We start from the raw sequence: 72089 nt of genomic DNA on the forward strand, positions 1-72089 counted from the left end.
AGATAATCTTATCTTTTCAACCTCAAATAACAATATATGCTGAGAAACTTCAAAGGCATGTACCTCCACAAATAATTTTTCAGGAAAGAATAAAGAAGCACAGCTGTAGAATAAAAATTAGGCTGGAAGTTGATGCTACCTGTGGGAATTGCTAATAATGGAAGCACAGGTTGTTAGAATTTAACATGTCTGATTGGTGAATATAATGTAACAGCAGCATAGATGCAGGAGTACTTGGATCTGACTATGCTATCTAAAGCTAGAATCCTTACATTTTCAAAAGTTTAGAAAAATAGGTTAGTTAGTGGAGGTGGTATTTCTCCTCTTTGGTTGATTTGGGAATTAACACCAATCATCATATGAGTTTCTGGTTCATATGTACACTATGTGTTTTACTCAGGACAATTTAGGTAAATATATAGACTTAATCATTTTCAGGTGTCTGTAAAGGGTGCATTATTAACATTACAGATAACTTTTCACTGCAGTAAAATACCTCGACCCAGAATCTTCAATGGCCCCATCAATTGAGGTCAGTCATTTAAAATAAAATGAAGTCTACTATTCTTTTTAAAATATACAAAGTAAAAGTCATCAAGATCAAAGTTATTAAGGAACAAAATTATAAGAAAAACACAGCTGTACCATTACATCTTAATAAATCCCAAAATTGTATATATACTGTAGAAATAATATAAGTAGTTATAATGTTTAAATATATTAGAGAAAAAGTTTAAAAGTAAGATCAAAATAAGGTATATTATCAAAATAATTAGGTAAAAATTTTAAATTTAAAGGATAGAATACATAGAAAAATTACATAATTGAAAAAGAAATTATGAATTAGAAGATATGATGAAGTGAATATTTAGAAGTCCCAATAGGGATAAAACAAATAAACAATATGAAAAATTAAAATACATAAAAATGTAGAATAAGTTATGTTGTTTAAGTGCAAGTTCAAATAAATAAAATGGAGTGAATGTCAAACAGGGAATAAAAATATATAATTATTAAAATAATTAATTATAATAACTTAAAGACATTCTGATCAAAAGAAAAACAATAGTTAAAAGCATAATACCATAATAGAGAAAATCACGTAAAGCTATCTAAGATAAAATTCAAATTAATTATAAAGCAATGAAAAGAAACACATTTCTCAATATGTGAATAAGATCAAGAATCCAATGGGTTATTGTTTTCAAAGTTCTGAGGGAAAAACATGTAAATTTAAAATTACATATATTTGAAAAGTTATTTTCAGGTTTAAGGACAAAATGTAACTTAATACACAAATACAATGTAAACAGTATAATTACGTCAGTGAAATGCATTTAAAATTTGCTGAAAATTTAGTTTATGAAGAAAAATACTCTTCCTGAGAACAAACATTGAGATAAAATAAATGCGCAAACATCTAAATAGATGGAAACTATATTAACACTGTGTGAAATTATACACAATATGTGATATATCCATGTGAAGCATATTTATGGAAGCATAAAAGAAAATGTTATCCCAAGGGTTATATTAAATAAAAGAGTAAATTTGGTAATAGATGAGTAACTTATTTTATATCAGTATAATGTGTATTTAAGAGATTTTTGTCACTAAATTATTAAATGTTGAGTGCAAATCCTATATACTGTTTGAACAATACTATTATTTTCTCAGCAAAGATCAGCACTGAAAGACTGACTCCTGCATAGCCACTGACCACAGCTTCTGGAACAACAAAAGCATTGAATCATTAATCCTGAATATGGCCAATGAGCATGAGATGAGGAAATCTACCCAGTTCATGACCACAAAGCAACTCACCAGCAGCTGGACGGCCTAGGTAGCTTATTTCTCTGGAGAGACTCTTACACAGTGACTCCTGATACAGAGATGCTGAGACTGCATTTTGTGCCTGGAGGAGGGAATTACCACGTGTGAATTGAGAGCATCAGTGTTCCTCCATAAGAGACATTTCTAAATGCTGCTAGTGTGAAAAACGAGCTTATGTTCACGTAGCCCCTGGGGGAAGAAAAACAGTAATATTTAACAGTACATTTTAAGAACCAATAAAATTATTTTTAAGATCAAAGCAATTTTAAAGCTTTTACTTCATTAGACTCCCTGGCAAGAAAGTCCTGGGAAGATAGAAAGTTTGGAGGATGTCAGAGGGAAGTTTGGGAAAAGTAGAGGAATGTACGGCCCACTCAGCCTGGGTCACCTTCGCTGCTGACCTCATCTTGTCTCGACTGGGTGCTCCTTTAAGGAAGCTGGTGTCTGGAAAACTTCTCAATTTTAGTAGCAATTATTATTCAGAGGTTGAAAGGCAAGCCTCCACCTAAAGTGCCAGTCCTGGGGCCTTGGTGAGACCCTCTGCTGGGGAGAAACTCCACTTCACCAGGGGGTTCTTATTTTATACAAAATGGGGAAATGAGGGGGCAGCCAAGCAGCAGAAAACCAAATCATAAGCAAGAACCAAACTCTTGGGGAGTTTGATTCTTTCTGCTACATAGTGCGCAAGTTCTGGAGAGACTATAGGGGTGAAGAATAATAAAAGATTTTATTTTTGAAACATCTTGCATGGTTGCCCTGGTTGGAGTGCAGCAGCACAATCATAGCTCCCTGTAGCCTAGAACTCCTGGCTCAAGTGATCCTCTGCCTCAATGTCCAGCATAGCTGAGACAACAGTTTGGAACTATCACAGCTGGCTAAATTTTTTTAATGCTTCAAGTTTTTTGTATAAATGGGGTCTCACTATGTTGACAAGGCTGGTATCAAATTCCTGGCCTCAAGCAATTCTATCTCCTCAGCCCATCAATATGCCAGGAATACAGGCATGAGACACCGTGCCTGGCCAGCGCCTTTATAATGTTTTATTCTCCCAAGTTCTTCTCAAAAAAGTCAACATCCACCAAGTATCAGCTGAGATTTGAACTTCAACCCTGGGCTGAACTCAGTTGCAGGACTCTCCATTCCCAACAAGGGACAAATGGAGAAATAAATGGTGAGAGGGAGGAGCTTGATTCTGCCCATGCTAATTGGACACCTATTGTGTGCTAGGAAGACACACAGAGGTCAATCCAAATTCCAGCTCCAGCCACAGCAGGACACCCATGCTGTAGAAGGCCCAGCCCAGAGGAGGGAGACTTAGCAAGCGGAGCACCCCTCCATGGAGTATCGACACTCTGTTACTTCAGTTATACAGAAAACTAGTAGAAGGTATGAGATGTTGCACTCAACCATTATGAGCAAGAAAATCCATTCAATCTTCTTTAATTTGGTTAAAATTAGCCTTTATTAAAAGGCAGCACAGAGTAATGCTTGCCTGTCAGAATTTAAAAACATCATAGCAAACCACTCCGTTCTCAGTTTAAGAGGGAAGGCGAAATGCTTGTGTGGGAGAATAAGAAAAAAAAATTTATGTAATACTTTGAGTTTCTATTGCTCCTAACCACCATTGCTACGTAATTATTCCAAAATATAGCTCTTCTTTATCCATCCTACTGTTAAAAAGTACCTCACTGATTCTGTAACCCCCAACTAATCCATCCTATAGTCCCTAGATGACCACAGAGGCCTATTATCCTCTGCTTTTTACTGTCACTCTCCCCAGTCCAGCAAACTCATTCCTCTTTCTGCATAAGCCTCCTGTGTTTCTGCCCTTTTTTATCTGCACCCTCTGCTGAGATTCTTTTGTCTTCACCCATCCCAAAGCCATCCATACTTCCACTGTATTACTAGGGGTAATTATCTCATTCAACCAGCCTAATTGTTAAACTTACCTTCCTGAACAAGATTTTACTATGTTGTTGTTCACCCTCTCTTCACTCTGAACAAGATTTTACTATGTTGCTGTTAATTTCTGGAGTTTGGAGAATCTGACTAGTGTGATTTTCCCAAGGTACAGGTAATGCCTTAATAATTTTCACTTTAATTGCTCTTTGCGCAGTGTTTTGCACAAAATTTAACACAATAATTGCTCCCGGAGTAAACGCATAAATCTTTGCAATGTCCTATTTGGCTCCCTTAGAGTCTGGAACTTTTCCCCTACAACCATCCAGAGTCCTGTCTAACCAAAGTGAAAATGGGGAACTCCATCTTCTGGCTGGCATCACTGCTGAGAATGGAAATAAATGCTGTCTATGCCAACTCCCTAGAACAAGTATAGATTTCATCTAGGCTAGTTTTCAAAATGAGGAAACAGGATGCAGATAAATACTTTATTCTCACATTTTGGCCTGGGGTTTATTAACAAGGTGAAATTATACAGAAGAATAAATTAGTTTAGCTGAAAAAAGAAAAAAATGTATAGTTAACTGAGGGAAGAAATTGAAAATGCAATAAAACCAGAAGATGTTCAGGAATTCAAAGTTGTTGATGCATAGAAATGCTACTGATTTTTGTACATTGGTTTTGTGTCCTAAAACTTTACTTGCTTATCCATTTCAGGAGGCTTTTCAAGTTTTCCCCAAAAGTAGTTTTGGAGAGGCTTTAGCATTCTCTATGTAGTGACGCATATTGCAAATGGAGAAAGAGAATTCAATTTTTTTTTCTATTTGTATGCCTTTTTCTTTTCTATTGGCTGATTGCTGTGGATAGGAGTTTTAAATCTAATTAAATTGTGTTTGTTAGATTTTTGTATATTTTAATATGTCTCCAATTAATTTTATATCTGTATAATGTCCCCTTATAAAGGAATATGTAGCTGTTTTAGTTATTTATTTTATTATTGACGCACATTTGAGTTTTTTTCAGTTTGGAAAAGTACCAAATAATGCTGCTTTGAGCACTTTACTACATTGGAAAATATGCTGGCAATTCTATTGGGTGTATATACCTAGTAGCAGAGTTGCTGGGTTCTAGAGTGTGCTTACGTACATCGTGTATGTAAGGAGATACTACTCCGGTGGTTTTGAATGCGGTTATAACAGTTTACACACAGAATGGTATAAGAAAGTTCCAGTTGCTTGACATCATCACTAGTACTTAATTTTGTCAGTTTTCAAAAATGTTAATGATTGCATAGTGGTATTCAATTGTAGTTTTCATATGCATTGTTCTGATGCATAAGGATGTGGATATGTTCATCTACTTGTTGGCCCTTCGGTTCTGTATGTGGAACTCCTAGTCATATCTTTGCCAATTTTGTTCAATGTATTGCATCTTTGTTTATTAAGTGATGGAATTTAGCTTAATAATCTAGATAAAACGCTTTTGCCACATCAATATATGACAAATGTTGATTTCCACTTTGTTCTTGCCTTTCAGCTCTCCTGAAGCTTTTTTTTATGAAGAGAAGGTTTTAATTCTAATAAAGTCCAATTTGTCATATTTTTGTCTTGATAATTTATGCATTTTGTGTCCCAAGAAATCTTGGCCTGTGCCAAAGTCATGGACATATTTATCTATGTTATCTACTAGAAATATTGTTTTCAATTTTCACCTTAAAATTTAAAATCCACTTGTCTTGAAATTTGTTAACAATATAAGATAGGTTTATTTCTTTCTCACATAAATAACCAGTTGACCCAAGGCTAATTACTGAGATGCTGTCTTCTCTCCACCGCTCTTCTGTGCCTGTTTTGTAATATACAAAATGTCTAAATGTGTGAGTCTGAGTTGGACTCTCGAGTTTTTCTAGTTTTCTTTGTGCCTATTTTTGCATTACTACCATAGATAGCTTTTATTACCATAGCTTTAATCTAAGTCTGAATATATGGCATTGTAAGCTCACAATCTTTGTCATTCTTCAGGACAGTTTTTACAGTTCTTTGTTTTTTTATATGTATTTAAATTTTTAAACTGATTAGACAGTTTCCACAAGATTTCTGCCAAAATATTGTATTGTGAAAATGGAAATCTATAAATCAATTTAGGGAGAAGTTACATAGAAACAAAGCAAAAGAAAACACTAATAACATCCAAACCAAACTTAAAGAGAACACCACAATAAGAAAAGAAATTCCCAAATTGGAATAAATATTTTCAACACATGAAATTACAAAGGGGCTCACGTTTCCATAAAGAGCACTCTCTCTCTCCCTCTCTCTCTTTTTTCTTTTTTTTTTTACAGAGACTCACTCTGTCACCCAGTCTGGAGTGCAGTCAGGCAATCTCGGCTCACTGCAACCTCCGCCTCCCAAGTTTCAGCAATTCTTCTGTCTCAGCCTCCTGAGTAGCTGGGGCTACAGTCTTGTGCCACCATTCCTGGCTAATTTTTTTTGTAAGTTTAGTAGAGATGGATTTTCACCAGGTTCACCAGGCTGGTTTTGAACTCCTGACCTCAAATAATCCACCTGCCTCATCCTCCCAAAGTGTTGAAATTACAGGTGCGAGGCACCACAGCTGACCTGTAAAGACCTCTTAAAAATTAGTTAAAAAACAAACAAAACAGAAAAAGAGAAAGAAGAAACATCCACTCAGTTAAAAAAAAAGAAAAGAAAAATAAAAGAAAAGAAAAAAAGGCAAAAGACATTATTTTACAGGTCTAGTGCCCTGTGCCCCTCACTGTAATGGGGGTGGATATGGGCTTCACAGGACATGAAATTCATCAAACAGTTGCTGGTTGAAGGTGGGAAAATCTTGCCGGAGCGACCTCAAGAGCAGATCCTGTGGTGCACTGTTTCATCCTGTAGCCCTGGAAAGAAAACCTGGCTGTGCCATGCTTTATATTCGCCTGCATTGGCCCTGTTCAGAGTCCTGAGCATGCGTGCACACCTAAGTCTGCCCAAACTTTCCCCATCCCAATATTCTCTGTGGTATTGAGCATGACACCCTGTCTTCACTGAGCATGTGCTCATACAGTTTTGTAGCCAACTCTTCATTTTACAACAGGAAGACTGAGACCCCCCAAAAAAGGAAAAGACTGGTCCATATCCCAGAAATTGGGCAGAGCACAGAGTATTAGGGAGGGATCCAGCTTCCTAGGCCTTGCATGCACCCCACCCATCAGGTTTGCTTTGGAAATGAGAGCCCCTGAGTCCTGGAAAACCCTGTGCTCTACTTTCTACCTGGGCTTTCTACTCTTCAATGTTGTCACGTAGGCGTGCAGGCATGCACACACAAACACATCACACACACACACACACACACACAGGCTTCTAAAGTGGAGATCTAAAGTGGAGATTCTAAAGTGGGGTTAGGGAAGAGGAAACCAAAGAAGTGACAAAAGGGGAAGAAACAGTAGATGCAGCTTTGCCATGAGGCAGAAGCATCCACTCCCCCAGCTACATGACCAGGAGCTGACAGCATGCGATGAAGGATCCTCCAGGTTCCCTGGGTTCTTCCAAGCCTGGGGACCTTCCCAGCTGTTTCAAGAGGACAGGACAGGGGTTGTGACTCCCACTTCTGTGGGCACCTGGAACTAAAATGAGCTATGCCCTCCACCCACCACCCCGTGTGATATAAAGAGAGGCTACGGGAAAGAAAGCCTTTGTTTTCTCCCTCATAAATAGGGGTACTCAGAAGGAATAATACCAAGGATTCTAGATACACATAGGTGTCTGCTGCCCTTGGCTTTTCATTGGTAACTCACTGTGCTTTGAGACTCTGGGAAGAGGCTTTTCAGTTTCTAGAGGTCCTTCAGAGAAGAGAGAGGCCTAGAGACTTGGGCGGATGAGGACTTGGAGTAAAGCAGAATGTGACAATGCACTGGGCTCTAGAGTGTGGGGCCCAGAAAAAATACTAGTTTTTTGGGCTGTCCTTGAGGTCCTCATTCGGAAGTGGAAGAAAATAATGTCGCCGAATGCTGTTAAAATGTTTAATGAGTGCACAGCACACCCAAAGAGGCTGAGGAAAATAGGAATCAAGGGAGGCTTCCGAGGTCACTTTTATGGCCCTTGGAGCCTTCAGATACTGCTCCTTTTCCCAGGGGTCCCTGAAGAGGCACTGCCTTGAGAATTCCCCAATGCAGGTGCCTGTTTTGTGATGCTTCTGCCTGGGAGTACAGTGCTAGCGGAGGTCTCTAGGTGGCGGCAGACCACGTGTTTCTTGTGCCCGCTGGCCTTTACTGGAGTAGCTGGAGCCGGGGGAGAGACAGGCTGAGGTCCTGCAGCTCTTGTTATCATTCTTGATCTCCACATTATTGGGTGACCGAAAGCAGGAAGGACTTTGTGATTTTCCATGTTATTTTACTCAGCGGCTCTTCCCCTAGCAATCACCCTGTGGCAGCAACCTTGGTAGGTTCACCATGTGGTACCAAAAACGATTATGTTATCCCTGCGTCACCGCGGGGAGCCCACAGTCTGAGGACTGCAGGACAAAAACACTAAAGCAAGTACATGCGAAAGAAAAGAGCATTTTATAATCGAAATAAAGTAGAATGTTGGGAGGGAGGGCTCGGGAGAGGTTGCCTGGAGGGGACATGAATACCTCACTGAGCTGACATTATGTTGTGACCAGAATGACAACTGCGCAGGTGTGGAAAGTGTGTCAGGGAAAAGCCACTCTTTGTGAAAAGACTCAGAGGCACAAGTCAGTTTAGCAGAGGAGGTTATAAAGGGACAAGTGTGGCTGCAGGCAGCCTGAGAAAGAAAGGAACAGAGGGGAGGGTGTATCCTGGGGCCTGAAAGAGGAGGTTAGTCATTTGCCCGTCTCTGACAACATTGCCCTGAATTTTAGCACATTTTGACAACAAATACTATCTCACAATTTTTGTGAACCAGAATCTCGATATAGCTTTGTTGGGTGCCTCTGCCTCAACGTCCCCTATGAGGCTGGGGCTGTGATTTCAACTGAAGCTGGATTTGGGGAGAGATCAGCCTCCAATCTGCCTCATGGAAATTGGCAAGATTCAGTGTGAACTGAGAACCCCAGTTTCTTCCTGTTGATTGGCCTGGGCAGTTACTCAGTTCTCTATCATGTGGGTCTGTGCCTAGAGCATCTTAGGACACTGCAGATCGCTTCCTCATCTTGAAGAATACAATAGAGAGATGGAAAATGAAAGAGATAGACAGACATATGCACAGAAAAAGAGAAAGGGAGACAGAGAGATTGAGAGACGAAACACAGGACAGAGCAAGTGGGAGGAAAATAATAGCTGTTTTAGAAATATAACTTTGGTAGTTGCAGTAGACTATGTGATTCCCCACCATATTCACATTCCAGAACATTAATCCCCAGTGTAATGGCCTTAGCAGGTCAGAGGTAATTAAGTCCTAAGCATGAGGCCCTCCTGATAGAGATTACTGGCTTTGCAAAAGAAACTGCAGAAGGCTGTCTCTCCCTCTCTCTGCTAAATGAGAAAACAACCTGAAGTCTGGAGTTTGAAACTCAGAAGAGAGTCCTTACCAGACCCCAACCATGCTGGAAGCCCATCTCAAATTTCTAGCCTCCAGAACTAAAGTCTTTTGTTTATAAGTTGCCTAGTCTATGTTTTTTGGTATAGAAGTCTGAACTAAGTCAGAAGTGATAACCTATCACATTTGTTGTATTCTCTTTGACAGAAACTAGAACCAGATCCCCAAAGAGTTCAACCAATGACTAGCAGAAATTCTTCAGTTTGCAGAATGACAGATAAGAAAAGATAGAACTTGTCAAAAGACTGAAATTTATTCCACTTATGAGACTTCTAAAAAGTGGCTAAAATTGGTCGGAACCAATATGGTCAACTGGAGTCTGTGTGAAATAAGCTCACTGATGTCAGAGCCCAAATTTCCATCACATGTTTTGTACTAACTGTCCCCAAATTTGCACATGACCTGTGTGTAGCAAGAAAAGATGGCTGTTCATACCCAATGACTTTCCATACATTTTTCCTTTCATCAATTCCCTGCTAAACAAGAAGCCACCTCCTAAACCTTTCTGAGAATATTACTACATTTAAGTAAGCACAGGGAAAGAGGCTTCAGCTGGAATCCAATGTCTTTGTTGGGAACCTGGTGTTATAGTACCGGCTTCTGAGGCACTGAGTGGTGAGCTGCGTTTTTAAATAACAGAGTCACTCACAACTTAGTGTTGTTGTGAGACTTTGTTGGGGGCGCCCACCACATAGGCTGAGATGAGGCATATACATATGATTCTAAATATAATGCACAGCACTGGAATATTTAATGCCAGAAGACAGTATCTGATTTTCTTTTGATTTCAACCTCTTCTGCTGCAGTATGGAAAAATAAGGCCATATATATAAAATATATATCTTTTATGTATACAGATATATGAAATAAGTATCTTTTATACATAAAGGTGTATATGTATAAGTTTATATATTATATATAATATATAAATATAAATATATATATACATAGTATATATATATTTTTTAAGACACAGTCTCGCTCTGTCACCCAGGCTGGAGTGCAGAGGCACGATCATGGCTCAGTGTAATCTCTGCTTCCTTGGCTCAAGTGATTCTTACACCTCAGCCTCCTGAGTGGCTGGGATTACAGGCAAGCATCAACACATCTGGCTAATTTTTGCATTTTTAGTGGAGAAGGATTTTTGCCATGCCGGCCATGGCTGGTTTCAAACCCCTGGCCTTAAGTGTTCCACCTGCCTTGGTCTACCAATCTGCTAAGATTACAGGCAAGAGCAACTACATCCAACCGATTTTGATTCATTCTATCTCATATATCGCCAATGACTGTTTTTGGAAGTTGATGCTAGCCTAATCCCATTATGCATACTTCAGGGCTGGGGAGACCTGAAGCACAGAGTCATTTTCATATGGTCACAGAAATGAAAAGGAAAAGAAGATTTTAACCCAACTCTGTTCTCTCAAACCTGGGGCCCTGGCTGTATTTAGATCTTTTTGGGGATTAAGGGGCATAATTGTGTTTGCATAACTGTTTACAGGTAAAGAGTTCACATGGGAGATGAGGGTGAGCAATCAGCAGCCCAGCAGGGCCTTCGCATAGATTTATGGAGGAAAAGGGCTCAGGGGATAAAACCTTGAAGAAGTTAACAGACTTCCCTTGTGACAGAACCTAACAGAATTTAGAACTTTGGGAACCAGACACCCACATTCTAGAGACAGCCCTGTATCTAGCTAATTTCATGGGAGATGCTTGAGAGAGCACTGTGTTCTCATTGTGTGCTATATTCCTAAGCTGTTGCCTGAGAAAGGTTCAAAGTGAGAGCCTTTTCTGACAATATACATATTGGCTCAGCCCACATCCTTCATACCACTGGCCATTCGACAAGAGGCAAACACAGGTAACACAGTGAAGCCCAGGGCAGGTCCGTCCATGCCAGGCCACCCGTGTCATCTAATCTGGGCAACCCGACCCTGCCTACCATTACCCTGTGTTGCAAGGGGAGCAGGAAAGGAGGGGGCTCTTTCTCACAGTGGCAGGTTGTAAGGCATTGGAACCCTGGTGGGTATGTCATGTTCATACCCAGGTCATGGCTGGTGGAATAAAAAGTTGAGCATTGTGTACCAAGTGTGTCTACTCAGATGTGAATCCCAAGGCCTTAAGCTGTCCTCGGGTTTCCTCATTGGCTGGGGGTCTATGCGGATACTCCTATGTTCCTCATCTAGGAAACAGAATTTCTAATGGAGATGTCACCTGGTGGTAAAAACAAAGGAGACAATTAATTTTTTTTCTTTTTTCTTTTTTTTTTTTTCTGCTTCGCTGCTGGGAACGCTCTTTGTAGAGTTTCATTAAAATTATTGAGCAGATATTTGATGGGTTCAAGTCCACCATCTCCTTGGACAACTGGCAGGTTCACCACACCCCCAAGCATGTCATACAGTGAGTTACGGTGAGAGCAGGCACATGGGGGTCTCTACAGACAGGGGTCTGACAAAACCAGGATGGGCCCAGGATCCAGACCCAAATATGGAATTTCTCTGGGCTCTCTCTTAGGGGATTTCCATGAGTGACCCAAAGATCTGCCTCCCAAAAATCTAGCCTTAACTAGTCCCAAAGGCAACTTGGTTAAGTGTAAAGTCCCTTTTTACATTCTTGTAGAAATATCAGAGAAGGCCTTTGTGTTGCTTTTATTTTACACTAGGCTGTATTTATTCATGTTACTACAGTTTGTATGGTTTTAATTATTCCCCCCTGGTATCACCTGTAGCAGGCAGCTTCACGGCACTGCCACACCTTCTCCAAGACTTGAAAGCCACCACTATCACTAATACTCTAGAAGAATAGGGAAGAGTTTACATGAAAAGGGGGTTATATTGTTCCCTGCATTTGTCTGCAATGTGTCATCTCAGAGAACACATCCCTCTAGCCCATCAGGGCAGAAGTGGTGCCCTCACATATCTTTGTAATGTTCTATAATGGAGGTCACTTTCCAGAGTGGTTTAGCCTTTCAATGGCTATTATTTCTGATCAAAATGGAATAAAACTAGAAATGAATAACAGAAGAAAACAAAAATAGCAACATATATATGGAAATTAAACAACTCACTTTTGAGCATGCTCATGTTTAAGGGTTGTAAGACTTGATATTATGAAGAATGCTCATGATGCCTAAAGCGAGTTACAGATTCAATGCAATCCCTTTTAAATTAGCAATTTTTTTGAAATAGAAAAAGGAACCAACAAATTATATGGAATCTCAAGCGACCATAAAGAGCCCAAAAATGTTTAAAAAAAAACAATGTTAGTGGCCTCAACTTTTCTGATTTCAAAGCACATTACAAAGCAACAGCAATGAAAACAGTTTGTTTCTAGCATAAAGACAGACAATTTTTCCAATAAAACAGAAGGTAGCACAGACGTAAACCTCGCACATATGAGCAAATAGTTATTTGCACACCCATATTCATTGCACTATTCACAAAGGCCAACAGGTGAAAGCAACACAAACTTTCCTCATAGAATGAATAAATAAATACCATTTGTAATACAAAAGTAACGGAATATTACTTAGCTTTTAAAGGCAGAAAATCTTGTACCATCCATAATCAAGAGACATCTTGAGAACATGATGCTAAGTAAAATTAGTCACAATAAAACAGATACTCTATGATTCTACTTATATGTAATATCTAAAGTATTGAAACTTAGAACCAGAAAATAGAATGATTTTTATCAGGAACCAGGTGGTAAGGAAAATGGGTAGTTGTCACTTCATGGGTACTGAGTTTCAGTTTTGCAAAAGAAAAAAGTTTTACAAATATGTTGCAAAGCAATGTAAATACATTAACATAACTGAACTTATAAGAAAAAATATTAAAGATTCTAAATTTTATGTTATGTATTTTTACCACAATCGAAATTAAAAATGACACCCAAGGGCCAAGAGAGATGGCTCATGCCTGTAATCTCAGCACTCTGGGAGGCTGAGGCATGCAGATTACTTGAGGCCATGAGTTCAAGACCAGCCTGGCCAACATGGTGAAACCCCAGCTTCATGAAAAATACAAAAATTAACCAGGCGTGGTGGTGCACACTTTTAATGCCAGCTACTCAAGAGGCAGCAGCTGGAGAATTGCTTTAACCTGGGAGGTGGAGGTTGCAGTGAGCCAAGATTGTGCCACTGTACTTTGGCGACAGGGTGAGAGTCTGTCAAAAAAATAAATAAATAATTAAAGACACCCGAAGAGAGAGAGTTACAGAGTTTTTGAAAAATTATCTTCAAATAGCATAAGTCTTTCTTTCACACTAAGATAATATAAACAATAGATGTTGAAATTAAGACAATTTCCATGATTACTCACTTAGACAGAATCAATTATTGGCCATCAAACAACAAGAAAATACACAAGTCATAAACAGAATAGGGGCAATATTTATACAAGCAAACAAACAATTAAATCATTATATTAACAAAAGACCATAGGGATGTTTCATATTTGACTTTTGCCTCACACTGTCTTAAGGTGTACAGAGTTGAATATTGTCATAGAAAATTATATTATATAAATTAAAACTAAAAACAATAAACTGATGTAAGATGCCCTACCCTAAAACATGAAACACAGAAAAGTAAAATTGCAGAACAAACTTAAAAGAAACCATCCCCGAATTCTTACTTGAATAATGTAATTCAAAATCATAATAAATAGGTAGAAAGTAAAAACACAATTCACTGCTGTGAGACAGCCTACTCTAAAAAATACAGAAACATAAAATTATAAAACATAATTAAGAGAAACTTTAATCTATAAAATCCTGAATAAACATAGTGTCCAACTGAAAAAGAATCTTAGGTAACTATGATTTTCAACTCTTCCTGTGAATCCATAAAAAGTATAAATTTTGAATTATTTGGATACAATTAGGGCAACAACATTTCAAAGAAACCACATTATAATTATTAAAAAGAGATGTGATGAGAAAGTTTTAAGGAATAAAAATTTAAGTAATACTAGAGAAAGTTTTAAATTATGATACTGATGCATTGTTGCTTTCCTTACACAAAAGGATAAGGCTGTAATCTAGCCTTTAATAGAAAGGTCTTACATTATTATATATGGTAACAATATAAATATTGTAAATACAGTATAAAACTGACAGATAAAATAAAAATTGGAAATAAATTGTACTATTAGTCAAATAAAAGTTGGGAAAACTGGAAGAAAATGCTAATAGTAACATTGTGCCTAGAGTCAATTAAACATACAAGCCAAATATTTTAATAATTAATTATATAATTTATACATAACATATACATTTGAGCATGCTGTTTTACAACTTCTGAAACTGAAATTACAGACAAATGTGACACATGATAATTCAGAAAGTGAAAACACAGTCATAGTAATCTTCATATTAAAGAAGACAGAATCATAAAATAATAAGTGAGAAATAAGGTAATAATTGGGAATTCAATATGTGTCGAACAATATTCTAATTTCCCTTACGGAAAAAGTTTTTGTAAGAAATCTGTAAAATAAGTACATACAATAAACCATCCTACAGTAGAGGCTGTTGGCATACAGTGTTTAAATTTCTATGATTAGATCCTACTAAGGAAAAGAAAATTTTAAAATAAAATAATTAGATTTTCCTATTTAATAGGATAATTTTTGCCTATAAAGTTTTTCAGTCTAATTTTTTTGTAGAATTGGGTTTTAGCCTTCATAAGACTTGACATTAGAAAGCAGAAAACAGGTGTCATCTGTCTCTGGTGTTCCTGGAATTTCTAACCCAAATGCCAATTCCTCCACAGCTCCCCTCACACACTTCTGAATTGAAGCACAACAGATTTATTAAAAATGGCATAACAGCGGTCTCCAGAAATGTGCAGAGATTTTCCCAGATCCCCAAAAGCAATGACAAACATTCAGATCATTTAGCTTCTCACAAGATTCTGGGAGGACTTTGGCTTTCAGCGTGAATGCACTGGAAGATTCTAAGAGAGAGGGAGAGAGGAGAGAATGTGTGTGTGTGTTGAAATCAGAACCCCACCTTATGTGTTTATTATGGAATTTGAAAATGAAAGCCTAAAGCTGAAAATTAAAATCACACATGATAGCACCTTGCAAACTATTTTCTGTGCTAGATGGGTCGTTCTAGGGGGTAGGACCCCAGTAACACCCTTTTCCCCTCCTTCCGGAAAGAGCTACACACACTGCTCAAAGCCTCCATCTACATGTACCATGTCGAAGACCAGCTCAAGAGCCTGGACCCATCTGCCACCTTCAGCAGGGTTGACTGCAGCTGCTTGTTCTTCCTGAGCATCTTCTCCAATGGTGACCTGAGAGTTGCGGGAGGCATTGGGGCCAGGATTGAACAGAGGAAAAAGGAGCACGGAGGCCAGGTGCTGAGGACGAGGCCATCTCACCTGGAGAGTTCTGGCCCTGAGACATCCAGACCAGCATGACATTTAGGTGCAGACAGCTGGCCCTGGGTGGCCCTGGGCTGATCACCGGCCTCGGCCCCTCAAACAGTGGAAAATGGAAGAATGGCTTGGAAATCGGCCCTGTCGACAGTGTGTCACCTGAGCACATTCTCCCAGGGGTCCAAGAGGGGCCATCGTGTCTCCAGAACCAGAACTGGAAGGTGAAACTGCCAGGGGGAACAAGGAAGAGTGTCCTCAGTTGGGTGGAGGGTCTCACAGCAAGACGCCTGGCTTAATCAAGCTTGGCCATTCCTGAAGCACGTTCAGTGACTAAAAGTGCCTACCGTGAGCAGCTGGAACACACGGTCTGAGAGCTGCAAGATGCATGGGGACCTTACTTACCTGTTTGTAATTACAGCCAAGGACCAGCAGTCAGCATTACTGCATCCATATGGAGCTTTTGCTGGAACCAGTAAGTCTCTGCCAGCCCCTCTCAGGCTCCTGGGATGCCACTTGTTCTGGGTCTGTGGACAGATAACCAGGACACTTACTCAGTGTTCAACCACTCCTTGTGGCCCACAGCCCATCGCTCAACCCCAGATACACCAGACCCTGCTTCCTAAGCCATTCCTCATGCCAGAAGGAAAGGCAATGCGTTTGTCCCACAACCCCTGCCTTGTGTCATGTCATGTGGGGCTATGGAATGAATCGGTCAGCCTAAACTCCTGTCCTTCTGTCTGAGGAATCTGTCGCCACCGTCTGAGTTCACCTTTAGGGAGCTGTCAGTGGGGGAGACAGCAGCCCTGGAAGAGAGGCCCACCTGCTTCTGTTTGACTTCAGGGCAGCCTCTCAGGGCAAGAACGCAGAGCAGGTGGAGGCTTCACGGAAGCCTGTGGCAGGGCTCTGGGCTTGGTGGGCTGAGCATCTCCCTCTCTGCTGCCTGCCATGGGGCCCACAACCACCCATGCAATAGGGTCACCACCAGGTTGCAGGTGTGCAGCTGGACGGTTCCCCAGGCAGAGCCTGCCATGGACTGCATGCACATAGAGGATGTACACCTTGAAGTTGGACCATGAGGAGAACATTCCTGAAGAGGTGCATGCAGCCTGGCCCTGCCCTCACTGGGAACCCCCTTCCATCTGGGTACTAGACAGAATTCTGTACACTTTCCTGGAGGCTCCATTCTGGTCTGTTCATTTGGAAGTTTGAGGCTATCTGTGAGGAAGTAACAAAAGAGATATCTCAGAGCAGGTTGTGGGGCACAGGCTGAGCCCTTGTCTCCCTCCCTAGACCCTCTGCAGACACGCGGCTGGAAGAAGGACTTGTGGATAATAAGGGAACTGCTTTGCAAGAACCGGCCTGAGCAGCTGCTTCAAGAAAGAGCCACATTAAAGGTGCCTATAGCCCCTGATGAGGGAATGGCAGCCTCAGGCCCACCTGCCATCGGTGAGCAGGTTTTCTTGCTAACAGAATGAAGGCAAAGAAAGCTGGAATGAGCCCAGCCCTCTCAGGCACCTTGAAGACTGTTGGGGTTCCTTCTAGGACTTCTAGTCTTCTGCTTCTTGGCAGGCCACCCAAGAATCTTTTCCTGCCTCTGAGACTTTCATGCTGTGGAAGGAGAGGGTCCTAATTTTTACTAGGCTATGGGGCCAGGCCCATCCAGCTCCCCTCTTCTACTAACAACCATGGGGCTCTCACCTGGGCACACACTGCCCAAACTTGGCCCTTCTAAGGCAGAAGATCATGTGTCTTGCAGTTTCAGCTTGCTACGGCTTAATAGTTATCAGTGTTGTTATTAAAATAGGGAAATGAATGGGGAAAAGATGCTTTAAAAAATTTCCCATAATCTTACCACAGAGATCATCAGCACAGATGACAGCACAGGCAGGGCTGCTGGGGAGGCTGAGGGAGAGTGTCCAGCCTGTTCTGCCAACTGATTCTTGCCAGGGGTGCCTCGTGACACAGTCCCTTAGAGAAGCATGCAGACATCTCAGGAAGGACCTGGAAGGTGCAGATCAGGGCAACCCAGCACCACTGATGGTGGAGTGGGCCTACCTCCCATCAAGCTGTGTCTCCACAGCTGACCCTTGAAGCCAAGAGGTGATTTACAACATGTGCAAGGCAGTGAGCTCCATCAGCTGTGTGGCCTTCAACATTCACTTCAACTCGGACATCTCACCAGAAAGCAGTGGGGACTGGCCAATGCAGAAGCCTGCAAAGTGGAACAGAGCGTCATGGGGTGGAGGATGTGGAGCCTGCCTGCTGATCTGAGCACTGCTCCCTGAGGGTGTGATCTGCAGGATTCCTGAAGGACGGCTGTGAGCTCATCTGCGAGGCCCTGAGCCTGTGGAACATGGCTGAGGCCAAGCCCATGGGGATTTGTGTCTACTTGCACCTCCTTGCTCATCTCAGTACACTACAGGTGACTGTGCTGAGGTGGGCCTTGAGCATCCCCTGGGCTGTGTCAGCAAATGGCTCTGGGCCTGGCCTGATATTGAGGGATGGCCAATAAGGGGCCTGGGGTTGCATTGTCACCCCCTATGGTAGCATAAAATGAGAGAGTCCTACCTGCAGGACTGGAACCCTATCAAGGGGGTTAGGAGGCTGCTCACTTTCCCTCAGGGACCCATGTGGAGGAGCTGAGGGAGGTTAAGGAGACCCTAGGGACTCACTTGTTCTGTCTGGGCTTCCCTCTGCTCCATCGTTTGATGACCATTTTCTGGGAAGAGCTCAGGAGCCTCCTGTGCTCTAGTGAGGTGGGGCCTCCCCTCACAGGGTATTCTGAGACTGTGAGTCAGAAGCTAACACAGTGCCTTAGAATACCCATGGGAGCTGTCATCCTCTGTGACCATCACGTAGCCTCGTAGTGTTCAGACTGCCTGGCCTGCCTGGGGTTTGGTGAGGCTCTTTTTTGGTCAGCTGCTTTAGAATCTCACTTTCTCTGCAATCAAGCAGCGACTGTTTTCCTGTCTGTTTATGGTTTTAAAAAATCCTAATATTTCATTTATAGTAGTTTCAGCTTGTATGTGCTTATTTGCATAAATTTTATTAGAATAAAGAGAGCTTAAGACAATAGCATTTTAAGGTCATAATGGGGCATAGACTTTCATGTCACAACAGCTAATGTTGACCTCTTTTTCTACCTTTGTGTAATGTATACACATAAAGTACAGCCAGAGGTGACTAGAGCTGAGCTGCTTGGGCTTGCTTGCTGGCCTGCAGTCAGGTGGACTCTGGCTGTGAGGTGGTGCCCACCCTGGATCTACATCCCCCACCCACTCTCCTTAGTCCCTGAGCAACCAACAGGGTTGCTAATGAGCAGGCGAGTGATGGGCATCGAGTACCCCAGTACTATCCGGGAAGATTTGAATGCCATCTGGGCTGGGGCTGTTGGGGGTAGGGTCTGTGGCTGCCTTGGCTTGTCATGGTGCCACCCACAGATGTGCCTGCCCTGTGCTGTTTCTCCAGCAGACGGCTGCCCATGGCCCTGAGCCTGTCACACCATGCTTGGTACCTCATGCTGCTTGGGTCTGAAAAACCCATCCCCGAGATGGTGCTGCTGGATGTGAGTGCTGAAAAGGGGGCAGCACCTTTGTCCTGGGGAATTAGGAGCTGACCAGATTCCTCCTGACTCCCTCCTAGAACAAGTGGGGCAGGTGCTGCAATTAATGATGCCTCCCAGAAGATGTGTTTGCACTGGCTGAGCAAATATACGATGCAGAGACCTAAATGAAGACACGTGAATGGGGTGTGTGGACATCAGTTAGCAGCTGGGAAACAGGTGCCTCTCAGGCCTCTCGTGCTCCAGCAAGTGTGGAATATAACTGTGCCCATGAGTGTAGACATCTGGCGTGTATACATTTGGCTGCTGCTTTTGCTGCCACTATCCCCAGGTCCAACCTGGCTTAAAGTCCAGGTTTTAAGTAAAAAAATAGGAGGCTTTTTGCCACACAGCTCCGTGAGAGGCTGAGGTGAAAGCATCACTGGAGCCTAAGAGATTGAGGCTACAGTGACCCATGATTCAGCCACTGCACTGACAGAGTGAGACCTGCATGTGCCCTTCTACAGAGGATAGCTCTGGGGCATTTGGGGATCCCTACAGTCCCGGGCCCTCCTTGACCCCTGCTGCCTGTGCTCCTTCCCTTGCCTGCTGTCAGAGCCTAACATGGAGGAGGAGGTTGCTGCCCTGTGAGCCTGAGGGAGCTGTGTCTGACTGGGGCTTCTGTCTGGGGTTTTGTGAAGAGCTACTTATGAATATGGTCTGTCCAGGTACCTTGTTTCAAAGGAAGTGAGCATGAGCTAGCAAGGGTAGCCACCCCACAGATGATAAACAACTTTGTCTTGTTTTTAAAAGATCAATCCTCATTTCACATTGGAATAAAGTAATTGAAACCTGCTACCCCAGCCTCACCCATGTGTTCTGTAACCCAGACTCATTTGGTTTTGAGGGCTGTTGTCAAAAATGTTATAAAAAAGTTATGCATAAATTAGATAAAATGTAAAATTATGCTTATAATGTCACTTGAGTGGGAGGTAAGTGGGTAGAGTCACAGGAAATCTGTTGGGGTTTAAACCCCTGCTACTTACCAAGCTCATGAGAGTGTGGTACAGGTGACCATCACCTGACATGGGTGGCAGAAGGGAAAAGTCCGGCGTGACGGCCAGGTAGGGGAGAGGAGCCAGGCTTTGGCGCCAGGCCCTGCATATGCCGGGCCTGTTATATCACTGAACATCTAGCTGCCCGGGAACCGGCTCTTTTCACATCATTTGAGGTAAGAGGATGGAGGAGCACTCTCCAGAACTCACACTGCGCTGGAAGAATAGAGGAGAGTCTACAATTCGCCATCCTACGGTAGGTTTTAGATTGAGCTGGACTGTCTTGGATAGCTAATGAGATGGGAGGAACACAGTCCCCCAGGTGCACCTGACAGCCAGAGCCTATGAAGTTAGGGGGGTTGTGTGGGGGTGGCCTGTCCCTATGAGAGGAGGAGCTTAAAGCTACTAAAGCTGGTGGCTGCTGCTCTGCCATCCCTCTACAGAGCAGGCAGGTCCTCAGCTGCATGTACAGCAGTACATCTTTTGGAGTGTTAGACAGTCCTCTATGTCTTAGAAATCTTGAAAAGAAAAACAAATCTCAGTTTTAACGTTTATTAGTTTCTCTGAGCCAATTGGGAAAAAAGATGTCCTTCACCTCAAAGGTATAAGTGACATCGAAGGGTAGCCACCAGTGTCTCGGCCACTGAAGCCTCATGCATGCTCCCACTACCAGTTTGATTTGCAGCCCCATAGTTGTGTTGAACTAAATATTCTTTCCTCTGGCCTTGTCCAGTGAACACGGTTCACATGGCTAACACCACTTCTTGTGATACGAGCACCATGCAAAGCTGAGAACGGATTGGATTTTGTGACCATTGTGCCTCCTCCTCACCTGAGAGGCCCATTTTTCCTGGTTGATTCATTAAGTGTATCAGTGCTGTCAGTCGTCTTTGGACAACTCATATGACAAGTGACTGTTGATTCATAAAGAAAATGAAGGCTTTAGATGTGAAACCCTTGTTTTCTCTTGTTCTTCTCTTAGGCAAAAGATTTTATTTTTTTCAAAAGGCTACATACTGGTATCTCAGCAGGTGTAGTGTGAGAACTGGCATTTGTTAGGCTATGGTTTCAGTGTGGATGGGCAATTCTTCAAGATGGAAAACCAAGTCTCACTGAGGTGCTGGAGCCATACTCACCTTTCTCCACATCCCCCACCATGGGCTTTCACTTTTCTCCTGTGCTTGAATTTTTTTCACATACAAATTCTTTATACACACACACACACACACACAGACACACACGCATGTCTCTCTCTGTCAATGCAGTGGCTGAATCATGGGTCACTGCAGCTTAAAACTCTTAAGCTCCAGTGATGCTTCACCTCAGCCTCTCAAGTAGCTGGGACTACAGGCATGCAAAGTTACACCCAGACAATTTTTAAATTTTTTTCTTGAGACTGAGCCTACGTATGTTGCCCAGACTCGTCTTGAACTCCTGGGATCAAGCGATCATCCCACCTTGGCCACCCAAAGTGTTTAGATTACAGGTGTGAGCTACCACTCTAAGCAAAAATATATTTTAAAGAACCGTTACAATCAAATTATGAGTTACCCCAATCGTGCCACTGCCCTCCAGCCTGGACACCAGAGCAAGACCTTGTATCCAAAAACTAAGCGAAACTAAACAAGAACAAAAAAAAACCTTATTAACAAATTAAAGTTTCAAGATTGTGTCATCTGTGTCCTTCCCTGCCCTCCAAGCTATCACTGTTAAATATAATGGTTATTGAGAAAATGGTTAGATATTATTAAGAAATTTCTATATATCCTCCAGCTGAGAATAGGTATTCTGATGTGGCCCAAATATTTTCTCACCGCTACCTTCAGGGTCTGAACTAGCAAGTCAGGACACCTGCAGAGGACAGTTTGCCATTTTCAAATAGAAAGAGAAATACCCCCGTTCATGAGAGTGAACTGGATTCAGTGATTTTCTAAAAGACAAGTCAGACTGACATGCAGCACAGTCAGGGCACAATTACCCTGGAAAAATCACTTCACACAGAATGGTTGAGGAGACTTTCTAATATGAGCAAATTTGGGCAACATAATCCTTGCTTATTTATTTCCGGCGCCCGCTGCCTGCCTGATTCCTAATGGCCACACCACAGTGTGGTCAGCAGTGGGGTGCCGCATTGTGAGAGAGGGGCTCAGGGATGGGATGAAGGTCTTTACTGCGTTATCAAAATGCAGGTTAAAAAGTTGCTAAAAAGATGTCCAAATGTTCTAATTCCTACCGTTAAATAGCTGCTAAGATGCATTATACAACAGACCCAGGCAAGGGAAGGAGCATGTGCATTTCAAGTCTCAGCTCACTTCTTAATTAGCTGTGATACTCTAGGCATGTGACCCCAGCTATACGAGCCTGTTTGCCTGTCAACCCAAAACAATCCTAAGCAAAAACAACAAAGCTTGAGGCATCCTGCTACCAGACTTCAAACTATACTACAAGGCTACAGTAACCAAAACAGCACAGTACTCATACCAAAACAGATATATAGACCAATGGAACAGAACAGAGGCCTCAGAAATAACATCACACATCTACAACCATCTGATCTCCGACAAACCTGACAAAAACAAGCAATGGAGAAAGATTTCCTACTTAACAAATGGTGCTGAAAGAACTGGCTAGACACATTCAGAAAACAGAAACTGCACCCCTTCCTTACACCTTGTACAAACATTATCTCAAGGGGATTAAAGTCTTAAATGTAAAACACCAAACAATAAAAACCCTAGAAGAAAACCTAGGCAATACCATTCAGGACATAGGCATGAGCAAAGACTTCATGAATAAAATACCAAAAGCGATCACAACAAAAGCTAAAATTGACAAATGAGATCTCATTAAACTAACGAGCTTCTGCACAGCAAAAGAAGCTATCATCAGAGTGACAAGGCAACCTACAGAATGACATAAAATTTTTGCAATCTATCCATGTGTCAGAGGTCTAATATCCAGAATCTACAAGGAACTTAAATTCACACACAGAAACAAAAAACATCAAAAAGTGAGCAAAAAATATGAACAGACTCTTCTCAAAAGAAGACATTTGGCTGGCCGTGGTTGATCAAGCCTGTAATCCCAGCACTTTCAGCAGTGGAGGCAGGTGGACCATGAGGCCAGGTGTTCAAGACTAGCCGGGGCAACATGGTGAAACCATGTCTCTACTAAAAACACAAAACATTAGCTGGGTGTGTCGGTGGGTGGCCTGAAATTCCAGCTTCTTGGGAGGCTAAGGCAGGAGAATCACTTGAACCTGGGTGGCAGATGTTGCAGTTAGCCGAGATGCTACCACTGCACTCCAGCCTGGGTGACAGAGCAAGACTGCGTCTTAAAAATAATAATAATAAATAAAATAAATGAAAAGAAAAGGAAGGAGAAGAAGAAGAAGAGGAAGAGGACCTTTATACGGTCAACAAACACACAAAAAGAAAAAAGCTCATCATCACTGGAGATTAGAGAAATGCAAATCAAAACCCCAATGGGATACCGTCTCACACCATATGGAATGGCAGTTATTAAAAAGTCAGGAAACAACAGATGCTGGTGAGGCTGTGGAGAAATAGAAACGCTTTTACACTGCTGGAGGGAGTGTAAATTAGTTCAACCATTATGGAAGACAGTGTGGTGATTCCTCAAGGATCTAGAACCAGAAATACCATTTGACCCAGCAATCTCATTACTGAGTATATACACAAAGGAATATGAATCATTCTAGTGTAAAGACACATGCACTCATATGTCTATTGCAGCACTGTTTACAATAGCAAAGACTTGGAACCAACCCTAATGCCTATCATTGATAGACTGGAAAAAGAAAATGTGGCACATATACACCATGAAATAATAAGCAGCCATAAAAAGAATGAGTTCATGTCCTTTGCAGGGACGTGAATGACGCTGGAAACCATTATCCCCAACAAACTAACACGGGAACAGGAAACCAAACACCATATGTTCTCACTCATATGTGGGAGTTGAACAACGAGAACACATGGACACCGGGAACAAAATATCTCACACTGGGTCCTGTTAGGGGGTTGAGATCAAGGGGAGGGAGAAAATTAGGACAAATACCTAATGCATGTGGGGCTTAAAATCTAGATGGCAGGTTGATAGGTGCAGCAAACCACCATGGCATATGTAAAACTACGTAACAAACCTGCACGTTCTGCACATGTATTCCAGAACTTAAAGTAAAACAAACTAACAAAAATACACTAAGGCTGAGGGGAGTGGGGGTAGGGGCAGGAGTCAGGCGGGGGTGGGTGAGTCCTGGAGTTTTATCCAATCAGTGACACTGATGTGGGAACCGCCCAATCAGGCGCGCAGTTGGAGAGGCGAGGAAAGGAGGGTGTGGCTTCCGGCGTTTGGCGGGTTTTGTCTCTCGCTGGCGCTGGCACAGGAGCTTGGGATCCGTCTCCTCTTTCGCCTCCTGCACCTTGGGAGCCCCGGGCTACTCTCTCACAGCCCCTGTTGCCCTGTGATCTGTAGGTCCTTGGGGACGCATTGTTAAGGTGCCAGGACATCCTGGAAGCTGGGAAATGGTGAGTATGCGGGGTTAAGCATCCCGAGAGGGGAGAGCAGGCTGTGAAACCGGCAGGACCGGCCTCCCCACGGTTAGCTCCGAGTCTCCCGCAGCTTGGCCCTCAGTCCCCTGTGGCTGCAAGATGGCCGCTGGGCCAGCAGCGAGGACCCCCACGTCCCGCCCGGCCCATCCGGTCCTGTCCCTGGGCAGCGCCCTGCTCTGCGCCCACAGGCATGAGTATTAACCAGATTGTTCAGGGATGCCACGTGGGTCATCAGGGAAAAACCGCGACTGGGTGTTTGCGTGGGAGGAGCTGCGGCCCGTGGGGTCCACAGTCTCTCTTGTTAAAAATTAACGGGAGTCTATGTTAAAAGTTTCATCAGTTTATCAGAACAAAGAGTGATTGGTGAAATGGAAAGCACCCAGCCATGATTTCTGATCCACCCGAGGGGCATAAAGGAAAGGCTTACATAAGATGCATGAGAAAGCAGCCCAAATTCAAGAATTGGTTACAGTTCTGTAGTCGCCTTATTTGAACTATCCAGATGGAAGTGTCCTGGTTACATATTCAGAGGTTAATTGCATGTTTGTGATTGTTTAAACCTGCCTTTTGTTTCAGGCTAAGATAATGGTTTATAGGAAATGTATTTGAGTTAGGTTTTAGATTTTTTTTTTTAACCTATGAACACAGGGCACTAGAGCCACTTTAGTCTAATTTTCTGCTCTTTAATTATGTTAACACTCCAGAGGAGGACTGGTTTTCTCCTGTGTTTTTTCAATGTATGGTAATTGGAACCTCTAATCGACCACCCTGTTTTTCAGCCTAACTCAGGCTTGCAGTAAAATTATCAGTTCCCACTTTCTTTGCTGCATTCTCAAATGCAACACGAGACCAGCTTTCCCTTGCCCATTTACAATGCTATTAGCTATTTGTCTTTTATTACACATTTCATTAAAGTTTTCTATTATTGCATTTCTTTCTACTTCTCCCTACATTTCTGCCCATATTTGCTTTTTATATTTAGAAGCCTCCCTTTTGGGTGCATAAATTTATACAGCTATATTCTCTTGAGAAATTAACCTCTATTATTATTGTATGCTAAACTCATTTCATGCTTGTGAGAGACATTACTAGAAAGTCTATTTTGTCTAATTTAAGCATAACTGCCATTGCAATCCTTTGGTTATTATTTGCATGGAATATCATTTTCTATCCTTTCACTTTTATACTATGCTCTTTATTCATAATTGAGTCTCCTGTAAGCAGCATATCACGAGGTTTAAAATACATTTATCCATTCTGTCTCTTTTAGTCTCTTTTGGCTGCTGCAACATAATATCAGAGGCTGGTAACTAATAAAGAATAGAATTGTATGAGACTCATGATTCTGGAGGCTGGGAAGGCAAAACAACATGATACTGGTATCTGTTGAAGGTCTAGTTGCTGGATAATAACATGGCCAAAGATGTGAGGGAGAGAGAGCTTTCTTTTTTCAATTTATAACAGAACCATTCTTGTTAAAATTAGCCCATTCCCATAATAAGAACATTAATCCATTCATGAGGGCAGAGTGCTTATAGCTTAATTAATTTTTAAAGGTTCCACCTCTTAATTATATCACATTGGCTATTAAATTTTATCCTAAATTTTGGAGATGACATTCAGTCTACAGCAGTATCTGTTTAGTAGATAATTTAATCTTTTTATTTGTAAGGTAGTGAGGTAAGCAGTTACTATTGTAAATTTGTAGTTTTCTGTCCATTTTAAGTTTGCTTCTTTTTTTTCTGGTTCTGTCTTTCCTGTAGTATTGTTAATTTTTGTTGAGACAAAGTTATGCTTTCTTGCTCAGACTGAAGTGCAGTGGCATATCACAGCTCACTGTAGCCTCAACCTCCTGGGCTCAAGCAATCCTCCCACCTTAGCCACCCAAGTACCTTGGACTACAGACACGTACCACAACACCCAAGGAGCTTATGATTCTTCCACATTGGCCTCCCAAAGTGTTGGAATTATAAGCAGGAGCCACCGTATCCAATGTGTAATTTTTGTTGTTTGTGTATGCTTTAATTACTTTCTCTTTTTCTTTACTGCGTTTTTTTTTTCCTAGTGGTTATCATGAGACTTAGGTAAAACACCTTGTATTTTAATAGTCTAGTTTAAGATGATAACAATTTAGAGTATTCTGAATTTCAGTGTGTATTTACCATTTTAGTGACATTTATACTTTAGTATTTTTCATATTGTTAGTTAGCATTTCATCATATCAATGTGAAGATTTCTTCCAGACCATGGCTGGAGAAGGAAAGAAGGTGTGTTTTGCCTGATTCAGGGACTATAGAGAGAACCAAGTTCTGCAGGCCTGTCACTTAAGTCTCAGGTGAGTATGAATTCTCTTGTGTTTTCCGCAGACTGTTGCAGTGTCAGGACCAAGGTCAAATGAGTTATAGCCAAGTCTACAGTAAGATGTGGCAGTATTCTGTTTTGAAGCTGGGACCATGATTGGCAAGCTTGCCACTTGATCAAGTGCTTACCCTCTAAAGATGTCTCCCTTGGTCTTTGTCTCCAGCTGGGTGTCGCAAACTCTGAACTGGGTTGCAAGGCTTTCATGAATGCACTTATGTTTGCTGTGGCAGCTGCATTATGTTGTGGGGGATGTGGATGCAGAACCTCCCATTCTATCTTCTTGCTTCTGTTACTGTCCTTTATGTTTCACTTTCTCAAATGAATGTCAAGCTGGTGATTTTTAGATTCAAAAATTCTAAAATAAATTGCTCAAATTTACACATTATGTAAGCTATTAATAAAATTTCTTGCAGGTGCTACATATTTATTAAAATTTTTGGTTGTAATTTTAAGCTCACTGCAGGCAGAAAGGAATAATTAACATTTATATACTTTTTTTTAGTCTGTGTCTAAATGATGGTATATTTTAATTCCAGATATTTACTTTATACTTCAGTAATGCTCATCGTATTTTGCAAAATTTATGTTGTTCTTTTATTTGGAAATATAAGGCTTTTTTAGCTCCTGAAAGCTACAGTATAGTCATATAATTTTATTATATTTTGTGGTAGGAAGAGCAGCAACATATTGAGAACATAAGAAAATTATCCTGTATTTTTAATGATTATTTATTAAATTCTTCTCATTAGAGCCTAATATTAATGATTGTAATGTATTTTCTGTATAGTTTTACTGCAATTTATTAAATTCCAATGACTTAAAATGTCTGCTTTTCATAAGTGCACAAAGTTGAATGCTGTAGATACCTAAAGAGTCATTTTTCGGCCGGGTGTGGTGGCTCATGCCTGTATTCCCAGCACTTTGGGAGGCCAAGGCGGGTAGACCACGATGTCAGGAGATCGAGGCCATCATGAGTAACATGGTGAAACCCCGTCTCTACTAAATAGACAAAAAATTAGCCGGGCATAGTGGCAGGCACCTGTATTCCTAGCTACTCGGGAGGCTGAGGCAGGAGAATGGAGTGAACCCAGTGGGCAGAGTTTGCCATGAGCTGAGATCACGCCACTGCACTCCAGCCTGGGTGACAGGGCAAGACTCTGTCTCAAAAAAAAAAAGTTATTTTTCATTGTAAATCTATGTTGTATTCAGGATTTTATGCGTTAAAATCTCTCTTCTTATTTTCAGTTCCGTGTTATTGAGTTTCTTTTCTGGGGGGTTATGTTTTCTCAGATCAGTTAATTGTATTTTTGCTTTTAAAGCTTGATATCATGAGTTGAATGATAATTTTTAGCTCGATACACTTTATCTCAATGTGATGTTTAATATATGTGTGAATTAGCTGTGTTTGTTGCTTATAGATATATCTGTATGTTTTTCACCTGTGTAAGTATGACATCTTTTTTCCTTGTTTTTTTGTTTTGTTTTGTTTTGTTTTTCTCAGTTTCAGATAGGCTTTTTTTTTAAAGAGAATTTTAAAACAGAGTCAAAAGAACAGAAATCAGTTATTTGTCCTCTTGCAGGGCAGGGAGACAACTTCCTTCCCCACGGGTTTGAGGCTATGGCTAAGTGGTGAGTCTTGGGGAGATGCAGAAAGGATCCATCCCAGACACTTGGCTGGACTTAAGTAAGCATAGCCTTTGGGCCACAAGACCTGATGTCTTGGGTACTGGTCTGGACATAAGTCCCCATCTTCCCAGCAATGTCATCTTTTGTCTGCAACAACTGGCTGGAGAAATATTTCAGAAAGATGTGTGTCTGGAACACCCAAAGGCATACCTTTCCTTTCTCCTTGGCATAGGCCTTGCAGCACTGAAGAAAGACCAGGTTTGCAATGGAGCCTTCAATAGTTTTCATCCCTATGGAGCTCAGGGGCTCATAGGGTGACAGGAGAGGAGACAAAGCTAACTTGGGAAGAGTCTTTGTCCTTTAGCTTCTCCCCCACTGAAACACTATATATTGGGGCCACAGTTCATGGCAAAACACGCATGCTCTTTCTCTCACACCCACATCTCGGGAACCCAACAACTTGATGGCAGGTAGCTCTGGGTATCCTTGGTCTGGCATTCACCCACTGGGCATCTAAGCTGTCCTAAAGCTCTTTTCAATCACTTCTCATGCTTTCCAGGCCCAAGTGGGTAGGTGTTCCAGCCTTCACTCTTTCAGGCTGATCATAGAGGCACAGTGTGGGAAAATCCCCTACTGTGATGGCCATTGCTGGGAAGCAGGGAAGGCTAAGTGCCCACTGCTGCCCAAGGCTAGTGTAGATGCCCTCTGCTGCACTCATCTCCTCAAAGATTGATATCAGGTGCAGCAGCTTCTGTCTGGAATGTTATCAAACCAGGACTGCACAGGCACTGCATTCTCTGGGTGGAAGACGTAAAAAGCAGGCGAGTTGTCCAGGATGAGAGTTTTTCTCAGGTTCCTCCCCAGATGGCTGAGGTCCTTGACATAGCAGTCCTGGTGGAACAAACCCGACTCATGGGACAGGCAGCCCCAGACTATCCCACACCATTCCATCACACCCATCACAGGATCTGCATACTTGTTCAGGCTGGAATGAAGACAGCAATGAAGAAAACACATTTAAACACTTCCTCCATTCATATCAGGAACTCATCCTTATAAGGCCTCATGAGCACATGGATCTGGGGCGTGGTCCCCTCAATCTCTACAGGCACTAGGCAGTCAGCATTGCTGATTGGCTTAAAGGAGCTATGCACAAGGGTTTCATCCAGGTCAGTGACCATACAGATCGTTCCTTGATTTTTCTCTGTCACCTGTGGGAGCAGGGAGGTTCCTGGGATCTGATAAAACTTTTGCTGGATACCCTGGAGCTGATCCGACATAGCAGTGGTTTTGACTTCCTCCTTATGTGTGGAGAGCTCAGCGGGGGAACTTGACTGTCCAACATGCTGGGTGCAAGAACAGCAGAAAGGGGACTTTTAAGATGTGACAAACATGAGGCCTCTTCGGAGAGCACTTTGTAAACCAGGCCTTGCTTGGTAAAGACCAGGGCATCTTCCTTCCATGCCTGGGTGATGATGGAGCCTTGTTCCATCTAATAATCCTGAGGGCTGGGCTGGCTGTGTGGGAAGACTGGCAGGCATGCTGGCTGGGCTGGGCTCAGGGGAATGGGCTGGGGCCTGATTCAGTTCCCGAGAGTCTGACCTCCATAGCTGTTCACTTTCCCTCTCTCCTTTCCATCACTAGCCGGGAAGGGAGGTGGCTTGTAGGGAGAGTAGATGGCCTTGGCAGCGGCTCCCCAGGGTGCCCCCTGCCTTGATTCCCCCAGCAGGAGCTTCAAGATCCTCAGTTTGGATCTAACATAAAGAATCCACCAGATACGCATTTTTTTTCAACTTTTATTTTAAGTTCAGGGGTCCATATGTGATAAACTTTTTTTTTCAACTTTTAAGTTTAGGGGTCCATGTGCAGAATATGCAGGTCTCTTACATACATAAATGTGTGCCACTGTGGTTTACTGCACAGATCATCTCATAACCCAGGTACTAAGCCCAGCATCCGCAGCTATTCTTCCTGATGCTCTCCTTCCCCTCCCCCATGCCATGAAACAGGTGTCCAGTGTGTGTTGTTCTTCCTGTTGTGTCCATGTGTTCTCATTGATCTGCTTCCACTAATAAGTTAGAATAGTAATAGGTGGCGTTTGGTTTTCTGTTCCTGCATTAGTTTGCTGGAAGTAATGGCTTCAAACTCCAACCATGTCCCTGAAAGAGACATCACCTCATTACATTTTATGGCTTCATAGTGTTCCATGGGGTGTGTGTACCACATTTTCTTTATCCAGTCTATCATTGATGGGCATGTAGATTGATTACATGACATTGCTGTTGTTAATAGTGCTGCAATGAACATATGTATACATGTATTTTTAAAATAGAATTATTTATATTCCTTTGGGTGTATACCTAGTAATGGTATTGCTGGGTCAAATGGTATTTCTGCTTCTAGGTCTTTGAGGAATCTCCACACTCTCTTCCCCAATGCTTGAAATAATTTACACTCCCACCAACAGTGTAAAAGTGTTCCCTTTTCTCCACAACCTCGCCACCATCTGTTTTTTTTTTTTTTTTTACTTTTTATTAATAGCCATTATAATTGGTGTGAGATGGTATCTCATTGTGGTTTTGATTTGTATTTATCCACTTATCAGTGATGTTAAGCTTTTCATGTTTGTTGGGCACATGTATGTCTTCTTTAGAGATATGTCTGTTCATGTTCTTTGACCCCTTTTTAATGGGGTTGTTTTTTTTCTCTTGTAAATTTTGTTAAATTCCTTGTAGATTCTGGATATTAGACATTTGTCAGATGGATAGGTTGCAAAATTTTTCTCCCATTCTCTAGGTTGTCGGCTCTGATGATAGTTTCTTTGGCTCTGCAGAAGCTCTTTAGTTTAATTAGACCCCATTAGTCAATTTTTGCTTTTTTTGCTATTGCTTTTGGCCTTTCTGTCATAAAATCTTTGCTCATGCCTATATCCTGAATGGTATTATCTAGATTTTTTCTTCTAAGGTTTTTATAGTTTTGGGTTGTACATTTAAGTCTTTAATCCATCTTGAGTTAATTTTCGTCTATGGTGTTAGGAAGGGTTCCAATTTTAATTCTCTGCATATGGCTAGCCAGTTCTCCTAGAACCATTTATTGACTAGGGAGACCTTTCCCTAATTCCTTGTTTTTGTTGACTTTGTCAAAGATCAGGTTGTTGTAGGTTTTTGGCTTTATTTTTAGGTTCTCTATTTTGTTTCATTTGTCTATGTGTCTGTTTCTATACTTGTACCATGCTGTTTTTGTTACTGTACTCTTCTAGTATAGTTTGAAGTTAGGTAGAGTGACACTTCCAGCTTTTTTTTTTTTTTTTTCTTAAGGTTGGCTTGGCTATTTGGGCTCTTTTTTGCTTCCATATGAATTTTTAAAGTTTTTATTTTTCTAATTCTCCGAGGAATGTCAGTAGTTCAATGGGAATAGCATTGAATCTATAAATTACTTAGGGCAATATACTCATATTCTTGATACTGATTCTTCCACTCCATGAGCATGGAATGTTTCTCCATCTGTTTTGTGTCCACTCTGATTTCTCTGAGCAGTTGTTTGTAATTCTCCTGGAAGATGTTCTTCACTTTCTTTCTTAGCTGTATTCCTAAGTATTTTTTTCTCTTTGTAGCAAATGTGAATGAAAGTTCATTCATGATTTGTCTCCCTGCTTGCCTGTTGTTTGTGTATGGGAATGCTAGCTACTTTTGCACATTGATTTTATATCCTGAGATTTTGCTACTGTTGCTTATCACCTTAAGAAGCTTTGGGGCTGAGACGATGAGGTTTTCTAGATATAGGATCTGGTCATCTGCAAACAAAGATAATTTGACTTCCTCTCTTTCTATTAGAATACTCTTTATTTCTCCCTCTGGCCTGATTTTCCTGGCCAAGTCTTCTGATACTATGTTGAATGGGAGTGGTGAGAGAGGGCATCCTTTTCTTGTGCCAGTTTCCAGGGGGAATGTTTCCAGCTTTTGCACATTCAGTATGATATTGGCTGTGGGTTTGTTGTATATGGCTCTTATTATTTTGAGGTATGTTTCTTCACTTCCTAGTTTATTGAGAATTTTAAACATGAAAGAATCCTGAATATTATTGGATGCTTTTTCTGCATTTATTGAGATAATCATGTGGTTTTTGTATTTAGTTCTCCTTATGTGATGAGTCACATTTATTGATTTGCATATGTTGAACCAACCTTGCATCCTGGGGACAAAGCCAACTCCATTGTGGTGGATGCACTTTTTAATGTGCTGCTGGATTTGGTTTGCCAGTATTTTATTGAGGATGTTTTCACAGTGTTCATCAAAGACATTGGCATGATGTTTTGTTGTTGTTGTAGTATCTATGTTAGGTTTTGGTATCTGGATGATGCTGGCCTGATAGTATGAGTTAGAGAGAACTTCTTTGTCTTCAATTTTTTTTGGATAGTTTTAGGAGAGAAGGTACCATCTCCTCTTCATACCTCTGGTCAAATTCAGCTTGCTTGGTAGGCTAGTTATTACTGCCTCTATTTCAGAACACTTTATTGATCTATTCAGGATTCAGTCTTACAGAGGGTTTATTTTGCAAGGAAATTGTCTATTTCTTCTAGATTTTCTGGTTTATGTGCATACAGGTGTTTATAGTGTTCTCTGACGGTTGTTCGTATTTCCATGGGATCAGTGATGGTATCTCCTTTACTATTTCTATTTGTGTTTGGTTCTCCTTTCTTTTCTTATTTATTTGCCTAGCTAGTGTTCCATCTAGTTTATTAATTTTTTTTCATAAAAACGGCTCCTGGATTGGTTGACTTTATTTTTGGAAGAGTTTTCAGTGTCTCTGTCTCCTTGAGCTCTACTCTGATCTTGGTTATTTCTTGTTTTCTGCTAGCTATCTTGTTCATTTTCACTTGGTTTTCTAGTTCTTTTAATCAAGATGTTAGGCTGTTAACTTTAGATCTTTCTAGTTTCTCTCTCTTTTTTTTTTTTTTCTTTTGGCAGAGTCTCACTCTGTCACCCAGGCTGGAGTACAGTGGCATGATTTCCACTCACTGCAACGTCCACTTCTCAGTTTTAAGTGATTTCTGCTGTCTCAGCTTCCTGAGTAGCTGGGATTACTGATGTGCATCACCAAACCCAACTAATTTTTGTATTTTTTTGTAGATGTGGGGTTTTGCTGTTGGCCAGGCTGGTCTTGAACATCTGCCCTTAAGCGATCTGCCTGCCCCAGCCTCCCAAAATGCTGGAACTACAGGCATGAGCCACCATGCCCGGCCCTTTCTAGCTTTTTGATGTAGACATTAGTGCTATAAATTTCCCTCTTTTCTTGGTTTCCAATGATTATTTTATTCTATCTTGGTGAGTAGTGAGGGAAATAATCTTAAATTCACAATCAACATATAGTTTAAATCCATATAATTGTGTGAGAAGAACCCTTTGTTATTAGAAGGTGATGTTTGAAAGATTTTCTAACTGTGCCTTTTAGTTAGTCTTAAATTTCTAATTGTAGTTAAAAACATGCCATTGTCATTTCTAACATTTTAAGTATATGGTTTAGAAGTGGTAAGTATAGTTTTATTGTTTTGCAATAGGTTTTAGATAATTTTTGTCTTACAAAAGTAAAAGTGAATACTCATTACTTGTGAAAGAAGTTAGTTAGCTTGCCTTAGGTAGATAGCAAGAGAAGAGTCCCTGGAAAGTCCCTGTTCAGTGCCTCATCCGTGCATAACATATAAAGAAGCCTGGAAAAAATCAAGCTGCAGACACTAGCAAGGGAACTAGCACATGGTGTTGTGCTTGGAGACATGCCCGTGGCTGCACAGATAGAAAAACCTCTGGCCCATTTGGATAAAAATTTGTACAAAACTCCAGCTTACTCAGATAAAGGAACAAGAACGACCTAGCATAGAAATGCCTTTGTTTGGCCAGGCACGGTGGATCATGCCTGTAATCCCAGCAATTTGGGAGGTAGAGGTGGGCGGATCACCTGAGGTCGGGAGTTCGAGACCAGCATGACCAAGATGGACAAAACTTGTCTTTTCTAAAAATACAAAATTAGCCGGGCACGGTGCTGCATGCCTGTAATCCCAGCTACTTGGGAGGCTGAGGCAGGAGAATCGCTTGAACCCAGGAAACGGAGGTTGCTGTGAGCCGAGATCGCACCATTGCACTCCAGCCTGGGCAACAAGAGCAAAACTGCAACTCAAAAAAAAAAAAAAAAAAAAAGAAAGAAAGACAAGAAAAAGAAAAAAGAAATGCCTTTGTCTTTGTGCAGTCAGTGGGCTCCCAGGAAAAGTTTCCTCTCTTTTTGTGGGCATGGGCACAGTGGGCTCGGGTGCGTTCCTGTTGATGCTCTCCTTTATTTGGACTGTGTAAGTCTGACCTGTATGAATAATTACTTCAGTCCCTGATTGCTCCCAAGCCAAGCTTTCACCTTAGCTTCTGATAAGTCCTGGGCCAAGCTAAGCAGCTTCTGTCAATCATCCCTTCAGCTCCTCATTGTTCCCGGGCCAAAGTCCTGGGCCAAGCTGAGCCACACGTTTTTCAAGACAGCCTGTGAACTAGGCACATTCCTTTCCTTTCCCAGTCCATAAAAACCCTGGACCCCAGCGTCGTAGAGGGCACCCCTTTCAGACACCTATCTCTGCTAGCAAAGAGCTTTCTTCTCTTGCTTATCAAACTTTCACTCCAACCTCACCTTTGTGTTCATGCTCCTTAATCTCCTTAGAGGTAGAACAAAGAACTCTGGATGTTATCTCAGACTACGAGGGACTGTTACATCTTGGTGCACTGCTGAGACTACAACACTTGGTTTCTTTGAGTTTGACTAAATGTTTTAAGTAAGTGTAATTATACAGTTTTCCTTTTGACTGTCTTATTTTACTTAACATAATGTTTTCAATATTTGTCTTATTGTAGTACTTTTCAAGATTTCCTTATTTTTAAGGCTGAATGCTATCCCAGTGAATATACAAGCCCTGTTTTTTGAATCTACTCATCCTTAAAGGTACATTTGCTTCGAGGTAGCATGTTTGTGAGTAATACTACAATGTACATAAATGTGCATATATCTATGTTCTGCTTTGCCTGTTTGGGATTTTTTCATACAGTGATTCAGTTGTATGTTTATTTCCTTGCTTTTGTTGTCTGATCCGTTGATGTTACATCCCCCAAGTTATTGCCGAGACCGATTGTCATGAAGCTTCACCCTTCTCTATTCTGCCAGGAATTTTACAGCTATGGGTTTTACATTGTAATCTTCATTCATTTTTAAAAATTGACACATGTAGTTGTGCATATTTTGGGGAAATAATTATATATATATGTTGTATAACAATAAAAATAAGAGTACTTAGTATATTTGTTGCCTCATGCATGTGTTATTTTTGTGGTGAGAATATTCAAAAACTTCTTCTCTAGCTATTTTATCTTTATGTATTAATTTTTTTTAGAAACAGGATCTTGCCCTAACACCCAGACTGGAGTGCAGTGGTGCAATCCTAGCTCACTGTAACCTCAAACAATCTTCTAACCTTAGTTTCCCAATTAGCTGAGACTACAGGAAGCTGCCACTATGCCTGGCTAATGTTTTAATTTTTCATAGAGACGGGGTCGCACTATGTTGTCCAGGCTAATCTTGAACTTCTGACTTCAAGTAATTATCCTGCCTCAGTCTCCCAAAATGTATGGATTGCAAGAATGTGCCACCACAACTGGTCTCTTTTAGCTATTTTGTAATATGAGATAACTTTTCATTAATTATTTTTATCCTACTGTGTAATAAAAAACAAAAACTTATTTCTCCTATCTAATCATAACACAATACTTGTGAAGCAGACTTTTCCCATCCTCCCGCTTCAGTCTCTGGTAACCCCTGTTGTACTCTTTGCTGATATCAACCCTTTTTTTCAGGTTCCTCAAATGAGTGAGATAATAAGATCATAAAGTGTTTTTCTATGTGGCTTATTTTACTTAACATGGTATGCTCAAGGTTCATCCATGCTCTTTTAACTGACAGAATTTTATCCTTTCTTATGGCTGAATAGGATTTCACTGTGTATACATAGTACATTTTCCTTATCCATTTATCTGTTGCTGTACATTTGAATTGATTCCATATGTAAGCTATTATAAATAGTTCTGTAACGAACATGGGAATGCAAATATCTTTTTGACAAAGTGATATCCTTTTTTTTTGGATATACACCCAGAAGTAAAGTTGCGGGATCATATAATAGATATATTTTTAATTTCTTTCAGAAACCTCCATACTATTTTCTATAATGGCCATACTAATTTACAATTCCACCAACAAGGTATACATTCACTCTTTTTTATATCCTCATTAGTACTTGTTTTATTTTTTATTTATTTATTTATTTACTTTTACTATAGCCATTCCAATGGGAATGAGGTGGTACCTCATTGTGGCTTGGATTTGCATTTCCTTGGTGATTACTAATGTAGAACATCTTTTTATGTTCCAGTTAGCCATTTTTGTATCTCTTTTTGACAAACATCTGTTAAGGTCTTTTGCATTTTTTAAATTAGATTATAAGTGTATTTCATTTTGAGATTTTAAAGTTTCTTACATATTCTGAATATTAACCTTTTGTCACATGTATAGCCTGAAAACATTTTCTTTCATCGCCTAAGCTGTCTCTTCATTCTTTTAGTTGTTTTTTAATATGAAAAAGCATTTTAGTTTGACATAATGTTGTTTGCTTATTCTTGATTTTGTTGCCTATGTTTTGAAATCTTATTTTAATATTCCTTTCACCGTCCAATGTTATAAAGCATTTTTTAATGTTTTTCTCTAATAGTTTCATAATTGATGGCATTACATTTAAGTCTTTAGTTTTAGTTGATTTTCAAATATGGCAAGGCACAAGGGTCTAGTATTATTTTTCTGAATGTAAATATTTAAATGGCCCTGCACCATTTATTGAAGAGATTAGCTTTTCTCTAAAGTGTGTTCTTGGCAATTTTGTTGACAATCAGTTGGCTTTAGGTGCATAAATTAACTTCTGGGCTTATTGGGCACATTAGTCTATGTGTTTGTTTTCATGCCAGTACAGTGCTGTTTTAGTTACTGTAGCTTTACAGGAAGTTTTGAAGTTTGATAAAGTGATGCCTTTAGCTTTGCTTATTTTGCTCAATGTTGCTTTGTCTATTCAGAGTTTTTTGTGGATCCATATAAATTTAAAATATTTTTTATTTCTGTGAAAAAATGTCATTGGTATTTTGATAAAAATCACATTAAGTCTGTAGATCACTTTGGGTAGCTATATTAACAGTATTCTTCCAGTGTATAAACACAATATTTTTTCCTTTATTCAATTGTATTTTATATTTTTTATCCATGTTTTGTCGTTTTCAGAGTAGAGAGCTTTTACCTTTTTAGTTTTTTTTTGCTAGGTGTATTAGTCGGGCTCCCTAGAGAGATCATGAGATCCCACAATAGGTTGTCTGCAAGTTTGAGGAGCAAGGAGAGGCGGTCCACGTCCCAAAGCTGAAGAACGTGGAGTCTGGTGTTTGACGGCTGGAAGCGTCCAGCACAGGAGAAAGATGTAGGCTGGGAGCTTAGGCCAGTCTCTGTTTTTCACGCTTTTCTGCCTGCTTTATATTCACTGGCAGCTGATTAGATGGTGCTCTCCCGATTAAGAATGGATCTCCCTTTCCCAGCCCACTGACTCAAATGTTAATCTCGTTTGTCAACACTCTCACAGACACACCCAGGATGAATGCTTTCTATCCTCCAATCCAATCAATTTGACACCCGGTATTAGCCATCACATTAAGTATTTTCATTTTTGTAGCTTTTGCTTATGCAGAAGAAGAATTGGATGAAACTCAGCATTCATTATGATGAAAACTCTCAACAAGTTAGGAATAGAAAATATGTGTCTTAACACAATAAAGGCCATTTATGACAAATCAATGCTATCATTATACTGAATAAGGAAAGGCTGAAAGCTTTCTCTCTGAGATCTGGAACAAGACATATCATCCAAACTTTCAGGCCTCTTATTCAAAATAGTACTGGAAGTCCTAGCCAAGGAAATTAGGCAAGAGGAAGAAATAAAAGTCATACTAATTGGAAAGGATGAAGTCAAATGGTCTCTCATTGTGGACAAAATAATCTTATATGTGAAAAACTCTAAACATTACACCAAAAACTATTAGACCTACTAAACAAATTCAGTAAAATTGCAGAAAATCAACAAATTAGTAGCTTTCTGTATGATGATAGCAAACTGTCTGAAAAATAAAATTTAAAATTCCATTTTAATAGCTACCAAAATTAGTTATTTTGAGTTTATTTCTTTATTTGAGGTGGAGACTTTCTCTATCACCAGGCTGGAGCACAGTGGCGTGATCTTGGCTCACTGAAACTCTTGCCTCCAGGGTTCCAGAGATTCTCCTGCATCAGCCGCCCGAGTGTCTGGAACTGCAGGCGTGTGCCACCACCGCCAACTAATTTTTCTTTGTATTTTTAGTAGAGATGTGGTTTCCCCATGTTGGCCAGGATGGTCTTGATATCCTGACCTTGTGATTCACTTGTCTCAGCCTCCCAAAGTGCTGGGATTACAGGTGTAAGCCACTGTACCTGGCCTTGAGTTTATGTTTTTATCTGGTGCAAGGTAAGGTCTAACTGTGTTATTTTTTCCTTGTAAATTTTTATTATTCCCAATACTGTTTGTTGAAGAGACTGTTCTTTCCTTATTGTGAATTCTTGTAACACATCTTAAAAATATGTTTACTATACCCATGAGGACTTATGTCTGGACTCTCTCATCTGTTTCATCATTCATTTGTCTTTATGTCAGTATCAAACTGTTTTGATTACTATATGTTTGTAGTATGTTTTGAAATTAGAAAGTATGATGCCTCTGTCTTTATATTTTTTTCACTATATTTTTTGGCTGTTTGTGATCACTTGAAATTCCATAAAAATTGTAGAACATTTTAAAACTTCCACAAAAATTTTCTTTCATATTTTGATAGAAAGTATATTGAATCAGCTGAGGGTCATGGCTCATGCCTGTAATCCCAGCACTTTGGGAGGCTGAGGAAGGTGGATCACCTGAGGTCAGGAGTTCAAGATGAGCCATGGAGAAACCCCATCTCTACTAAAAATACAAAATTAGCCAGGTGTGGTGGCACATGCCTGTAATCCCAGCTACTCAGGAGGGTGAGGCAGGAGAGCTGCTTGAACCCAGGAGGTGGAGGTTACAGTGAACTGAGATCACACCATTACACTCCACCCTGGGCAACAAGAGCAAAACTCCGTCTCAAAATAAAAAGACAGAAAAGAAAAGAAAGAACATTGAATCCGTAGACCACTTTCGGTAGTAGTGACATGTTAACAATATTAAGTCTATAACCTCTTGAACAAGAGTGTGTTTGAGAATTTGTTGTTTAATTTTTACTTATTCTTTGACATGCTAGTGTTTTTAACTTCTTGTTTTACTGTATCATAGTTAGCAATAATTTGTGTAATTCCATCTGCTTAAATTTGCTAGGATGTGTTTTTTAACTTAACAGGTGGTCTATCTGGAATATTGTGGCATGTGTGATTAAAAGTATTGCGTATTCTACTGTTGAGTGGAGAGATATAAATGTGATTGTTAGGTCTAATTGTTCTATTGTGTTGTTGAAATCCTCTGTTTACTTATTCATCTTATGTTTGTTTTTTAATTTACGTTACTAAAAGTCAGATATAAAAGTCATCTACTGTTATCATGTGCTGGCTACTTCATGTTTCAATTCTGTAAAATGTTGCTTCATATTTTGGGAACTGTGATGTAAGGCACATACGTTACTGTTGCTTTTATTGTTGTATGTTGTTTTATTGTTGCTTTTATTGATGTCTGTTGTTTTATTGTTGTTGCTTTTATTGTTGTTTTTATTGTCCTTTTTTTCTTCTCTCTTGAGGAAGTTTTTGATATAATGTATATTCAGTCTACCATGACAGTATTTGATTTTGCATTTAATTTTTTTTTTATTCTTTCATGTACAGGTTATACTTGTTCCAGGTCATAATTTGGTCATTTGTAGGAAGCAGAGAGTTGAATCTTGTTTCATGAATTTGTTTAGTGAAAGTATGTTTTTGATTGACATAATTTATGTATATATAAAATCATTACTAAAAGGGAATGATTTCCTATGACTTCCTATTGAATTTTGTTTCTTTTTTGTTTTAGGTCCTGTAGCTTTTTTTTTTTTTCTTTTTTTTTTTGAGACGGAGTTTCGCTCTGTCGCCCAGGCTGGAGTGGAGTGGTGCGATCTTGGATCACTGCTAGCTCCGCCTCCCGAGTTCATGCCATTCTCCTGCCTCATATTCCCCAGCAGCTGGGAATACCGGCGCCCGCCACCATGCCCGGCTATTTTTTTTTTTTTTTAAGTAGATACGGGGTTTCACCGTGTTAGCCAGGATGGTCTCAATCTCCTGACCTCTTTGATCCACCCACCTCGGCCTCCCAAATTGCTAGGATTACAGGCGTGAGCCATCGCTCCTGGCTGTTCCTGTAGCTATTTTGTTCCTGTTTTTCTCTCTTGTTCTCTTTCTTAGTGTATTATTGGTTTTTGCAGTGACATGTTTTAATTCTTTTCTCACTACTCTGAGTGTGTGTGTGTCTTTGTGTGTGTGTATTAAAGGTATTTCCTTTTTTTTTTTTTTTTTTGACAGGGTCTTTCTCTGTCGTCCAGGCTGGAGGGCAGTGGCACAATCTCTGCTTATTGCAAGCTCTGCCTCTCAGGCTCAACTCAAACAATCCTCCCACCACAGCCTTCTGAGTACCTGGGACCACAGATGTGCACCACTACTCCTGGCTAATATTTGTTATTTTTCATAGATACAGGGTTTTGCCATGTTGCCCAGACTAGTCTCAAAATCCTAAATACTATAGGTATTTTCTTTGTTGTTACTATAAATATTACCAAAAATAACTACTATAGCTAACATGTAAAACTCTGCCTCTTTATGGCTCCGTATGTGTTTTATTGATGTTGCGAATTACATCATTTTGTATTGTGAATCTATTGGCAAAGTTATATAGTCATTGTTAAGTCTTTGTTATCTCAAATACATAACAGAATTAAAAGTATTCTGTGCATCTTCATTATAATAACAAAGAATATTGTAATTGTGCACATAATTATCTATTAGAAAACGTTATATTTTACATAATTCTGTGTTGCTCTCATCATTATTTTATTTTTCAATGTGAATGACAAGCATTTTTTAAGACAGGCCTAGTGTGTATAAATTTATAGTTTCCGTTGATCTTGAATAATCTTTATTTTTATTTTTTAATTCATTTGAAATGATAGTTTCGGCAGACTTAGTGTTCTTGGTTGGTACTTAACATTTTTTCAGCACTTTGAGTATGTCATCCTACAACCTCTTGCCTGTATGCTTTTTGCTGAGACATCTGCAGGTCATCCTATAGGGGTAACATTGTACATGCTAAGCCACTTTTTTCTTGCTGACTTCAAGATTCTCGGTGTTTTAACTTTTGAATCTCTGATTATAATGTGTCTTGTCATGGGTCTCCCTGTGTTGCTACTAGTTAGAGTTGGTAAAGTTTCATTAAATTTTAGGCCATTTTCTCCCTCAAATTTTGAGAGTTCTCAGCCACTGTTTGTTTCTTGAAATAACTTTGCTGCTCTCTTTTCTCTCTTTTAATTTTAGAATTCCCATTATGAGTATATTGGCCATCTTAATGGTATCCCATAAGTCCCTTAGGCTCTCTTAATTTTTTAAATTATTTTTAGCCTCCTCACCCTATAATTTCAAATGACTTCTTATCAATCTTGTTGGATTTTTTTCCTGCTAGATCAAACCTGTTGTTGGACTTTCTAGTGACTCTCTAAATTCAGGTATTTTACTTTTCAGCTCCACACTTTATGTTTCTATTTTGTACTTTTAATCACTTCGTTGATTATCTCATTATCTTCATGCATTGTTTTCTTTTTCTGTTTAGTTTTCTATGTTCTTCTTTAGCTGACTGAGCATCCTTAAGCTAGGTGTTTTAGCTAGGCACAATGACATGTGTGTCTAATTCCAGCTACTTTGAAAGCTAAGGCAAGAGGATTTCTGTATTAATAAATTCTCATGCAGCTAATAAAGACATAACCAAGACTAGATAATTCATAATGAAAAAGGTTAATGACCTCACAGTTTCACATGGCTGGGGAGGTCTCACAATTATTGGAGCAAGCAAGAGACTTTGTTCAGGGAACTCTCCACTTATAAAACCATCAGATCACATGAGACTTATTTGCTATCATGAGAACATCACAGGAAAATCCCACCCCCATGATTCAATTACCTCCCACAGTGTCCCTCCCAGGACATGTGGAGATTATTACAATTCAAGGTGAGATTTGGTTGGGGACACAGAGCCAAACAATATCAATTACTTAAGGCCAGGAGTTTGAGACCAACCTGGGCAATATTGTGAGAAGCTATATGTAAAAAATATTTTTACAGATTAGTCATGCATGGTGGAATGTTCCTGTAGTCTCAGGAAGTTGGAGGCTGATGTAAGATTATTCCTTGAGCTCCCAGGAATTTGAGGCTGCATTAAGCTATAACCATGGTACTGTATTCCTGTCTGGGTGAGAGAGTAAGACCTCTTTTTAGAATTTCAAATTTGTTTTAGATTTAGGAGGTACCTACACAGGTGTTTTACATGGGTATTTTGTATAATGCTGAGGTTTGAAGTATAAGTAATTCCATCACTTATGCAGTGAGCATAGTACTAAATAGACAGTTTTTCAGTTCTTGATCCCTCCCTGTCTCCACCCTCTAAGAGTTGTCTATTATTTTTATTTTTATGTCCGTGTGTACCCAGTGTTAATTTCCATTTATAAGTGAGAACATGCAGTATTTTCATTTTGCATTTCTGCATTAATTTGCTTTGTAGAATGACCTTTAGTTGCATTAATGTTGCTGCAAGTGACAAATTTTTTTTTTTTTTTTTTTTTTTGCTAAGTAGTATTTCTGTACAAGTGACACTTTTTAAATTCAATTTACCATTAATAGGCTGGACACGGTGGCTGATGCCTGTAATCCTAGTACTGTGGGAGGCCAAGGTGAGTGGATCATGAGGTCAGGAGGTCGAGACCATCCTGGACAGCATAATGAAACCCGGTCTCTACTGAAAATACAAAAGTTAGCCAGGCGTGGTGGCATGTGCCTATAGTCGCATCTACTCGGGTGGCTGAGGCAGAATAGTTCCTTGAACCTGGGAGGTGGAGGTTGTAGTGAGCTGAGATCATGCCACTGCACTCCAGCCTGGGAAACAGAGTGAGACTTCATCTCAAAAAAATAAAATAAAAATTACCATTAATAGGCACCTAGGTTGATTTATGACTTTCCTATTATAAATAATGCAGCGATAAACCAACAAGTGCATGTGCTATTTTGGTAGAATAATTTATTGTCTTTCTGGTATATACACAGTGGAGAAATTGCTGGGTTGAATCATAGTTCAACTCTCAGTTATTTGGAAAATCTCCAAGCTGCTCTCCACAGTGGCTGAACTAATTTATATTCCTATTAACACTGTATCAGTGGTTTTTTTCCCTCTAAAATCTCATCAACTTCTACTATAATTTTACTTTTTAACAAAAGCCATTCTAACTGTTGTATGATGGTGTCTTATTGTGGTTTTTATTTACATTTCCTTGATGGTTAGTGATGATAATATTTTTTCACGTTATTTGGCTACTTGTGTGTATTCTTTTGAACAGTGTCTGTTATTGTCCACTTTTTCATGGGGTAATTTTTTGCTTGTGAATTCTTTAAGTTTCTTATAGATTCTGAGTATTAGATTTTGTCAGGTTAATTGGTTGTGAAAATTTTTCCCATTCTGCTAGTTTTGGGGTTAGTTTGATTTTATTTTTCTAGTTTCTCTAAGTGTGATGTTAAATTGTTAGTTTGAGATCTTTCCAACTTCTTGATGCAGGTATTTAGCACTCTCAACTTTCCTCTTAACAGTACTTTCCGTACAACCCAGACATTTTGGTAAATTGTGTCTCTTAATTTATTTCAAAATTTTTTTTAAGTTTCTGCCTTAATTTTTTTATTTACCCAAAATTCACTCAGGAGCAAGTTGTTTAATTTCAATGTCATTCTGTGATTTTGTGAGATTTTCTTGGTATTGATTTTTATCTTTGTTCCATTGTGGCCTGACAGTATGGTTGGCATAATTTTCATTTTTTAAAAATGTATGGATAATTGCTTTATGGCTAGGAAGTGGTCGATCCTAGAGTATATTCTGTGAGTGATGAGAAGAATTTATGTTCCTTAGATGATGTGTGGCTTAGCTATAAATGTCTATTAGTTTCAATTGATCAAGCCTGAAATCAAACCCCAGAATTTCTTTGTTAAGTTTCTGCCTAGATAATCTGACAAACACTGTTAGTGGGGAGTTGCATTCTCCTACTATTATTGTGTGGCTACTTGAGTCTTATTGTAGGTCTAGCAGTACTTGTATAACTCTATGTTCCCCAAAGTTGGGTGCATCTACATTTAGGATAGTTAAGTCTTCTTGTTGAATTGAACCCTTTATCATTATGCCATGCCTTTCTTTGTTTTGTTTTACTATTAATGATTTAAAGTCCTTTTTTCTTAAAAGAGAAACAATTCCAGGTATGGTGGCTCATCCCAGCACTTTCAGACTGAGGCAGTAGGATTGCCTGAGACCAGGAGTTTGAGACCAACTGAGGCAACATAACAACATTCTGTTTGTACAAATTTTTTTAAAGAAACTACACAGGTGTGGTAGTGTGCAGAACTGTGGTCATATTTACTCAGGAGACATAGGCGGCATGACTGCTTGACTTCAGAAATTTGAGGTTACAGTGAGCTGTGATTGCACCACTTCACTCTGTCCCAGGATATAGAGTAAGATCCTGTGTATAAAATGAAAAAATAAAGAAAAATAAAATTATTTTAAGTTAAAAATAAATTCATAGATCTCCACTTCTTTTGGTTCTCTTGAATATATATTTTTCTCATTAGATTAGGCTATATTTCCTGGTTGCTTTTACATACTGTGGTTTGTTAAGGTTTTGGTCAATTAAGAAACCACTACCTATTTTATCTTTTATGAAATAGCTTTGTACATGGGAAAATTGACAACATTCTGCCACACTAGTCATTCTGGGAGCTTCTCCAATCTGTTGTCAAAATGTGTCTTCGTTGGACTAGTGTATGTATTTTTGTGTTAATAAGGTTTACCTCTGTTTCCTTTTAGGAGCCTTTAGCCTCTTCCCTTTGTCACTGTTACAGGCACTACCATCTCTGTTGTTGTAAGAAATATTTATCTTTATTCTCAGTTGACCCAAGCTGTCATTTAAACTCTATCTCTATTCTGGTCAACATTAAATGTTAAAGGAAGCAATATCCAGCCTTTGGAGAACCCCGGTATGACTCAATAAGTCAGAAGTTTGCATACACATTTCACCCTTTTTTCTTTCCCGAGGGAGAATCATAGAATGGACAGATTTTTATCTAACTGCACTGTTCTGTAGTGCACAAATGTAACCAAATTTTCTTTCTTCTAAATGTGGTTATGGTTGGCTTTTTTCTGATGTGGGGTGCTACAAACTCAACTGGCTTTGCTCGCCCAATTGTAGTTAAGTTCATACATCCATTGAGAGAAACAGGATCTCAGGTTCTGCTTCAACTGTCATTGTGTTCTCAGCTGGCCTCATTTTGTACATTCGATTTATAAAATATGTTTTCCTTAATCTCATAACCGAATTTTTTAAAAAATTAATATTTTTCAGCTCTTATAGCATTATATCCAACCAAGACCCAGAGAAAACAGTACATAGAAGCTTCTTTTCAAAAAGTACTATTGGGAAGATCTGGGAGCCCTGGCCTTGAAAATTTACACGTAAGGAAAGTGGGAAATTGAAGGATAAGTGTAAAGGGCACAAAGGATGTTATGATGAATATACCAGATATACAGCAGCTACCTACAGCAAAAATGTCACTGCTAGAAGAGCTCAAAACCATAAAGTATTTTGGAAAAAGCATAACTAATGTTGATACTTTTTTCTGAACTATATATTTGTATAATTACATATCAATAACGATTTTTGAAACGTATCATGTTTTTGAAACAAAATTTAGAAAATGTAAATAGTGGCCTAGACCGGGAATATTTCTCCTAATGCTATCCCTCCCATAGTCCCCCACTTCCTGACAGGCTCCAGTGTGTGGTGTTCCCCTTCCTGTGTCCATGTGTTCTCTTTGTTTAACTCCCAACTATGAGAGAGAACATGTGATGTTTGCTTTTCTACTCTTGTGTTAGTTTGCAGAGAATGGTGGTTTCCAGCTTCATCCATGTCCCTGCAAAGGACATGAACTCATCCTTTTTATGACTGCATCATATTCCATGATGTGTACATGCCACATTTTCTTTATTCAGTCTATCACTGATGGGCATTTGGTGTAGTTCAAAGTTTTTGCTCTTGTGAACAGTGCCATAATAAACATATGTGTGCATGTGTCTTTATAGTAGAATAATTTATAATCCTTTGGGTATATACCCAGTAATGGGATCGCTGGGTCAAATGGTATTTCTCATTGTAGATCCTTGAGGAATTGCCATACTGTCTTCCACAATGGTGGAACTAATTTACACTCTCACCAACAGTGTAAAACTGTTCCTGTTTCTCCACATCCTCTCCAGCATCTGTTGTTTCCTGATTTTTTTAATGATCACCATTCTAACTGGTGTGAGATGGTTTCTCATTGTGTTTTTGATTTGCACTTTTCTAATGACCAGTGATGATGAGCTTTTTTTCATGTTTGTTGGCTGCATAAATGTCTTCTTTTGAGAAGTGTCTCTTCACGTCCTTTGCCCATTTTTGATGTGGCTGTTTGGTTTTCTCTTGTAAATTTGCTTATGTTTTTTGTAGATTCTGCATGGTAGCCCATTGTCAGATGGATAGATTGCAGAAATTTTCTCCCATTCTGTAGGTTGCCTGTTCACTCTGATGATAGTTTCTTTTGTTGTGAAGAAGCTCTTTAGTTTTATTATATCTCATTTGTCAATTTTGGCTTTTGTTGCCATTGTTTTTGGTGTTTTAGTCATGAAGTCTTTGCCCACGCCTATGTCCTGAATGGTACTGCCTTGGTTTTCTTCGGGGTTTTTATGGTTTTAAGTCTTACATTTAAGTCTTTAATCCATCTTCAGTTAATTTTTGTATAACTAGTAAGGGAGATGTCCAGTTTCATTTTTTTTTCATATGGCTATCTAGTTTTCCCAACACCATTTGTTGAATAAGGAATCCATTCCCGATTACTTGGTTTTCTCAAGTTCTTCAAAGATCAGGTGGTTGTAGATGTTTGATGTTATTTCTGGGGCCTCTGTTCTGTTCCATTTGTCAATATATCTTTTTTGGTACCAGTACCATTCTGTCTTGGTTAATGTGGCCTTTTAGTATAGTTTGAAGACAGCTAGCGTGATGCCTTCACTTTTGTTCTTTTTGCTTAGGATTGTCTTGTCTATGCATGATCTTTTTTGATTCCATATGACATTTAAAGTAGTTTTTTTTATCATTCTGTAAAGAAAGTCAACGGGAGCTTGATGGGGATAGCACTGAATTTATAAATTACTTTGGGCAGTATGGCCATTTTCACAATATTGATTCTTCCTATCCATGAGCACTTATTGTTTTCCATTTGTTTGTGTCCTCTTTTATTTCCTTGAGCAGTGGTTTGTAGGTCTACTTGAAGAGGTCCTTCCCATCCCTTTTAAGTTGGATTCCTAGGTATTCTCTTTGTAGCAATTGTGAATAAGAGTTCATGCATGATTTGGCTCTCTGTTTGTCTATTATTGTGTATAGGAATTCTTGTGATTTTTGAACATTGATTTTGTATCCTGAGACTTTTTTGAAGTTGCATATCAGTTTAAGGAGATTTTGGGCTGAGACGATGGGGTTTTCTAAATATACAATCACGTCAGCTGCAAACAGAGACAACTTGAGTTCCTCTTCCTATTTGATTACGCTTTGTTTCTTTCTCTTGACTGATTGCCCTGGCCAGGACTTCCAATACTATATTGAATAGGAGTGGTGAGAGAGGGTATTCTTGTCTTGTGCAGATTTTCAAAAGGAATGCTTCAAGTTTTTGCCCATTCAGTATGATATTGGCTGTGCATTTGTCACAAATAGCTCTTATTATGTTGAGAAAACTTCCATCAATACATAATTCATTGAGAGCTTTTACCATGAAGAGGTGTTGAATTTTATTGAAGGCTTTTTTTGCATCTTGAGATAATCATGTGGTTTTTGTCATTTGTTCTGTTTATGTGATGGATTACATTTATTGATTTGCATATGTTGAACCAGCTTTGCATCCCAGGGATTAAGCTGACTAGATCGTGGTGGATAAGATTTTTGATGTGCTGCTGGATTCGGTTTGCCAGTATTTTATTGAGGATTTTCGCATTGGTGTTCATCAGGGATACGGGTCAGAAATTTTCCTTTTTTGTTATGTCTTTGCCAAGTTTTGGTTTCAGGATGATGCTGGCCGCATAAAATGAGTTAGGAAGGAGTACCTCTTTTTCTATTGTTTGAAATAGTTTCAGAAGGAATGGTACCAGCTCCTCTTTGTACGTTTGGTAGAATTCGGCTGTGAATCCTTCTGGTTCTGGACCTCTTTTGGTTGGTAGGCTATTAATTACAGCCTCAATTTTAGAACTTGTTATTGGCTTATTCAGGGATTCGACTTCTTACTGGTTTGGATTTGGGAGTGTATATGTGTCCAGGAATTTATCCATTTCGTCTAGATTTCCTAGTTAATTTGCAAAGAGGTATTTATAATGTTCTCTAATGGTATCTTTTATTTCTATGGGATCAATGGTTATATCCCCTTTATCATTTCCTATTGCGTGCATTTGATTCTTCTCTTCTTCCTTATTAGTCTGGCTAGCAGTTTGTTTATTTCTTGATCTTTTCAAAAAACCAGCTCCTGGATTCATTGATTTTTTTGACGGGCTTTTGTGTCTCTATCTCCTTCAGTTCTGCTCTGATCTTAATTAATTCTTGTCTTCTGCTAGCTTTCGAATTTGTTTGCTCTTGCTTCCCTAGTTTTTTTAATTGTAATGTTATGGTGTCGATTTTAGACACTTTCTGCTTTCTCTTGTGGGCATTTAGTGCTATAAATTTCCCTTTGCACACTACTTTAGCTGTGTCGTATTTTACTTTTTAAGCCCTCAATCTTTCTTTTTCATCATGATAGTCTTGACAGTTTTATGTTTATGTAAACTGTAAAATTGACTACACAGTTTTTACAAATATTTTACCAAAATATTTTATTGAGAATGTACAAACCAGTCAGTGAATTAGGGGAGAAGTTGCATTGTAGTAATAAATAGCCACAAAACAAAACCCCGAAGGACATCCAAACCAGAATAAAACAAAACATTTTAACAAAAACAAAAAGAACACACTGGCAACAAATATGTGCAGTTTATATCACAAAGATGCTCACATCTCCACTCTAAAGAGAGCTTTTAGAAGTTGATTTAAAATATGAGAAAAGGCATTATCCCACACTTCACAGAAAAAATAAATTTAAGCAGCTGTTAACACATGAACATAATATCAAGCTCAGATATAATCAAAATTAAATATTTGACAACAGATTCTACAGTTTGAGAGAAATAGAAAAGTGTTTTTTGTTTTCTCCAGGCCCACAAGTCTAGTTTCTTGGACTTCCTCACTATAATGGGGGTTGTCATGAGATCCCCAAAATATGGGAAACACAGAGCAGGTGGTGGCTGAAGGTGGGATATCCTGTGAAACCATATTTAAGTTCAGAGCCCTTGGTCCATTGTATTGTAATCAGCTGGCTCAGGAAAGAAGACCTGGCTCTCCTGAGCTCTACACCTACTGCACTGGGTATGTTAGGCAGCCTAAGAACCCCTGGGGCCCAAACCCATCCCATCCTAATATATCATCCAGTATCGAGGACTCTGACACCAAATTCTCCCAGAGCATATGCTTATGCAGTTTTACATTTAATTTCTCATTACATTACAATTGGGAAAGTGAGGCCCCAAAAGAGGCAGGGACTGATCCAGATCTCAGGAGGTGGGCAGGCTCCAGAGCATTAGGGAGGGCTCCAGCTTCCTAGGCCTTGGCTCCATCCCACCTATCAGGTTTGCTTTGGAAGTTAGAGCCTGTAGCTTCACATTCAGGGGCACAGAATGAGCAGATCCAGGGTTCTGTTCACATTGGGGACCTCTCCATGTGAGTTTCAAGATAACAGGACTGGGGTTTTGCATCCAGCTCTGAGGGCACCTGGAAGTAAAATGAGCTATGCTCCACCTCAGCCTAATGTAGACAATGCCTACAGGAAAGCCTGTTTTCTTCCTCATAAATAGGGGTGCTTGAAGTGCGTGACCTCGATGATTTCACATACTCATAAGTGTCTGCCAGCCTGGGTTCTTGCTCTGAGACTGTGCAAAAATGCATCCACTCTCTTCCGGTCCTTCACATCAGAGGGAGGCATGGCAGCTTCAGAGGCATCTTGGGTAGATGAAGATGAGACGGAGCTAAATATGCCAGAGCATTGGACTCCGAGGCTGAAGTCCACGGAAAATCCCAGCTCCTGTTGGGCTCTTAAGGTCCTCATTTGAAAGTGGTAGAAAATAATTTCACTGGATAAGGGGAGGATACCTCATGAATAAATAGCACAACCTAAAAGGCAGAGGCAAACAGAAGGCAAAGGGGGATTCCCAGGTCACTCATTGTACTTGGGGCCTTCAGATTCTGCTACTTTATCTCCTAGGACCTTGAAGAACCAGTGTCTTGAGGACAGAAAAATCAAGGTACCTGATTTGTTCCATAGTGCTCCTGCATGGGGCTGTAGGGTTAGTGATGGCCTGGAGGTGGTTACAGCCAGCTCTGTTTCTGGTGCCCACTGAGCTTTGCTGGAGCAGCTGGAACAAGTAAGAGTCACACACCTCATGTTATCAATGATCTCCACATTATCAGGTGGTCAAAAGAGGAAGGGATATTAGAGATCCCCCATATAATCACTTAGCCAGTCTTTTTTACCTTGTGCTCACCCTTTGCCAGCTAACCAGGTGGGTGCAACGTGGTACAGAAAATTATTACATGATGCCTGCACCCCCCAACTCAGGACCAAACAGTCTGAGGACAGCTGGACAAAAGCACTAAAGCAAGTATATGTGAAAGAAAAGAGCAAGGACTATAATATAAAGTAGAATGTTGAGAAGAAAAGCTGGAAAATTATTGCATGGGAGGACCTAAGGCCTCACTGAGTTGACTTTTAATCCATGATAAGGATGACAACAGGGAGGTGTCTCTGCACAAGTATGTGTCAGGAAGAAGCCACCCTTAGTGAATAGATTCATAGGTGTGAGTTTGGCAGAGGTTAGAAAGGGACTAGTTTGGCTGCAGACAGCCTGAGGAAGAGATAAGCAGAGGGCTGGAGAATCCTAGGGCCTGGGAGATGAGGTTAGATATCTGCTCCTTTCTGACAACTTTGCCCTATAACTCAACACTTTTCAACAACATATAATACCTCATAATGTGTGGACCAGAATTTGGACACAGTTCAGCTGGCTACCTCTGCCTTCAGGTCTTTTATGAGATTGGAGCTGTGGTCTTAACTGAAGCAGGACTGGGAAAACATCAGCCTTTAAGCTGACTCATGTGAAAATTGGTAGGGTTTAGTGTGGCTGGAGAGCCTGACTTTCCTTCTTTCTACTGGTCTGAGCACCCCCTCAGCTCTCTGTTATGTGAGTCACTACATGGAGCATCTCATAGCATTGAAGCTTGCTTCCTGTGTTTGAGGAATACAATATAGGGACAGAATTAGACAAAAAGGTTTACACAAAAAGACACAGAGAGAGAAAAATCGAGGGCACAAACAGGAAAAACCCAGTAGGAGAAAAATGAGAGCTTTAAAATATCTTGACAGGGTGCGGTGGCTCACAACTGTAATCCCAGCACTTTGGGATGCTGAGACGTGTGGATCGTCTGAGGTCACGGGATTGAAACCAGCCTGGACAACGTGGTGAAACCACGTCTCTTCTAAAAATACAAAATGAGCCAGGTGTGGTGGCACATGCCTGTAATCCCAGCTACTTGGGAGACTGATGCAGGAGAATCATTTGAACCTGGGAGGTGAAGGTTCCAGTAAGCCGAGATCACACCACTGCACTCCTGCCTGGGATACAAGAGCGAAACTGTCTCAAAAAAAAAAAAAAAAAGGAAAAAAATCTTGAGAGTTAAAATAATTTTTCTCCTATATTTGTGTTAAAATTGTAACCCCCGGTGTAATGCTGTAAGGATGTAAGATGTAATTAACTCCCGTGGGTGGGACCCTCATAGAGATTACCGGCTTTATAGAAGAAACCACAGAGGCCTCTCATCCTCCTACTTCAAAATGAGGATAAAACTTGAGGTGTGCAGTCTGAAATTCAGAAGCGAGTCATCACCAGAGCTCAACCATGCTGACAACCTGATCTCAAATTTCGAACCTCTAGAAGTATGAGAAATTAAGTCCTGTTGTCTATAAGCTGCCTATCTATGGTTCTTTGGCATAGCAGCCTGAAGTAATAGAAAAGTGATATCCTTCTCTGTATTTCGTTGGACAGAAGCTGAATTTGTACCACTACACTGTTAAAAAAAAGACTTAAAATGGATTTTCATAATGAAAGATAGGAAACGGCTTGTTGAAACACTAAAATTTTATCGGCTTATAAGATTTTTGAACATTGGCTGAAATTGTTGGAACCAATATGGCCAAATGAAGTCCATGAAGAACCAGTTTGCAGATGTTAGAGCCCAAATTTCCATTGTGTGTTTCATACTAACTCTCCCTGAATTTGCATGTCACCTGAGAGGAAGCAAGAAGAGATGACTGTGTATGTCTCATGACTTTCCATATTCCTACTTTCCTTCCAGCAATCCCTTATACAACCCACCTCTTAGGCCTTTTCTAATCACTGTCTTGAAGCCAGTATAAGAAAACAAATTTCAGCTGGACTGCTATCTCCTTGTTGGCCAACCTACAACATGATATTTTCCTCAAAACCCAAGGGTCATACTACTGGCATCAGGCAGTAGGCCATTTTATTCAATAAAAAACGGAGTCACTCACCACCTAGTACTGGGAGGCTTTGTGAAGACTTCCCCTGTCACAGGCATGATAAGGCAAATGGATATGATTCTAAATATACAGAGAAAGCACTAGAAAGTTGAATGGCTGTATTATGTCATTTCATACTGCAATGATGAAGTACCTGAGACTGGGTAATTGATAAAGAAAAGAAGTTTAATTGACTCACAGTTCCACATAATTGGGGGGGCACCTCAGAAACCTTCCAATTACAGTGGCTGACAAGTGAAGTGAGTGAGGGCATGGGATGTACCAGATGCTTATGAAACGATCAGATCTCATGAGAACTCACTATCGCAAGAACAGCATGAGGAGAACCCGTCCCCATAATCCAATCCTCTCCCCTCAGGTTTCTCCCTAAACACCTGGGGGTTATAATACACAGAGGGGTTTGTGTGGGACACACAGCTAAACTATATGAATGCCAGAGGACAATATCTACATTTAATTTCAACTCCATACTGGAGCAGAATGAAAATGAGGCCCAGTGGAGAAGTGACATTCCCAAGATCACCCTGCCAGACCCAGGCCTGTTTGAGTTGTGGCCCATGCTACCTCCCAGCTTTTCTCCTAATGCTTCCATCTCTAAGTGTGTGCATTATCTACAGGTAACACCACATCATGATTTTTATGTTTTATCTTATATACACTTAATACGATCCCTAGGAAGTAGATGTTAGCATCATCCCCACTGTGCATGCTAGGAGGCTGGGGAAGCCTCGAATACACAGTGACTTTTATTGGGTCCCAGAGCTGGTAAGAAAAACAAGTTTATGTTCCAGCTGTCTCTTATATCCTGGAACCTAGGCTGCATTTAGTTCTTTCCAGGGAATTAAGGGGAAGTTGTGTTTGCATAATTGTGTACAAATGAAGAGTTGACATTGAAGAGGAGATTGAGCAGTTAGTAGCATAGTGGGACCTTTGGGTAGGTCTTACAGAAAGAAGGGGCCCAGTAGATGGAACCTTGAAGAGTTTAACACACTTTCTTGGTGACAAAATCCAACAGCAGTTAAGAAACCAGGAACCCACATCGTTGAGACAGCTCTGTATCCACCTCTGTTAGTGAGAGACGCTCAAGAGAGTGAGATGTTCTTTCATTGTGCCCTGAAATTTCTGAGTTTTGGCCTTACAAAGGCTCAATGTAAAAGTCTTATCTGAAAACACGGATGTCAACTCAGCCCTCATCACTGATGTCCCTGGCTATTGGTCGAGTGCACCTACAAATAACACAGGGCAGCCCAGGACAGGCCCCTCCACGCGAGTCTCTCTTGTCAACTCATCTGGGCAGTCCCACACCACTTCTTAGTACCATGAGTTGTATGGGGAGCAAGAGGGAGGGCACTCTTCTTGGACTGAAGCAGATTGTCAGGTGTTGGAACTCTTGTGTACCTGTCATGTTCATACCTAGGCCAAAGCTGTCAGAATAAAAAGAAGAGGGTTGGAGAACGAGTCTGTGTACTCAGATGTGAATTCCAAGACTTTAACTTGTCCTCTGGTTTCCTTCCTTGCTGGAGATTTATACAGATTCTCCTTACGTGCCTAATCTGAAGAGCAGAATTTCTTTTCTTTTCTTTTCTTTTCTTTCTTTTCTTTTCTTTTCTTCTTTCTTTCTTTCTCTTTTTTTTTTGAGGAAGTCTCTCTCTGTCACCCAGGCTGGAGTGCAGAGAAAAGCAGAATTTCTAGTGGAGGTGTCACATATGGTGAAAACAAGGCAGACCACTGATTTTTCTTTGCGTGGTTTCTAGGCACGTTTTTCAGAGCTGCGTTCAGATTGATGAGGAGCTGTTTGATGTGGCCAACTCCACCCTCTTTTTGGAAAAAGAGCAGGTGCACTAAACCAGCAACCACAGCCAGCACCGGGCTGTGGTAAGAGCAGCCACATAGGGGTCTCTACAGACAGAAACCCAAGAAGACCAGGGCAGACCCAGTACCCAGACTCATATAGGAAAACTCTCTGGGCTGTGTCCTATGGCCTTCCCATGAGTAACTGATAGTCTTGATCCAGTGGAATCTGGCCTACATTAGTGTCAGTTGCAAGTTGGTTATGTGGAAAGTCTCTGTTCACTCAACTTGTGTGAATAACAGTAAAGGCCTTTCTATTGTTTTCACTTTGCATTAGGCCATGAGTATTTGTGCCTGTGGCTGCAGTTTGTATTAGTTTCTTGCCCCAGGTATCTGCTGCAGCATGCAGCTTCAGTCCTACCAGACCCTCAAAACTTAAAAGCTAACACTATTACTAGGGAGGATTTCACAGGAAAATGGAGAAAGGGTTACACACAAAAAAGGTTAAACTTTTCTATGCATGTTTCTGCAATGTGTTATCTCAAGAACTCATCTCTGTAGCCCATCAGGGCAGGGGCTGGGCTCTCACCTTTTGATAATATTCCATAAGGGAGGTTCTTCCCCACAGTGTTTAGTCTTCCGACGCTGGTACAGCCTGACATGATGACATTCTACTCTCATGTCGGTCATGCTGCAGGGAATATTCTGTGAGTGTCTTAATAGGCTGGACTCATTTGCTAGGGTGAACCTCATCTTTGGTGCTCACTTTTCTGTTATCTCATAATTAGTTTTATTCTAAGCAAATCTATGTCTATTTTATTTATCTGTTTACTTATTTTTATGTATGGAAAAACACATTTTTTAATTTACTTATTTATTTAGAGACAGGGTCTCCCTTTGTCACCCAAGCTGGAGTACAGTGGTAGAGTGTTGTGATCATGGCTCATTGCAGCCTCAAACTCTTGGGTTTAAATGATTGTCTCACCTCAGCTTCCTGTGCTACCATGCCCTGCTAGTTGATTTTAATTTTTTATAAAGAGAGAGTCTCATTATGCTGCCCAGGCTGGTCTCAAACTCCTGGGCCCAAGCAGTTCTCTCATCTCAGCCTCCCAAAACACTGGGATTAAAAACATGAGCCACTGTACTGAGCTGTGCCTACTTCAAAAGACTGAAAATAAAAAATCGATAAATCTTTGCCAAATTAAAAATAAAGCAATAGTTTCCAGGTCTTAGATAAAGACAATTCTTTGTCATGAAGAATGACAAAAGGCTTATTTAGCTGTTAAAATGATTTGCTTATATTTCAAAGAAGCAGAGAAAAAAAGGTACATATACAAGTTTTCCAGGCCAGGCATGGTAGTTCCTGCCTGTAATCTGAACATTTGGGGAGGGCAAGGCAGGAGGTTCCCTTGAAGCCAAATATTTGAGTCCAGTGCAGGCAACATGGTGAAATTCTGTCACTACAAAAAAATAAAATAAAATAAAATAAATATGGCTGGGCATGATGGCCTACACTTGTAATCCCAGCACTTTGGGAGTTGGAGGCAGGTGGATAATGAGGTCAGGGGTTTGAAACCAGCCTGGCCAAAATGGTGAAACCCATTCTCTACTAAAAATAATAATAATAAAATATTAACCAGGCATGGTGGTGTGCGCCTGTAATCCCAGCTACTCAAAAGGTTGAGGAAGGAGAATTGCTTGAACCTGGGAGGTGGAGGTTGCATTGGGACAAGATCATGCCACTACACTCCAGCCTGGTCCACAGAGCAAGACACTGTCTTGAAAAAAAAATAAAAACAAAAATAAATAAAGCTAGCCAGGCATGGTTGTTCATGCCTATATTCCTAGGTAATTAAGAGGTTGAGGCAGGAGGACTGCTCAAACCCAAGAGGTTAAGGTTACAGTGAGCTATGGTTATGCCATTGCACTTCAGGGTAAGTAAAAGAGTAAGATTCTGTCTCAAAAAATTAATAATGAACGTGTTCTAAATTACATTGTTTAAGAAAAGGGAAAAAAAATCTTTTTTTATTTTCAAGTGGGAGAATAGAGCCTCTCATTTCTAATTTGTATTTCCTTCTGCAAAAACTTGGTCTAGGCCCATGGTCTTGAACTACTGGACATCTGGATTTTAGTAGGTGCTGGATTCAGGCAACTGAGGGGTGGCCTTGGGCACACTGTGTGCACATAAAAGAAAGAGTTTGAGGTGTACTAAAAGGTAAAAGAGGGGAAGGTGCTATTAAGAACCCACAATTGGGAGACAGTACAGGGTTGGTGGAAGGACTGGTTCATGCTATGGATACTGACCCAGGTGAAACTTTCCTCTGAGTTATTTCTATGTTCATGCAGGAAGACGAGATTATGATCAGGTGGCACAGAAACCTGGGATGGTGAAAAAAACAGGTTGCCACTGCAGATTCGGTGTCTAAGGTAGAACATATGCCAGGGATCTTATAGGCATGTGTGTGGGTTTTTGGTGGGAAAGTCTATGAGGAAAAGTAGCATGGGCAAAAATCTTGATGCCAGAGACCTGTGCTGGGAGGGGCTTGATCACATCAACACGCAGTGCGTATGTTCAGTGGGTGAAAGATATGTGGTGGTTGGCAGGAGGGTAGAAGGCATCTGTTCTCAGAACTTCTTCCCTCAGAGTCCTCGGTCCTTCTCACCGTGGGAGGATGCCTGGAACCATAGGGCAGTGCATGGTGTAGCAGCCTGTGTGCAGAGCAGAGCCTACCTTCCCCAAGATACCTGGAGTCTCTCTCCAGCAGAGGCTCCACATTGTCTTTCTTCTTACAACAATTTTGATCCTAAATGTGTAAAGTTCCCTGAAAACCCACTGATTCTCCAACATCCATTTGTTGCCCAAAAATTAAATTCTGACACCACTTAGAGTTTGCACAGATCCCACAAATTCAGGGCTCAGTCCCACATCACCGCTCTCACTGCAGAGGAGAGTCACATATCCCAGAAGCCCATCTATACTTCTGAGCTACCTCCTATAAATCTGAGACTCCCATAAACCCCTTTTCAAGTTAAATAATTTGATAGAATTACTCAAAAAAACTCAACAAATAAGTCTAATTATATTTACCACTTTATTATAAAAATATAACTCAGAAACTGCCAAATGGAAGAGATGTCTAGGACAAGGAACAGTTGTGGGTGAAGGTAATCCTGGAAATAGCTATATTTAAAGAAATTCCCCCATTCTTTGTGTTCTCAAAGAACAGCTTAGTGAAGAGAACGTGCTTCCCATTATGACTTTGTGGATGTTCTCCCCCCTTTTTTTAACCTATCACAAAGATGGACACAGATTGCAAATTCCCATTTTTAAAAATGAACAACCATTCTGTAATTTAGTCTTCAGTGGTCAAAACAGAGTACTTGTTAACAAAACTTTGCTTGTTCCTCTTCTTCCCTCAGCCCCTGAACTTTGACTCACCCACAACCTCAGAGAACCTACAACCCATATTTATACACATCCCTCCTAAGAACAGGCTGACTTCAAGGTGAAACATTATCTTATCTGGGATCTGATTTTGCTACCCTCCATCCTGTGCTTCCCTTCCAACCTTCTTTGTAAACTTGTTTTCTCCTTCCTAGGAAATAAAGCCCTTTTCCACCTAACCTTTGAGATCCCCAAAGATCTAATCATTTGTACTTTTTCTTTGTTGCAACACTTCTTAAGTAACTTCTTAGACAAAGCCTAGAAACAGTCTCAGGACAATAACAATTCTATTCAAGAAAGAATCTCCCAACATTTCTTCTGTCTCAATCTCAACTGCATCTGCCTGTGAACTTCCAACTTACCAAAGCTCTGTATCTTCTGACAGTGACAAAGGCTCCTTCCATGGTTGGTGTCAGCAGGCTTCGATACCTGCAGGACAGACACTCAGGAATAATCCACTGGGCCATCAGTGGCCCCCTTTTGCAGGGTCACCGTTAGCCTTAGCTTTTAGTCAATGGTCTAAGACTTCTACTTCCCAATTAGTCATTCAGTTAGTTTTCAATTTAAAAAATACTTCATGTTTGAAGAATCCAGCAAAAATTATTTAAATCTAACGTTTAAAAGAGAGGAAATTATGGCCAGGCATGGTGGCTAATGACTGTAATCCCTGCATTTTGGGAGGCCGAGGCGGGCAGATTACCTGAGGTCAGGAGTTCAAGACCAGCCTGATCAACATGAAGAAACACCCTCTCTACTAAAAATACAAACTTAACCGGGGGTGGTGGTGTATTCCTGTAATCCCAGCTACTTGGGAGGCTGAGGCAGGAGAATTGCTTGAACCCGGGAGGTGGAGGTTGCAGTGAGCCAATATCGTGCCATTGCACTCCAGACTGGGCAACAAGAGTGAAACTAAGTCTAAAAAATAAAATAAAAATAAAAAAGAAAATTATAAGGGGCTTACATTTTATAACTCAACAAGAAAAGCCAAAGTATCTATCCCTTTCAGAAAATAAACATGTAATTTAATTATGTTCAAAACAAATCATTTAGTAAACAATTAATCATATGTGAACACTTCCAGGAGGTGCCAAGTCCCAGCTCCTAAAACTTAGCATTACCCTCAAACACCCAGATAGCAGCATATGGAACAGAGATATTCACTTTTACAAATTCTCTGTTTTGAAAAAAAGAACAACTGATGTAATAAATGTATGTAATTTGACAATTAATCTACCTCATGTGCTTGTAGATATGTATTCATTTCCTACCATAGTAGTGGAAGAGAGACTATCACTGTCTTTAACATTTCCAACAGTAAGCCATGAGATTCTGCTTGAAATCACCTCTCAAACGAATAAAAAACAGAACTGGGAAAGATACTATGCTCATTCTGCTAAAGAAATAGGCAAGTAACAATTTTTAACAAGTGAAATATATTACTACTTAATTTTATTCAAAATTCACCAACTTAATGTGCTTTATAAATATTTTCATACCTTTCAAGCTCTACTGATAAAAACATAATTTACATTTAATTAAAAAGTGAATTTAAACTAAGTACAAAAATATTTTCAAGGTGACAAACTTAGGAGGTGACAATGCCAATTGAAACACAGACATATCAGACCCAAGTGTCAAGTCAAGCCATTCTATTACTTGGGATATTTTCCCCACTCACATCTGGTTCAGTGAAGTGGGTGATGAGCGTCCTACCAGGAGCCGCTATGCTGTGCTCCACTGTGTCTGTGAGGTGCATTTTACTTTGCAGGTTTTTGCACTGCCTCACCGGGTTGGGTTTCTTTGTGCTTTGAAATATTTTCTCTCCCTTCACCAATCTGAGGACATTTTTTCCTCAATATCAGCATCCATTTGCCTGGCCTGCAATGTGTCTCTAAGGAATGGAAACTAATCGTTGGGGTAAGAAAATCTTAATGTCCTAAGGGGTTTGCTTTTAGTGCAAGGGTACACCTAGAGATTCCTTCCAGGCACAGCTCATCCAACCACTCCACAGAGAGGCTGCATTCCCATACCTTGGGCTCTTCCCTGAGAGGAGGTGACACAAGGGATGCTATTTACTAGACACCTCAAGAGTCATGGCCACTGTTGGCATCTTGGGGAATCCTCAAGCAGTTTTGAAACTCAAAACCAAGAAAATAACAGGATGGCTGAGGATGTATTGCCCTGTGAAGTTTCCAAAATGAAACCTCAACCCAAAGACATTCTGATGGGGTGTCTGTGCCAAGGGAAGTTTAAAGAAAGGGGCACAAAGGTTTTCTGCGATTTATTTTTTTTTTACAGTGGGGTGTCAGGGGATTATTCTCTGCTTTCATCTCCTGTAAAATGTTTACAAATGAAATTTTTTTAATTGATGTCCACTGCTTTTTGACAAAATGAAGAATTAAAATACTGTGTCTGAAATGTACAGTAAAGAACAGTTGATAATGTTGTGGATTATTGAAGGTTAGTTATTGTTGGTAAGTGTCAGGAAAGAACTGGAAATTTAAAATCTGATTGCAAGCCAGAGTTAGGCTGGGGCAACAGGGAGGTAGATTTGAGTCTCTGCCTGCCACACGTTTGGAAAATGCATCAGAAAACTAGTTCTCTTTTGGAGTGTTAAAATAACTAAAAAACAGGTGATTATGTTGAGGTGGCTCTAGTGTCCTGAGCTCTGAGTGGAGAGACAGGCCAAGGCCCCCCTAGTTGCAAAAAGCTGCCCATTCTTCTCCAGCTGTGCACCTGATTATATAGTTTCCACTCCGGCACCCATGATTGGATATAGTTCAAATCCCTACCCTGCCCCCTCAGGCCATGAGTGACATATGTGATTTGACACTGGGTTGAATAAAGCAAGAATTACAGGTTTTCCCTGGATCCTTTTCTGGCAGGGCTTCCTCCGTGAACTAGAAACTGGCCCTGCCTGTAAAATATTTGCATTTACATTTGTATGTAAGATTATTTGTATTAATGAATAATATGTATGTGTTATTCATACATGGAAACAATATAATGAGAATTATTTTAAAATTTCAGATGTTTTACTTTCCTGGTACATCTAGGCTTTAGAGCAGGCAGCCTGAGATTTAAAAGGGAGGCAATTCTCTAAGAAATAATATGTGAGGCACATGCGAATTTTAAATATTCTAGTAGCTACATTTTAATAAATACACCGGGCATGCTTGCCTGTGCCTGTAGGTCGAACTATTAGGGAGACTGATGTGGGAGGATCACTTGAGACCAGGAGTTTGAGATCAGCCCTGGCAACATAGAGAAAGCCATTTCTACAAAAAAAAAAAAAAAAAAAAAAATTGAAAAATTAGCCAGGCCTGGTGGTGCATGACTTCAGTCCCAGCTACTCAGAAGGCTGGAGCTGGAGGATCACTTGAGCCTGGGAGCTCAAGGCTGCAATGAACCATGATCACACAACTGCACTCCAGCCTGGCTGACAGAACAAAACCCTGACTCAAAAAACTGATCTCTCGAAAGGCATTTTCTTGTTCTGCAATGTAGCCAAGCAGCTAAGTAAGTACTGAAGCCATCCTTTAATTTTTAACAGGGCAAGAAAGCTTTCTAAGACCCCGAACTCCAGATATGCGATGGGGCAAATCCTGAAGTGTACATGGCTATCTCTCACAGCTAAATCATCCCTCACCCCTATCCAGCGCTTCTTACCCCTGGCGCAAGAGAATCACCTGCGGGGAGGAAAACTTTCAAAATCCCTTAAACCGAAGTTGTAACCGCTCAATTAAATCAGAATCCTTGGAGCTGGATCTGAAAAAAAATATGGTTGAAAGTTGTGCAGGTGATTACAATGTGTAGGCAAGCCACAAAACCATGGCTTTAACCAGGAGCTTTTGTTAGAAATGATTTCTCAAATGAATGTAAAAACGTTTGCTGCTGAATTGTGACCTTTCAATTTTACCTGCTTTTCCTGCAAAGTATATTTTGCAGACGCAGGCAGTGCTGCTCCCTCTGTTCCTGATTCACCCAGTACTGTGTGTGCTCAGTGCATCCTGTGCACGGATCATTGTGTGCCCTGGCCTGGGTGAGCATCATTCTTCGGGGAGAACCTTGATGAAAACAAAGCTGCATTCCAAAAAGTTAAAACCATGCTACTTACAGTGTTGAAGTAAAAATTAAAAGACCCAGGGGGGCTCACCCAAAAGTTAAAACATAAATAAATAACTTGGAACATTAACATACACCTGATGATGTCCTGAGTGAACACGCCCCACTTTAAAACAAAACAAAACATTGCTATTATTCTAAAATATTAATTTAAGATTGTTATGCAAATATGTACTCTTTAAATTTTTATTGATGTATAACATGCATACAGCAGTATAGGCACAAAATATTTAGGGAATGCTTGATGAATTATTACTAAATAAGTGCACTTGTGTATGTAAGAATCAGATTTGTTCATGCCCTTGACACTTTCTCCTTCCCAAAGGTAACCAAGATCTTAAGATCTAAGTGCAGATAAACTTTGTCATTTTCTACAAGTGTTTTATTACAGATCATTAAAAAAGTATACACAATACAAAAAAAGTATAACAGACCAGTCACCCAGCTTTAACAGCTACTAGTCATTGTCATTTTTGTTTTATCTATACTTCCAGCCATGCCCCCACCCCCAATTTCATTATTGTTTTTAGGCTTTTTGGATAAAGCGTATATTCATTGCAAGGTACAATGCCAACTGTAAATAGTAGACAGATGGGGTTTTGCCATGTTGGCCAGGCTGGTCTTGAACTCTTGACCTCAGGTGATCCACTCTCTTCAGCCTCACAAAGTGCTGGGATTACAGGCGTGAGCCAATATACTCGGCCTGAGAATTCATATTTCTAACAAAGTACAAATCCATAGGGCACATGACAACTGCAATGTCTATCTACAGTAAATACGGTTTGATGAATAAATTGAAAGGCAATTGACGTAAGGTGGGAAAAAAAACAATCAAAGCATGGGTACTATGTGCCATCTGTAGGAGCATTTTGTTAAGAATAACAAACAAACCAATTTTATTGTTTTAATAACCGAAATTGGCAAAATTTCTAGTTTTTCTTTCATAGGAATGCTCTTAGCAAGAAAAAATTTTCATATGGTGAGAGCAAAAATGACAATCATTTGCAAGTAAATGTCTTACAAAATTAAGTAGCAGATATCAAGCTCATGACCTTCAGATAGTTACCCCTAACTCAGTCATTTACATAGCAAGTGCAGATAATTTTCATAGCTCCCTATTACAATTATATTTTACTCCCCTTACAAATTGTGACTGTTTTTAAATAAAGTTTACTAACTAAAATTTTGTATATGACATATGATAAATTCCCCTTCAAGTAACCTTATATTTACTTAATTTTATTAGCCAGTGTCTCTCTACCACCCAATAATACTTTGGGATTCTCCCTCCATTTGCACAGGCATCATAGCTGGGGAACAGGGATTCAAAAGACCCAGGCTGTTCCCTACATATGTTTCCTCCTCCGACATCAGTTCATCAGTCCACCAAGTCAAGTGAGAGTGGAGGCCATGTATTCCCTCTTATTCTTGGGCACTCTCCTCCAAGGAGGAAAAGGCCAGGAGGTCCTGTTAGAGGATGCACTCTGAGAGCCCGGGCTCCCTAAGGTATGAGAGTTCTAAACAGCAGGTGTAGACTTTCAGGAGTGAGGAATGAGGCAGGCATTCCAAACCTTTTGTTTCATCTCAAGACAATTCTGAGGGGCTGTTTTGGAGCGTGTCTGGAAGGTGAACGTTGAAGAAGAGTGTGGGCTTTGATGTGACTCAGATGAGATCTTTCATGGGGAGGCAGCAGTTCAATGCCCAGAATCTGGGCTGGTGTCTTTGAGGTCAGTAGGTTGCGTCTTTGTATCCAAGTCCGTTGTTACTAGGTTGGAGGCTGGAGATTCTAGATGGCTTCCAGACCGCCTCTCTGATTCTCTTTGGGAGATGGGGTCTCAAAAAGACAATGTCAGTATTTTAGGGAAATTCTAGAAAGTCTGCTTGGAAACCTGGGAAGACCTCTTGCCTAGTGCCTAAATGCTCAATGTGCAGCTCTAGCCACGTAGATGCTTGGTAGATATAGAGCTGGGTTTGCATTTATATCAGCAAAACCTATGTCAGAGTTGAAGAAGTAGTCAAGACAAAGTGTCTGGGTTGCAGGCCGGGGAACATCTTAAAAGCAAACTTCTAGCCTGCTGACTCTTGGCAATGAGTGTTGGGTCCTGGCCAAAGTGCCTTGAAAGCAGCATGAGTCCAATCCATGAATCCAACTTCTAATGGAGAAATGTTAATATGTTTTCAGTTTGAATCAATCAGGGTGAAATTACCTTGCTATTGGTTTGCTTACTTTTTATTGTTTCATATAAAATCTATGACTAAATACATTAAATACTTATTGATATATGTATTTATTCTTCATCTGGCTCATAACATTTGCCTAATTTTAAAATTTCTTCTATTTTGTAGGTTTCAACTTATTTTATTGTAAGATATTGTTAAATCTAATACAGGCATTGTCACTTTTACAAATAATTTTATTTTATTTCATATATTTCCTATTCACTTTTTACATTTAAATTATAGACCATTTCATCATATAAAAAGCTCCATTTCTATTTTAAAAATAAGTCTTTGGGTTTTTTGGTCTTGTAATTTCCATATTACATAGTAATGAGATAAACGTTAATGTTTTCAGGGTATTTTAAATTTTAAATAATTACTCATTGTATCCACGTGAAATTTGTTTTTACTGCATGCATGAGTTGGAGAACTGTTTTCACTTCTGACTCATCTTTACTGTGATCTCCTCAGAACTCATACCTCTTGTAGTTGGGAGATTGCAGTATATAATTCCAATAAATGGGGCAAATTCAATAATAACATAATACAAATGAGTTTGAAAGCAGGACATGTCTTCAAAGCATACACAACATGGGCCTACATATGTACAACAATAATAATTTATAAGTTACAGTTTGGACGGAAAGTAAAAGTACAGAAAATTTGTTAAAATAAATGAAAATGGAGATCACTTATCAATAATCTCTGAGCAGACAAAATTTGTCTCGAACTCCCGACGTCAGGTGATCCGCCCGCCTCCCAAAGTGCTGGGACCACAAGCGTGAGCCACCACCTAGATAAATTGGGCAGATTCCTAGGTATACAAGACTTGATTACAAAGAAATACAAAATCTGAATAGATACAAAACTACTAAGGAAATGGAATCAGTAACTAAAAACCTCTTCATGAAGAAAAGCCCTTGTCTTGTTGGCTTCACTAGTGATTTAGATCAAGCATTTATAGAACAAAAATCCTTTCCAAAATCTACCAAAAGCCTGAAGAGAGCAGTTCCAAACTTATTCCATGATGCCAGCATTAGCTCATACCAAAGCCAGACAAAGAGACTACAAAAACCCATAGACTAATATCCCTTATGAACACGGATGCAAAACTACTCAGCAACATCCTAGCTAACCACATTCAGCAGCATACTAGGAAGATTACACCACATGACCAAGGGGAATTTATTACTGGAATGTAAGGAAGATTTAGCGTATGGATGGTTTCAGTGCAATGTTGTTTACAAATAATTGATCACAACCAGCATAGATTTCTTTATCCTTTTTCCAGTCTCACTGGTTCACTTAGCTAGCCTTTCTTAACAAAAGTTTTAGCATATGAAAAATAATCAATGCATATGACACATTAACAAAATTTTTAGAAAACATTATCTAATTAATACAGAAAATGTATTTTACAAAATTCAAAATATTTTATAATAAAAACACAATAAATTATGAATAAAAGAAAACCATCTTTGTAAAATTCACGTATAAAAAACCCACAGCAAACTACATGTTCTAGAGGAAAAGACCAAAATTATTTCGTCTAAGCTCAGAAGACAGAATGTCTGCTCTTGCCAGCCACTTTTATTCAACACTGTATTAGAAGTTTCATTCAGAGAAATTAAAAAAGACAATGAAATAAACTGCATCAAAGTGTGTACAGAAAATATATTCTTTTATGTAGAAAATCTTAAAGATTCCACACAAAAAATATTAAAATTAATAAATTCAGCAGAGTAGTAGCATACAAAATCAACATAGAAAAATAAACTGTATTTTATGTAGTAATACGAATAATCTGAGAAGAAAACTATGAAAACAACTCAATTTACAATAGCATCAAAAGAATAAAATACTTAGGAAGTAACCAAGAAGCAAAATGCCAATTATTTTGTGTAGATATTAAAAAATCAATTTTTAAGTTTATGAGGAATCTCAAGGGACCCTAAATTGCAAAAATAATTTTGAAAAAAAAATACCAAAGTTAGAGAAGTCACACTTAATGATTTCAAAACTTACTACAAAATTCCAAAATAGCATGCTACAAATAGACTAATGGAGTAATATAGAAAGCCAATATAAATAAACCCTCATATATATGGTCAAATGATTTTTATGGGAAATGAACTGCCTTTACAACAGTTAGTGCTGGGGAAATTGGGTACCTACAAGTAAAAGAGTGAAGCTGTTCCCTTAACTTATACCATAAGAAAAAATTAACTAACTGGACAAAAACCTAAATGTAAGAGCTAAAACTACAAAATTCTTAGTATAAAATGTAGGTAAAATGTCATAACGCTGGATTTGGCAGTGATTTTTTTTAACAGGACACAAAAAATGCAAGAAACAAAAGAAAAATAAAGAGGACTCTATCCAGAATATACAAAGTACAATTCAGCAATAATAAAACAAACTACTTGTTTAAAATATGGGCAAAATACTTAAACAGACATTTCTTTAAAAATTATGTGAAATGGCTAATAAGTCCATGAAAAGGTGCTCAACAAAACTAATCATTAGTAAAATGCAAATATAACTCCAAATGACATATCACTTAATACACATCAGCATAGTTACTACCAAAAGAAACAAAACAAAACAGAAAATCACAAGTGTTGGTGAGGACGTGGAGCAATTAGAACCCTTGTACACTGTTGTTGGAAATGTAAAATGCTGCAGCTGCTATAAAATAACAGTATAATAACTAAAAAATATACACCTAAAGTCACCATATGATCCCACAATTTCACATCTGGGTATGTAGCAAAAGATGTGAAAGCAAAGACACAAAATAATACACGTACACTTAGGCTCATAGCAGCATTACTCACATCACCCAAAAGGTTTTTGAATTACCCGTGTTGTTTGAATTATCATCAATGAATAAATAGATAAAATGTGATTTATACATACATTGGAACGTTATTCAGTTATGTAAAATAAGAAAATTCTGACACATGGTACGTTATGCAAGAACCTTAAGGACATTGTGCAAAGTGACATGAGCCAGTCATAAAAGGACAAATACTGTATCATTCCACTTATGAGATACTTAGAGTAGTTAAATTCTAGAAATCCAAGTAGAAGAGTGGTTCCTAGGATCTGGAGGGGGAGTAACAGGGAGCTGTTATTTAATGTAAATTAAATTTTGGTTTTGGAAGTTGAAAGAAGGTCCCTATGAATGGGAATAATAGTTGCAAAACAATGTGAGTGTAGTTAATTTTTCTGAGCTGCACACTTAAAATAGCTAAAATGGTTAATTTTATGTATAATTTGCCACAATGTAAAAAATATTTTTTAAATAAACAAACTATAGCTATCTGCAATAGGATGAATTAATATCATAAATATAAAATTGCATAGAAGAAAGTAGTTGTAAAAGTATACATGTTGTACAATTTCACTTATATAAAATCCAGAAAGTGAACACAACTGAGGTTCTGGCTTCCAGTAATAATGAAGTAGAGTAGATTGCTCAATAACTGTTTCACAGATACTATAATAAAGTTTAATAAAATACTATATTTTGCTATATAGAAACGCACACTGTTTAGAAGAACTGAATGAAGATTTTAGCTGTGCCACTGTAGAAGAGATAAGGATTGGGGTTTGCATCTATTCAAATTAACTCCCTCATAAAATCATAATTTTCAAAGAAATACAACAGAATCCAGAGTCCCTGTAGTTCCTATCACACAATTTAAAAATTTATGAGATGCGTGAAGAAGCATGAAAATGTAATCGATTCACAAGATAAAAAGCAGACAATAGAACCTATTCTCAAGATGTGCAAGATGCTGTAATCTGTAGATAAGATTTGAAAGAAGCTATGGTAAGTATGTTCATGGGGGTAAAGGCAAACAGTCTCATGACAAGTGAACAGATGTGTAACTGTGCACTCCCAGTCCTTTGGTCACAGGGCTGCAGGACTAAGGAAGGAAATTAAAGAAAAATGAAATTAAAAAGAAAGAGAAATAAGTTTTCTTGTATTAGGCTGACTTGTCCCAGAGGCAGCAATAGGCACAGCCCAGACCCAGGAAAATTCTTGATAATATTATGTAATGTGCTCTGGAGGTTCTGCCAACACTCCCCCAACACAGGGAAAAGAAAAACAAATTCCCTTTGTTTTATGGAATGAGTTTATAGATTCTTGTTCTCTGTAACTAGTGACTTCAAATATTGTGTTTTATCGAAGAAGTACAATGAAAGTCAGGAGAAGCCTGAGTAGGCTGAACTACAGCTGTTTGGGAACCATAGTGAGAGTTATAGGATAAGCCCATGCCCAGGGAAACCTAGATAATGGACGTGTGGGTTGCTTGGCAACGGTCATGTGCAATCCTGTCTTTGTCCTGCCTCTGTATTCCTGCTTTCACGCCACTGTAAGCTCGCTTCAAGCTAGCCCACCCCCTTTTGTGAAGTGTGTATAAAAGTCAGGTGTTGTCTCTGTTCCGGGCCCAGTCTTTTTGACGTGAGTCAGCTGGTCCTGAGTGCACTCAATAAAGATTCTCCTGTTTCAACCTGAGGTCTGTCTCGTCCTCCTGAATCCCGCAACAGGAGAATTCCAGCATGAACCATGTTCACGGGACAGTGCGCGTCACTGAAGGAAAAGTGGGGCGGGAGGTGGGGGTGCATGGCTGTGAGAGCCTCTTGGGCTTGCTGGGAGATGTAGTCTTATAAAGATTCCCAGCCCCTTGGTCACAGGGCTGCAGCACCACAATCCCAGCATACAACGGAATCAGGCACAGTGCGCGTCGCTAGAAGAGGTAGAGCTGTGCATAACTCGCTGGGCTTGCTGGAAAATGTAATCTCATGAACACTGCTTAGTGAACAGTGAGCGTCACTGGAGGAAAAGGCGGGGCTGTGCAGGCCTTGCTTTACTTGCTGAGAGATGCGGTCTCATAGACACTCCCAGCCCTTTGGTCACAGGGCTGAAGGACTACATTTCCATCATGCACCGGGATCAGGGATAGTGCGTGTGCCTGGATGAAGAGGCAAAGCTTTGTGTGCCTCCTTTGGCTTGCTGGGAGATGTAGTTTCATAAAGTCACCCAGATCTTTCATTACAGGGCCGCAGAACTACAATCCCAGTATGCACCAAGATCAAGGATAGTGCGCGTTACTGGAGGATGAGGAGGGATTGTCCACGTCTCGCTGGGCTTGGTGGGATATGTAGTCTCATAAATACTCCCAAACCTTTGGTCACAGGGCTGCAGGACTACAATCCCAGCCAGCACCGGGCTCAAGGAAATTGCGCGTCACTGGAGGAAGAGGCGGGGTTGTTTGTTACTCGCTGGGCTTGCTGGGAGATGTATTCTCATCAATCCTCCCAGCCCTTTCATCACAGGGCTGAAAGACTACACTTCCAGCCCCAGCATGCACTGGGCTCAGGGACAGCACGCATCACTGGAGGAAGAGGGAGGGCTGTGCGCTTCTCACTCTGCTTTTTTGGGAGATGTAGTCTCATTAACACTCCTAGCCCTTTGGTCATACATCGCCAAGGACTGCAATCCCAGCATGCACCCAGCTCAGGGACAGTGCGCTAGTCACTGCAGGAAGAGGCAGGGCTGTGTGCACCTCCTGGGAGTACTGGGAGATGTATTCTCATAAACACTCCCAGCTATTTGCTCACAGGGCTGCAGGAATACATTCCTAGTATGCACCCAGCTCAGTGACAGTGCGCTAGTCTAAGGAGAAAGAGGCAGGGCAGTGTGCGCCTTGCTGGGTTTCCTGAGAGTTGTCGTCTCATGGCCTCTCCCTGTCCTTTGGTCACGGTGCTATAAGACTACAATCCCAGCATGCTTGGGGCTCACGGACAATCTACGTCACCGGAGAATGAGGGGAAGGTTGTGTGCACCTCGCTGCACTTGCTAGGAAATGTAGTTTCATAAAGACTCTGAGACCTTTTGTCACGGGACTGCAGGACTACAATCCCAGAATGCATCAGGATCAAAAACAGTATGCGTCGCTGGGAAAAGATGTGGGGCTGTGTGCGTCTCCCTAGGTTTTCTCGGAGATGTAGTCTCGTGTCCTCTCCGTACCCTTGGCTCACAGTGCTATAAGACTACAATCCCAGCATGCTTGGGGCTCACGGACATTCCCCTTCACTGGATAACGATGGGAAGGTTGTGCGCACCTCGCTGCGCTTGCTGGGAAATGTAGTTTCATAAAGCCTCTCAGACCTTTTGTCATAGGTCTGCAGGACTACAATCCCAGTATGTATCAGGATCAAAAACAGTATGCGTCACTGGGAAAAGATGTGGGGCTGTGTGCGTCTCCCTACGTTTTCTGGGAGATGTAGTCTCATAAACACTCTTGGCCCTTTGGTCACAGGGCTGCAGGACTACAATCCCAGCATGAAGCGAGTTTGAGGGACTGTGTGTGTCCCTGGAGGAAGACGTGGAGCTGTGCGTGCCTCGCTGGGCTTGCTGGGAGATGCATTCTGATAACCAATCCCAGCCCTTTCATCACATAGCTGTAGGACTACAATTCCAGCATGCACGGGGCACCGGGACAGTCCGCCTC

At 40.1% G+C, this 72089-nt stretch overlaps 1 long non-coding RNA gene across 5 annotated transcripts; it reads left to right on the forward strand.

Moving 5' to 3' along the window:
* Window positions 1–24533: 24533 nt before the first annotated feature.
* LOC134729034 (uncharacterized) lies at window positions 24534–42635 on the forward strand. Of its 5 annotated transcripts, XR_010109866.1 has the most exons (5): window positions 24534–24827; window positions 27084–27186; window positions 35532–35643; window positions 35751–35810; window positions 41496–42635. It is a non-coding gene; the product is annotated as an uncharacterized LOC134729034 (long non-coding RNA). The 5 variants fall into 5 exon arrangements; XR_010109868.1 differs by having other exon boundaries at window positions 35532–35810; XR_010109867.1 differs by lacking the exon at window positions 41496–42635 and having other exon boundaries at window positions 35751–36163.
* Window positions 42636–72089: the final 29454 nt, after the last annotated feature.

Source organism: Pan paniscus, chromosome 15, assembly GCF_029289425.2.
Source record: "Pan paniscus chromosome 15, NHGRI_mPanPan1-v2.0_pri, whole genome shotgun sequence".
Classification (NCBI taxonomy): Eukaryota; Metazoa; Chordata; class Mammalia; order Primates; family Hominidae; genus Pan; species Pan paniscus.